The sequence below is a fragment of the Aegilops tauschii genome, chromosome 7 (genome assembly GCF_002575655.3).
Source record: "Aegilops tauschii subsp. strangulata cultivar AL8/78 chromosome 7, Aet v6.0, whole genome shotgun sequence".
NCBI lineage: Eukaryota > Viridiplantae > Streptophyta > Magnoliopsida > Poales > Poaceae > Aegilops > Aegilops tauschii.
In genome coordinates, this window is record NC_053041.3 from 557,542,110 (window position 1) to 557,613,913 (window position 71,804).

Here is a 71,804-nt window from a genome sequence, read left to right on the forward strand (position 1 = left end):
ATCCAAAATAGTGGGTTCATTGCTATATAAAGTTTTGACCTCTTCAATCCCACTTTTACCAATTTTTGCATCAAGATCTAAAAACTCTGAATCATTGGGACGCCTTTTAAGTAAAGTTGACTCATCTCCAGTCCCATCATTATCAAGATTCATATTGCAAAACAAAGATTTAATAGGGGACACATCAATTACTTTTAGATCTTCATCCTTATTACCTTCTAAATCTTCCGGTTTAGCGGCCATCTTATTGACTAAGGTGGCCTGCTTATCCGGGCTATTAATTTTTCAAGATGAGCAAATTGAGATCTCAAGCCATAAAATTCCTTAGACATATCATCAAGCTCTTTATTCATGTACTCCATAAAGCTTTTTTGTTCTTTAAGCTCGTTTCTAAAGAAATTATTATGCTCAAATTGCAAAGTCATAAAGCTTCTGACGTTGTTTTCAATTTCTTCCAACCTTTTAAGGTAAGGATCAATGTTTTTAGGCAGGGCCATTAGGGCAAACAGGCAACAAGAAGCAAGCAAAAAGAGGCGAACGGAAAAGAGGGCGAATAAAATGGCAAGGGTGAAGTGGGGGAGAGGAAAACGAGAGGCAAATGGCAAATAATGTAATGCGAGGGATAAGAGTTTGTGATGGGTACTTGGTATGTCTTGACTTGTGCGTAGACTCCCCGGCAACGGTGCCAGAAATCCTTCTTGCTACCTCTTGAGCATGCGTTGGTTTTCCCTTGAAGAGGAAAGGGTGATGCAGCAAAGTAGCGTAAGTATTTCCCTCAGTTTTTGAGAACCAAGGTATCAATCCAGTAGGAGGCCACACGCAAGTCCCTCGTACCTACACAAACAAATAAGAACCTTGCAACCAATGCGATAAAGGGGTTGTCAATCCCTTCACGGCCACTTGCAAAAGTGAGATCTGATAGAGATGATAAATAATATTTTTGGTATTTTTATGATAAAGACTAAAAGTAAAGATTGCAAAATAAAAATAGATTGGAAACTTATATGATGGAAGATAGACCCGGGGGCCATATATTTCACTAGGGGCTTCTCTCAAGATAGCATAAGTATTACGGTGGGTGAACAAATTACTGTCGAGCAATTGATAGAATAGTGCATAGTTATGAGAATATCTAGGCATGATCATGTATATAGGCATCACGTCCGCGACAAGTAGACCGAAACGATTCTGCATCTACTACTATTACTCCACACATCGACCGCTATCCATCATGCATCTAGAGTATTAAGTTCATAAGAACGGAGTAATGCATTAGGCAAGATGACATGATGTAGAGGGATAAACTCAAGAAATATGATATAAACCCCATCTTTTTATCCTCGATGGCAACAATTCAATACGTGTCATTTCCCTTTCTGTCACTGGGATCGAGCACCGCATGATTGAACCCAAAGCTAAGCACTTCTCCCATTGCAAGAAAGATCAATCTAGTAGGCCAAACCAAACTGAGAATTCGAACAGACTTGCAAAGATAACCAATCATACATAAAAGAATTCAGAGGAGATTCAAATATTGTTCATAGATAATCTTGATCATAAACCCACAATTCATCGGATCTCGACAAACACACCGCAAAAAGAATTACATCGAATAGATCTCCAAGAAGATCGAGGAGAACTTTGTATTGAGATCCAAAGAGAGAGAAGAAGCCATCTAGCTAATAACTATGGACCCGAAGGTCTGAGGTAAACTACTCACACATCATCGGAGAGGCTATGGTGTTGATGTAGAAGCCCTCCGTGATCGATGCCCCCTCCGGCGGAGCACCGAAAAATTCCCCAAGATGGGATCTCACGGGTACAGAAGGTTGCGGCGGTGGAAATAGGGTTTTGTGGTGCTCCTAGTTGGTTTCGGGGTACGTAGGTATATATAGGAGGAAGAAGTAGGTCAGTGGAGCTACGAGGAGCCCACAAGGGTGGGGGCGCGCCTCCCTGCCTCGTGGCCGCCTCGTTCGTTTCTTGACGTCCACTCCAAGTCCTCTGGATCACGTTTGTTCCAAAAATAACTCCCGCGAAGGTTTCGTTCCGTTTGGACTCCGTTTGATATTCCTTTTCTGCGAAACTCTGAAATAGAAAAAAAAACAGCAATTTGCACTGGGCCTTGGGTTAATAGGTTAGTCCCAAAAATAATATAAAAGTGTATAATAAAGCCCATTAAACATCCAAAACAGATAATATAATAGCATGGAACAATCAAAAATTATAGATACGTTGGAGACTATCAGATCCCTACTTCCCCGGTCATGTGTATCAACTCGATAAGGCACTCTATGGCCTTAAACAAGCCCCACGTGCTTGGTATGACCACCTTACCGAGTTGTTGTAAGATCGTGGATTTGAAGTTGGGAAAATCGACCCCACTCTTTTTACTAAGAAGGTCAAAGGGGAGTTGTTTGTGTGGCAACTATATGTTGATGATATTATCTTTGGTTCCCCTAACAAAGCTTTCAATGAGGAATTTGCCGCCCTCATGACCTCAAAGTTCAAGATGTCTTCGATGGGAGAGTTGAAGTTCTTTCTCGGGTTCGAAGTCAAACAAAGAAGAGAAGGAACCTTCATCAACCAAGCCAAATACACTCAAGACATGCTCAAGAGATTCAAGCTAAGTGATGTCAAGCCGGCTTCCAGTCCAATGCCCGTCAAATGCTAACTTGACATAGATCCCAATGGTAAAGCTGTGGATCAAAAGGTATATCGCTCCATGATTGGCTCCTTGCTTTACCTTTGTGCATCTAGACCATATATCATGTTGAGTGTGGGAATTTGTGCACGGTTTCAAGCCGCACCTAAGGAAAGCCACTTTGTGGCGGTCAAGCGAATCTTTCTATATTTGGCTCATACCCCGAACTTTGGCTTATGGTACCCAAGAGGTGCAACCTTCAAGCTCGTAGGATATTCGGACTCTGATTGGGCGGGAGACAAAGTGGATAGGAGGTCCACTTCTGGAGGGTGCCAATTTCTTGGTTGCTCTTTGGTGAGTTGGTATTCTAAGAAGCAAAGTTGTGTATCTCTCTCGTCCACCGAAGCGGAGTATGTGGCCGTCGGTAGTTGTTGTGCACAACTTCTATGGATGAGGCAAACTTTAAAGGATTACGGTGTCATTTGTGACAAAGTGCCTCTTTAGTGTGACAATGAAAGTGCCATCAAGATTTCTCTCAACCCGGTGCAACACTTCAAGACGAAGCATATTGAGATTCGGTATCACTTCATCCGGGATCATATTAGGCGAGGGGAGATCGAGCTCAACTATGTCAACACTCATGATAACCTTGCAGATATCTTCACGAAGCCCTTGGATGAAGCAAGATTTCGCGAGTTAAGTCATGAGCTAAATATCATTGATTCGAGCAATGTGGCTTGAACCCTTGCACACCCCACCATACTCATCTTGATGTCTTGTTTTGGTGTAGGCATGGACATAGGGGGAGTGTTGTTCTCTCAATGAACTCTCCCTCCCCCCATTATTTATAAATTAATCAACTCTTTCACATTAGCCATTTTTTATGGTACTTGTGCTTCAAAGACGAGTTTTGGTCATGGGCCCAAGGATAATTCTTCACGGTTCCATACCATTTGACTCAAACATAGGTGGCTCCGGCCACCGCCCTCTCTTTGGAGAGGTTGTGTTGCGTGTTTGGTCCTTGTTGTCTCTTGCCTTTCTTTCTTCGTGTAGTGCTTGTGTTTGAGTTTCCTCATGTGCTAGCTCTTTGGTGTGTCCGTTTGCGTGAAGGGTGCATTGTAAAGGCTGTTTTCCTCTCTTGTTTGCGAAACTTGCATTTTCTTGGGTCTACGGTACTACTGTGGCTTGCCACAGTACTACCGCAGGAGCTGTGCACGGTACTACCGCAACCAGCCCGGCAGTAATTTTTACTGCCGCTGGACGAGCGGTACTATCGCCCAGCGTGCGGTACTTCTGCTCAGGCGGTACTACCGCGATGACCCGCAGTACTACCGCGCAATCGTGAGCGCGTGGGGGTTAAGAGCGGGCAGGGGGAGTTCTAACTCCCCCATACCCATTCAACTCCTTTTCCCCACGTCGTCTCTCTCTCTCTCTCTCTCCTGCCCAAGAACGGCGCCGAAGGACCTCACCGGATCTCCGTCTCCGTCCGCTCTCCTCGCATTCCAACCGGTGGGATCATTCCCCACCTTGACCTCTTGCCATGGAACAAGGTTTCTCCCCAAATCCCTCGCTCTTTGCTTCGTTGTTTTGTCTCTAGGTTTTTGGGGAGATGCATGTTGTTCTTGAGATTTTAGGCCAAATCTTTGCACAGTAGGATGGAGGAGAGTAGTAGTGCAGTAGAGATCCTATTTGGTATGCTGCCACACAAATTTTTTGATCAACCGTAGTACCGCTCTGCTGTTGCGGCTGTGCCCAGATCTGATTTGCCCCGGATTTGACCCCGAGCAGTATTACCGCACCTCCCGTGCGGTACTACTGCTCTGGCCGTTGTCACCTCCTACGGTACTACCGCTCCTCAGGAGCGGTACTACCGCGCGAGGCGCGGAAGTAAAATTTCACTTCCGCTCTAGGCATGGTACTACCGTGCCATCCCGGCACGGTACTACCGCGGCTGGAGCAGCAGTAAAATTTTAGTTCCACAACGGTGCGGTACTACCGTTGAAGTCGAACCTTCCCTGTGGCAACTACCCAATGTTATTTCTACTTGTTTCATTTGTTTTGCTGAGGTCTTTGCATTGATCCTTCTCGCTTCTCTTGTGTGGTCTTGTGTTGTGTGTCATAGGTGGTGGCTCCGGTTCCAATGTCCGTCGGTCGAATCATGTCAGCGACACGGGCTCGAAGCGCCTGCGCAACCAAGATGAAGCTCCAAAGGGCTCCAATGCCCCCAACGCAGAGCCAAGACCACCGCCACCAAGAACAAGGAGCCATCAATGGGCATGGATGAGATACCACTGGCTGAGTTTGTCACTCGAAGGAAGATCAACCCCTATGTGAATCCCCGTGCAAACTTCAGAGGGAATGATTTGTTCTGGACAAAGCAGCAGAATCTTATCTATTTGGATGTGATCAAGACCAAGAAGAACATCTACGTGGACGTGCACTGGATTGACATGAATCATATGAGGCAGGATAAGCACCGTGCCTATTTTGGTGAGGCTTTGGACCTGGTGGAGCAGTTTGGCATTGAGGACGTGATCTCTTTCCACCTAGACTTTGACCCTGAGATTGTGGCACAGTTCTTTGCTTCAGTCCACTTCCATACTAATGAGGAACGGACCATGACCTGGATGTCCAATGGACAACGGATGACTGCTAAGTGGAAGGACTTCATGGATTTGCTTCAGGTTCCTGATGAGGGGCTCAACACGCCCGTTGGTGTTCACCCTCATGCCAACCCCAAGTCAGCCAGCAAGAACAAACTTCAGCCCTACTATGTTGAGAAGACGCTTCCCAGTGGCAAGAAGGCGTGGGTGCTGAACTTATTCCTTAACATCATGCATCGAATCTTCCGCAACTCCCTCTTTCCGCGCATTGATGACAAGGATAAGGTGCATGCCTATCTCGTGGATATGATGCTCATTTGTGAGGAGGCGCGTCATGCTCAGACGCAACCACTTGATGTCTCACATATCATGTGGTGCGAGCTCCGGTTTGCGGTGTTCACCCGTAAGGTACCCATCTATGGACCTTACCTGTTTCTCTTGATCACGAAGACTTGGGAGAAGCTCTATCCCGATGATGAGTTTGTTGTCCCTGACTGGATGATTCGTCATGAGCCTGTCAAGCTCCGCATCAAGAGCCAGTGGGCTAACACCACTACCCATTCTGAGGCAGCGGCTACTCAGATGGACGTGGATGAGGATGAGATCGACGAGGAGGACACTGATGAGGACAGCTCTGCCGGCTACTCGCCTTCATCTTCTGAGCCATCTTGGGCTAAGAAGCTGAAGAACAAGATGAAGGCTCTGTTCTGCATGCAGGCCAAGGGCCAGTATAGGTCTCATGTTGCTCAGAAGGAGAGTCGCCGTCACGACAAGAGGATCTTGAGGACATTTGGCGAAGAGATATCAAGCGGGTCCGAGAAGCACATCACCCCAGAGGCAGAATGGATGGCGAAGCAGGGCTACCAGTGGACTGAATCTGAGGAGGAGAAGGAGGAGACCATTCCCACTGCCGAGACCGACGAGGAGCGCGACGAGTGATCGCTTCAGCCTGAGCTACCACCTGTGTCGTAGGTGTCCTCTCTGCCTTTTTGGTGTCTCGATGCCAAAGGGGGAGAGAGTGTAGGATTTGCGAGTCTTGTGTCGTGTTGTTTCTCTTTGTCGCTTTGCTTTCGTTCTGTTGAACCTCGTTTCTTTGGTTTGGTTTGTGCTTGTAAGACCAAAGTCTCTATCTTATGGTGTAAGACATATGCACTCTAGCGCATTTTATTATCTTTCATGTTTAGTAGCCCGTGAGCCTATGCTATCTTGTGCCCTTTTCGTTTTGCTCTTAGTTATTATCTTGCTTGCTTGCTTAGTGTTAGTTTCATTATTGCAAGATATGCCTTGTCTATAAAATATAGGGGGAGTGTTGATCCTAGTATGTGTGCCGTGCAGTCCAAAGCACTTCCCTAGAATGCACACATCTAGGGGAGCCCATCTATATTTTATAGATGGTGGGTTTGCCTATGTTTCATTTTATATCCCTATGTGCAAATCCCGTATTGTCATCAATCCACCAAAAAGGGGGAGATTGTAAGGGCATATTTATCCCTTAGTAGTTTTGGTGATTGATGACAATACTTTTGCGGACTAATCGTGTGCATTGAGCATTTCAGATATATCATGTCTAAGCACAAGACAATTTGGTGCCCCTCAGAGCTTATTGAAGACGGCATTTCTCTACGTTTCTTTTCGGTGGATTTGAGTCGTAGGAAAGCCGTACTATTAAGAGGGGGTCCGCGTTGGAAAGGTTTGGGTGGAATCAACATGTACACGTCTGTTCCTTTTGCACCACCTTTCCTTTGGCTCTTTGGAGCATCCTCCGTCTCTTCGTGTCTCTGCAAAATGAAGGACTCCTAGTGTTGCTGAACGAGGCATGCGGTAGTACTGCTCTTCGGAGCAGTAGTACCGCAGGCCCCTGCGGTAGTACCGTGGCCTCAGGCCAGGCACAACTGCTCGAGCGGTTGTAGAGGCGGATGTAATTTTTTACATCTGCGTCCTACGCGGTAGTAGCGCTCCTTGGGCGCGGTAGTACCGTGGGCTTTGGCCAGGCACAACAGCATGAGCGGAAGTAGGGGCGGATGTAATTTTTTACATCCGCGCCCTACGCGGTAGTACCACTCAAGTCTTGCGGTAGTACCGTGTCAGATTTTTGCATAGATTAAAACTCAGTGGAAGTAGACACGGATGTATTTTTATATGTCCGTGCCTCCCCAGCCTAGACTATTCCTGCCTTGCGGTAGTACCGCGCCAGCGGTTCTACCGCTCACTGCCTTAGCGCATCAGGACTGGTCTTAGCCCCTGGCGTGCCAGCAGTAGTACCGCAGTTCTCCACGGTAGTACCGCAGGCCCTTGCGGTAGTACCGCTTGTATGGTGCGGTAGTACCGCGTGTCGCAGGCTGAGTTGGTGGATAAGGGCTGGATTTGTTCTTTCACTATAAAAGGGGAGTCTTCTTCTCCAAGTTGACCACCTCTTCCATCCCCAAGCTCCATTGTTGCTCTAAGCTTCATTCTCGCCCGACCTCTCTCCCTAGCCAATCAAACTTGTTGATTTTCTATGGATTGGTTGAGAAGGCCCCGATCTACACTACCACCAAGAGAAATTTGATTCCCCCCACTAATCCCTTGCGGATCTTGTTACTCTTGGGTGTTTGATCACCCTAGACGGTTGAGGTCACCGCGGAGCCATATTCCATTGTGGTGAAGTTTCATGGTGTTGTTGGGAGCCTCCAATTAAGTTGTGGAGATTGCCCCAACCTTGTTTGTAAAGGTTCGGTTGCCGCCTCCAAGGGCACTAATAGTGGAATCACGGCATCTCGCATTGTGTGAGGGCGTGAGGAGAATACGGTGGCCCTAGTGGCTTCTTGGGGAGCATTGTGCCTCCACACCGCTCCAACGGAGACGTACTTCCTCTCAAAGGGAAGGAACTTTGGTAACACATCCTCGTCTTCACCGGCTCCACTCTTGGTTATCTCCTTCCTTTACTTGTGCAAGCTTATTTTGAGTTGTACCCCTAGCTTGCTTGTGTGCTTGTTGTTGTTGCATCATATAGGTTGCTCACCTAGTTGCATATCTAGACAACCTACTTTGATGCAAAGTTTAAATTGGTGAAGCAAAACTAAAAATTGTTAGTTGGCTATTCACCCCCCCCCCCTCTAGTCAACTATATCAATCCTTTCAATTGGTATCAGACCCTCGTCTCTTTTTAAGGACTTTGCCGTCCAAAGAGTATGGTTGACTCCCTAGACGGTGAGGAGGAGCACTCCGGTGTGATTCCGTCCTCGTCTACGGCCGATGGGGGAACCTCGGTCTCACACGAGGAGTTCAATGTGGCTTTGGACACACTGAAAACCTCCATGACGGCCGAGGTCAAAGGCATGCTTAAGAACTTTCTTGATGCTCTTAAATTACCCACCGCACCGTTGGAAGTGGCCGATCCCACTAACAAGGTTTCACAAGAGAACCAATCACATCAAGAGACGCTTCAATTCCATCCGCGATCAAGTCAAGGAGGGAGACATAGAGATTTGCAAGATACATACGGATCTGAATGTTGCAGACCCGTTGACTAAGCCTCTCTCACGAGCAAAACATGATCAACACCAAGACTCCATGGGTGTTAGAATCATTACTGTGTAATCTAGATTATTGACTCTAGTGAAAGTGGGAGACTTAAGGAAATATGCCCTAGAGGCAATAAAAAAGTTGTTATTTTTATTTCCTTATATCATGATAAATGTTTATTATTCATGCTAGAATTGTATTGTCGGTGTACAAAAGTAGGGGCTCTCCTTTCGACCCCTTTACTTGTGCACAGGCAGTCGGAGCCACGCGCCACGGCCGCACTTGGCGAGGCAGGGAAGGAGAACCGAGGTAAAACCGAAGTACAAGACAAACAAGGCGACGCCAAGGCCGAGACCACAAAAGAGCAGAGAGACGAAGCATGTCCCCCCGGCAAGACCCTTGCCGGGGCAGCCTCCGTGGCCCCGGCAAGGCCCTTGTCGGGGCGGCTCGTCCAACACCAGCGGAGCGCACCACCCTTTGAGCCCATGGTTTCCAACGCCATCAACTACGTTGGGCCAGGGCTCGGGAGGCACCTCCATGGTGGCATGCAGATCTAGGTGAAGACAAGGAATGTTCAAGATCAGATGAGGATTGGAAGACAACGATACTCGGCAAGATCCTTGCCGAGGAAAGCCACGAGACCCCCGGCAAGATCCTTGCCGGGGACGACGGCGCACCACGGCAAGACCCTTGCCGGGCCACCCGGCAAGGCCCTCACCAAGGGCGTCAGCGGGGCCACTGCCAGGCCCGCGCCAACCAAGTCTCCACCGCCATTCGCATGCAGCTGCCAGCCCAACCAGCTGGGCAGGCACCTGCGTGGCAACATGCAGCTTCCAGGCCAACTCAGCACACGCCTGCGTGGCGGCATGCAGATCTTTGTGAAAACCCTACCACCGCGCCACCTCAGCTGCCTGCCTGCCTACATGGCGCCGCATGCGTCGCTGGCCAGGGCGCATGTCGAAGCGAGGAGGAGCGGCGACGGACGGGACGGGCCTCGCTCCCGTCCCCGATAAAGCAAGGGGACACCTAAGCTACGCATTAAATGTGCCTTGTCCTGTAATAGGAGCGATAAGCTCATAGCACTGTAGGTCTTTCCACCTCTTGTGTGCCACTGTGGCAGCCCCTTTCGACTATAAAAGGAGCCCCATGGCATACTGGAGAGGGATTCGGCTCTTTTGAACCACACAGCCACCGCAGCTAGTTCAGGAGCTCAAGAACACTCAATACATCCACCAAAGCAGGACTAGGTTTTTACGCATCCTCGCGGCCCGAACCTGGGTAAATAATCCTTGTGCTGATTACTACTCCTGCTCTTCTTGCAACCCTGCGCCCCGGCAACCGTAGTAGGGATTCTTGTGATCCCATAGGTGTTGTTTCCCACCGACATCTTTGGCGCGCCAGGTAGGGGGCGCAATTGTGAGGATCTGGTCTAGTAGTTGGCTTAGCAGTTCTTCATCGCCATGGCTCTCAAGAAGGAGACAGCCAGGAGAAAAGGGCGACGCCTGTGAACGCGAAGGATGCCAGCGCGGCAACAGAAAAGCTAAGTCATCCAGAGCCTTGAGTTATTTCCTTTTATACATAAGGTTATCGTCCTTGGAGATCTTGCCTATGTATGGAAAACCTGCACGCAAAGGGGCCCTCCCGCGATTGGCAACGCCCTTGTTCTGTTTCGAGTCCGCTCAACAGCTCAAAGCGGCCGCGTCGAGAGTGGCGGGGTAGCCTTTCGCACTTGGCAACTCTCTCGACTGTGACTCGAGTCAAGCTCGACAGTTCGGGCGGCCGCGCTAAGGGCGGTAAGGTGGTTCGCCCGGCAGCAAGCACACCCGGCAGGCCAATGGGGATCCGTCCCCAAGAAGCCGCCCTGGGTTTATGCGCTGGCAGGCCTACCCAGTTACGTAGGGTGGAGATACAAGGAAAAATCGAACAGGAAAATAACATGCATAATATCAAGAGTACTGCCAAGTTATATTACATCAAATTGTTGCTGCGGTTCTAACTAAAGATAGAAATTGTCTTGGCCATGAACCTGCAGCGATGATAAAAAACGGGGTGCCTAATCCCGGCGCTGGCCCTCCACCCTCAGAATTCCGCCGACACGGCTGATGATGGGCTTGATGCGCTCCCTGAGCGGCGCGAGGTCAGTATCCTCCGGCAAGCTCTCCAGCACGGCGTCGAAGTCGAGGTCAGGGTACCAGTATGCCACCTTGGTGAGAACCTTGGTCATGGCGCCCTGGCAAAGCCTCCGTGCCTCATCGACCAGCGAGGCCGCCCGGTTGGTGTGAAGCTGCTCCAGGGCCCCGAGTACGCACTCGAAGAACAGGGTCAGCTTGGCGTTGGTGGTCCCGCTGCGCTCTGGGGCGTACCTCACGTTTGGCATCCCCATGGTAGCCAGCTGCGCGGTGATCCTGCTGGCGACGTCCTCAAGGCGGCCGATCCAGCGGTTCACGCCCTCCTTGAAATCCTTATGCTCGGCGGCCTCGTTCTTCTGCAGCTGCTTCTCAGTCTCCAGCTCCTTGGCCAGGGTCCCCTCCTGGGCTTTGGCCTCCGTGAGCATCCCCTCGAGGCCTTCCAGCTTCAGCGTGAGGTCCTTGATGGACTTGTTGGCCTCAGAGAGCTCCCCGGCCTTGCTGATGTCCGCGCCCTCGCCTCCGTCAGGGCGCCGTTGAGCGTGTCCTTCTCCTGGGACAGCTTCAGGGCCTGCTCCTTCAGCCCGTCCCGCTCCACCTCCAGCTCCTTCACCTTGCCGGCGTGAACCAGAGCTTGGGCATCAAGCGCCTCCCGGTGCCCCTGCTCCAGCTCTCGGGTCCGCTGCACGACGAGCTTCTCCACCTCCTCGTCCTTGGCGCGGAGTTTGGCGTCAAGATCTGCCTCGCATTTGGTGAGGTCCTCCTCTTGGGAGTTCAGTGTGGCCTCGGCGGCGGCCAAGTTCTTCGCCGTCTCTTGGGCCTTCTCGACGTCGGCCAGCTTCATGGTGAGCTCCACGTCACGCTTGGCCAGCTCGCCCTGGGCGGCCTTCAGCTCGTTGCGAGCCTGGCGGAACCAGTCCTGCGTCTCGGCGACGCGCTCCTGGAGGTCCGCCTCCGCCTTCTCCGCCACCGCCATCCTGGACCTAGCTTTGTACAGCCAGGCACGGTGGAGCGCCTGGAGCCTCCGGAAGTTGGCACCCATGGCCTAGAGCAGCCGCCCCTTCTGGGAGCCGTCGCCACCAACGCTCGGCTCGTCGACGACCTCGAGTCCGGCGGAGGCGAGCACTTCGTCGTCGAACACCTCTCCCTCGACGGGGGCTCTGGTGCTCGACGCGCCGGGAAGGTGGACGAAGAGATCATCACTCACCTTCAAGTACTTGCCGGAGCCGGAAGCAGCAGAGGAGGAAGGCTGGTCATCGACCACCTCCTCCTCGGCGGTGGCCTTGCCGGGCTCCCCGGTAGGCCCCTTGCCGGCCCCCTCGGCGGTAGCCTTGCCGGGCTCCACGGCACGCCCTTTGGCGGCGTCCTCCGCGGTGCCCCCGGCGGCCTCCCCAGCGGCGATCTCCTCAGCCTCCACTGCGGCATCCTTGGCCACGTCCTCGATGATGGTGTCCAGGTCCTCCCGGTCCGCCGAGAGAGGATATGGATATCAAGAAGAGGGTGGGATAGAGCCAAGATCCAAGACTCAAAAAGAAGAGAGAAAGCGGGGACGAAAGGCCAGAGACTTACCAGTGCCAGGCTGGGAAGCAGAAGTCCCTTCCCCGCCAACATCTGGCGCCGAGGCAAAGCCGCCAGCGCCCAAGTTCCCCCCTCCTCCTCCTCCATGTGCGTGGGCTCGGCGCTTGGCGTCCTTACCGGGGACGCCCCTCGGAGCGGCGTGGTCGATGGGGGCGGCGTGTTGGGAGTAGCCCTCTGTGGCTCCTCCTGCTGCTGCTCTCCTCCTGCGCACCCGGCAAGGTCAGCACCAAAGTGTCATACCCCTAACACATGTCGACGAGGGAAGAGTAATGAACTTACGCTGGGGGCTGTGTCGGGGGCTTCTGTCCGGGCTGCTCAACACCACCAGTGGCACCCTTGAAGTACCAGCCGGGGGCTGGCCGCCCGCCGAGGCCTTGGCCCTCTTCACTCTCTGGGCCAGCGTCTCCACGTCCCTGCAAAGACGAAGACAAGTCAAAACAAGTGGCACAGATTGAGGAAACAGGGATGACGAAAAGAAGCAGGATGCTTACTCGTCCTCCACTTCCTCCTCTGCCTTCCTCTTCCTTCTGGGGCTAAGTGACCCGAAGTCGAAGGTGACCCCCGCGTCGGCGTCTACCGGAGGAGGGGAGGAGGGCGGAGTCTGCACGCGCTTGGACGAAGAGGAAGCAGATGCCTTCTTCTTCGCCATCGCGGCCTTCACCACCTTCTTCGTCGCCGCGGCCCTCGTCTGACGTGCTGACTCCTCCAGGGACCTTGGCTGCCGCGCGGCCTTGACGGGCCGTACCGGCTCGCCGGAAGTGGCCCGGCGCAGGACTCGCCCTCTCCCCGTGGCCGGAGGGTCAACAGCCCCGGCTTCCTCCTCGGACGACTCGTCGGCCGCCTCCTCCACCAGAGGAGCCTCGGTGCCGGCGCTGCTGGCCCCCCCAGCGGCCGCCGCCCACCGGGCAAGCTCCTCCTCATCCACGGCCGTCGCAGCCTTGGCGACGATGTAGTCCAGCTCTGCCTGGGTGGTGTCCTGGACGAGCAGCCGCTTGGCGTCGACATTGACGTATCCCTCGTGCAGGGTGTCAAAGAACTGTTGCACCTGGATGTCCTCCGGCTCGACCCAGCTCGGGTCAGGGCCATGCGCGTTGCAATCCGGCATCATGGCGATGATGTCGGTCCGGCACGAATTATTACACAGCGGGACCACTCCCGCCGGCAGCTTGAACAAGGGTCCCTTGAAGACCTTGCCGGCCTTCGCGGCAGCCCTCGCGACCTTGCCGGTCCGCTCGACCTCGCCGTCACGGCCCACATCGAGCTGGAAAAGTCGCTGGCAGAAATGGGCATGCCCCATCACTGTGAAATTGTGGTCGAGGCCGGGGCGAAGCCGCATGATGTCGGCGGGTTCATAAACAGCCAGGCCGGACTCCCCTTGTTGTGCAGTGGAGCGATCCGGCAGCGGATGAAGTCCGCCCCGATTATCTCAAGGGTGAGCCCGGCCTTGGTGAGCCGGAGGATCCTGGTGGTGGCGATTGTGAGCTTCTCGTCATCGGCGTCGACGTCGCTCCAATCGCTTCTGCGGACCGGCGGCGCCCGGCGACTTCGCAGAACACCGGCGGGTCCTTTTCTTCGATCCAGCACCACCGGCCCCGCCACTCTTCCCACCTCTCCTTCATGGCGCCATCCGGGTACGCTCCCTTGGACCTTGGGATCCAGATGATGCAACCGGAAATGGCGCCCCCATTTGGATCCGAGGGAAGAAGTAGTGGCGGAAAAGCGCCGTGTTGGGGTGCACCCCGGCGAAACCTTCGCAGAGGTGCGCGAAAAGGGCCATGCACACCACAGCATTTGGGGTAAAATCCAAGTGGCGGAAGCCGAAGGTGTGCATGATGTCGCTGAAGAAATCGGAGAAGGGAGGACAAAGCCCACAGGAGAAATAGTCGACAAAGAAAGGGTGCCGATTCGGGGCAGCCTCGGCGCAGTTGGCGGGGATGACGCGCGTAGCTGGGTGCCCCGTCTTCTCTCCCCCCGTCTTCACCCCCCACAGGGGCTTGAAGGCGTCCCGGAGCTCGAACACGTCAACTGTTGAGGGGAAGAAGGCGGACTGCGTCCGCTGCACCGCCAGCGCACTCTCCGGCGGCTCCGTCGCTCCGACATCCATGGCCACTCCCTTGCCTTAGGTCAATTTGGGCGCCATGGCGGCTGGGGGAGGGGGGCAAAATGGAGGACGGCGGGAACACAATGGCGGCGAGCAAGAGCGAAGCTTAGGGAGGAAGGAGAAGGGGGCGGCGGCTCTGAGATTGGAAGAAGGCACGGAAGGGGTAAAGTGAGAAGTGCGCCCGCGGTTATCCCTTTTTACGGGGAAGGCGCGGGCCGCTTCCTTTCCCATTAACTGCGACATGACGCATGTGTGTGGGAACCGCCCCACGCATGATCCCCACGTCATGCGCGACCCTCCACGTCGCGCGCGGGTCGTGGGGAGCGCAGCGCGCGAAAAGTTTTACCGCGGTAAAAACCGCCCCGCCTGCCCACACACCGTTTTGGGCCTGGCCCAACAACGTGTCGCGCTTATGTGTGACCCAGGCCCGGGGCTCCTGTCGGTGTACAAAAGTAGGGGCTCTCCTTTCGACCCCTTTACTTGTAGACGGGCAGTCGGAGCCACGCGCCACGGCCGCACTTGGTGAGGCAGGGAAGGCGAACCGAGGTAAAACTGAAGTACAAGACAAACAAGGAGACGCCAAGGCCGAGACCACAAAAGAGCAGAGAGACGAAGCAGGTCCCCCCCAGCAAGACCCTTGCCGGGGCAGCCTCCGCGGCCCCGGCAAGGCCCTTGTCGGGGCGGCTCGTCCAACACCAGCAGAGCGCACCACCCTTTGAGCCCATGGTTTCCAACGCCATCAACTACGTTGGGCCAGGGCTCGGGAGGCACCTCCATGGTGGCATGCAGATCTTTGTGAAGACAAGGAATGTTCAAGATCAGATGAGGATTGGAAGACAACGATCCTCGGCAAGATCCTTGCCGAGGAAAGCCACGAGACCCCCGGCAAGATCCTTGCCGGGGACGACGGCGCGCCACGGCAAGACCCTTGCCGGGCCACCCGGCAAGGCCCTCACCAAGGGCGTCAGCGGGGCCACTGCCAGGCCCGCGCCAACCAAGTCTCCACCGCCGTTCGCATGCAGCTGCCAGCCCAACCAGCTGGGCAGGCACCTGCGTGGCAACATGCAGCTTCCAGGCCAACTCAGCACACGCCTGCGTGGCGGCATGCAGATCTTCGTGAAAACTCTACCACCGCACCACCTCAGCTGCCTGCCTGCCTACATGGCGCCGCATGCGTCGCTGGCCAGGGCGCGTGTCGAAGCGAGGAGGAGCGGTGACGGACGGGACGGGCCTCGCTCCCGTCCCCGATAAAGCAAGGGGACACCTAAGCTACGCATTAAATGCGCCTTGTCCTGTAATATGAGCGATAAGCTCATAGCACTGTAGGCCTTTCCACCTCCTGTGTGCCACTGTGGCAGCCCCTTTCGACTATAAAAGGAGGCCCATGGCATACTGAGAGGGATTCGGCTCTTTTGAACCACACAGCCACCGCAGCTAGTTCAGGAGCTCAAGAACACTCAGTACATCCACCAAAGCAGGACTAAGGTTTTACGCATCCTCGCGGCCCGAACCTGGGTAAACGATCCTTGTGCTGATTACTACTCCTGCTCTTCTTGCAACCCTTTGCCCCGGCAACCATAGTAGGGATTCTTGTGATCCCATAGGTGTCGTTTCCCACCGACATGTATTAACCGGAAACTTAGTACATGTGTGAATACATAGACAAACAGAGTGTCACTAGTATGCCTCTACTTGACTAGCTCGTTAATCAAAGATGGTTAAGTTTCCTAGCCATAGACATGAGTTGTCATTTGATGAACGGGATCACATCATTAGAGAATGATGTGATTGACATGACCCATCCGTTAGCTTAGCACTATGATCGTTTAGTTTATTGCTATTGCTTTCTTCATGACTTATACATGTTCCTATGACTATGAGATTATGCAACTCCCGAATACCGGAGGAACACTTAGCGTGCTATCAAACGTCACAACGTAACTGGGTGATTATAAAGATGCTCTACAGGTGTCTCCGATGGTGTTTGGCATAGATCGAGATTAGGATTTGTCACTCCGATTTTCGGAGAGGTATCTCTGGGCCCTCTCGGTAATGCACATCACTATAAGCCTTGCAAGCAATGTAACTAATGAGTTAGTTATGGGATGATGCCTTACAGAATGAGTAAAGAGACTTGCCGGTAACAAGATTGAACTAGGTATAGTGATACCGACGATCGAATCTCGGGCAAGTAACATACCGATGACAAAGGGAACAACGTATGTTATTGTGCGGTTTGACCGATAAAGATCTTCGTAGAATATGTAGGAACCAATATGAGCATCCAGGTTCCGCTGTTGGTTATTGACCGGAGAAGTGTCTCGGTCATGTCTACATAGTTCTCGAACCCGTAGGGTCCGCACGCTTAACGTTCGATGACGATTGGTATTATGAGTTTATGTGATTTGATGTACCGAAGGTTGTTCGGAGTCCCGAATGAGATCACGGACATGACGAGGAGTCTTGAAATGGTCGAGACATAAAGATTGATATATTGGACCATGTTGTTCGGACACCGGAAGTGTTCCGGAGAGTTTCGGATAAAACCGGAGTGTCGGAGGGTTACCGGAACCCCCGGGGAAGTTAATGGGCCACCATGGGCCTTAGAGGAGAGAGGGTCGGCCAGGAGGTGCCCCCCCCAGTTCGAATTGGACAAGGGGTGGGGGCGGCGCCCCCTCCTTCCTTCTCTCCCCTTCCTCCTTGCTTCCCCTCCTTGTTGGACTAGGAAAGGGGGAACCTACTCCTAGTAGGAGTAGGATTCCCCCCCCCCCCCCGTTGGGCGCGCCCCTTGAGGCCGGCCAGCCCCCTCCTCCCTCCTTTATATACGGGGAGGGGGCACCCCATAAACACACAAGTTGATTTCTTAGCCGTGTGTGGTGCCCCCTCCACAGTTTTCCACCTCGGTCATATTGTCATAGTGCTTATGCGAAGCCCCGCGTCGGTAACTTCATCATCACCGTCACCACGCTGTCGTGCTGATGAAACTCTCCCTCGGCCTCAGCTAGATCTAGAGTTCGAGGGACGTCACTGAGCTGAACATGTGCAGATCGCGGAGGTGTCGTGCGTTCGGTACTTGATCAGTTGGATCGCGAAGACGTTCGACTACATCAACCGCGTTACTAAACGCTTCCGCTTTCGGTCTACGAGGGTACGTGGACACACTCTCCCCGCTCATTGCTATGCTTCTCCTAGATAGATCTTGCGTGATCGTAGGAATTTTTTTGAAATACTACGTTTCCCAACACTAATCTATGGTAACATATGTGTATTTCGATCGCGGTCCTAGAATCACGTGAAAGGCTTTTGATGTTGGGAATAGGTTAACACGGGCGTGGGAGCATGGGCGGTGTGAAGGGAAGCATTGTTTTGGGGTGTGAGCGGTGAGAGACAGATCGCCTCGAGAGTCGCCTAACCCGAACGAAACCGTCACCCTAGGGACGGACCGGGTTTTATTGTAGACGTATTTTTGTCAATAATTCAATGTTTTGTCGTCTTCATCAATCCTCACCTTGCTGACATATATCATCGACTTCCTGCAAGGTAACAATTGTGGAATTGGAGCAGCAAGAGTGTTTTCACCAACCGAACAGAGGATCCACAAGATGAAGAGACCAGCGATGACGAGTCACCTATTTGGCGCCATGAGTTTGGGCTGCAATATGACACCCAGAATGAGCTTATTAACTTGGCTCCTTAATGATCAAAGAATCATGTGGATAGAGTGGAAGAGATCATATCAACAACCCTCACACATATAGGCTTGCGGAGAAGCTGGATAATTCTTATATGGCCAATTGTCCCACAAAATTGACATGTTTGGTCCCTACTCTGCTTATAGCACTAACGAGGTCCATTTGGCGTCATATTGGCACTTTGGATGATTTGAACAATGAGGCAATCATGGCGAGAATTTCGAAATGATTGTATTGGAACCCATAATCAGTGAGATCTCTTTAGATTGAGGTACTCCCAGTTTTCCAACAGTCACCTTACCATAGGGATTCATTCCTCATATATGCAATGAAACACATGGATGAGTACAAAAACTCCACAACTTAAGGCTTGATAATAGCTTTTTTTGGATGTGCTGGAATTCTCCATGCTATTTTGGGGTCCTTATACGACAATATCACATTTTAGAACTCGGAGGGGCACACGTTGGTGTAATCCAGGCGAGATGGGTTTCTCACTCTTAGCACTACATGACTCAATGGGCACCCCAATCTTAGGGCGTGTTTATGATGAATTGGTTCATGATTCTTATTACAAGGATGAAGTGAGCACGATTCTTTTTTTGTTGGGGGGGGGGGGGGGGGGGGGGGGGCATGTGCCATCATTCATAATAGTAGGATTTAAAAGAGACCAAAGTTGAGATGGCCTTGTCATTCTTACTGAATGCATTCATTACTCTCTTTATGATACAAATTCAGTAAGGGTGAGCATGCCATCTCTACTTTGGCCTCTCCCAGTCTTTCTTTTCTGAATGATAGCATACACTGAAAAAATAACGACCACAACTTCATCCTTGAAACATGAATTAAGAACAAACTCGTCATAAAACGCGCTTGAGATTGGCATATGCCCACTAAGTCACATAGTGCTAAGAGCAAGAAACCCATCTCACCTTGACTAGTCACCAAAGTGTACCCTCTGAGTTCCAAAATATGACAATTCTTGAATTAATTAGTCGTCACTTCAATGGGTTCTCGTATAAGGACCCCAAAATAACACGAAGAGTCTCAGCCCGTCCCAAAAAGCTACTATTTAAGCCTGGAAACCAATGATGTGTGAATCCACATCAACAATTTCTCCGGGTGAAATACCCCAGCCTTAAGTTGGGGAGCTCATGTACACATATGTGCTTCCATTGGCTGGTGAATGGGTTCCTCCTTTTTTTGTGAGGGGAATGGGTTCCTCCTTTAAGGTGACTGTTGGAAAAGTGGGTATGTCTCCATCTAGAGGGACCCAGCTGACCATGGGTTGCTAAGAAAGAATCGTGTGTTAGTCCTTGCCACTGCTAGGTTCAACGTTCAGATCATCCAAAGTGCTAATATGATGTCAGATAGACCTTGTCAATGCTATAAGCACAGTAGAAACCAAACATACCGAGTATGTGATGCAGATGTCTGTTATAAGAATTTCTAGGCTTCTCTCTAGGCCTATATGTGTGAGTGTTGATGATATGATCTCGTTCGGTCTATCCACATGATGCTTCGAGTGGAGAGGGGTCGAGTCAATAAGTTCAGCTTGGGTGTCATATGTGGCACCAAATAGTTGACTCACCATTGCTTGTCTCTTCATCTTTTAGATCCTCTGGTTTGGCTGGGGGTAGCACTCTTGCAGCTCCAATTCCACTGTTGTTACCCTGTAAGAAGTGGATGATATATGTGAACAAGGTGAGGATTGATAAAAAACGATAATACCACTGAATTAACGAGGAAAAATGTATATGCACACGTTGGAGTGGTAATAAGCGTCAGGGGATGAACTAATGCATGCAGTTGCAAACGGGCTTGCTTCTTGTGCTAGCTAAGAGATGCTATATGCTATGACATGCACAACAATGAAATATTAGCGTTCCCTGGTATACAATGAGTACAGAGGAGCTAGAAGTCCATAACTGTCCCAAATTCATGTGCAAACTTTGGTTCTAGCAGTTCCAGTTCACGCACATGCATGGATGATAAGTACTGCTCCTATCCACGTATGGTTGATTGTCGAGTAACGCTACACCTACGTAGAGATTCTTATATACCTTACGTAATTGATGATTTGGCAGTTTTTAATTTGTCATTAGTTGGGGGCACGGGCTCACCCTTGAAATCATGGGGGCAGTTTGATTAGCATTTTAGCAAATTACGTAGGTTACATAAGTGCCATTAGTAGATGTAGCATTATTCGTTGATTGTCCCTTGGTTCTTTAATTAAAAGTTCACGGTCATTGTGAAGTAAATAAAATATACGAACATATTACCTGAGAAGAATTAGGTTCCTCAGGAGTTTCTCAACCAACCTGGCCAGATAAATTGCGCCCATGGCCTCGACGGCCAGGGCATATTATTATAGTGATCTTCCCTAAAACGATGGTTGTGGGAAATTCAACGCTGCTCCCCCATCAATTTGAGGCCGATTAATTCTTATTAATTCGATGCTCACGAGTATGCCTATGTTTCTCTTGTCTTTCTTCGAAGTCTCAGTTGGAGTTAGGAAAAGGCTGGACTTCTATCGATCCCGATTCTTCTGGCAGAGCGATGAACTAAAAAGAAAATACAGACCTGCCAAATGGGATATTATTTGTCGACCAAAAGACCAAGGGGGTCTTGGCATTGAAAATCTTGAAGTCAAGAACAGATGTCTTCTCAGCAAGTGGTTGTCTAAGTTATCTGTTGAGACTGATGCCACATGGGCGCAGATTTTTCGTAGTAAGTATCTGCAGTCCAAAACTTTGTCCCAGGTGACAGTGAGACCGACAGACTCGCCTTTTTGGAAGGGGCTCATGAGAGTCAAATCAGCCTTTTTCAATAGGACAAAGTTTATAATCGGTAATGGCACTACCACGCGTTTCTGGGAAGATACCTGGCTAGGAGAGACGCCACTCGCGCTTCAGTACCCGTCCCTTTATAGTATTGTTCAACGACGTGATGCTTATGTTGCAACGATATTTCAGTCCATCCCCCTTAATATTCATTTTAGGAGGACGCTTGCCGGCAATCGTTGGGAAGCGTGGCTTTATTTAGTGAGTAGACTGATGGAGGTTCAGCTATCTCAACAGCCCGATCAGTTGCGCTGGAAGCTCACTAGGTCTGGAGAGTTCACAGTTAAGTCGATGTATCTCGATGTTATCAACTCTAGCGCCATTCCTAGTTCCAAATATGTTTGGAAAGTCAAAGTTCCTTTGAAAATTAAAGTGTTTATGTGGTTTGTACATAAACAAGTCATATTAACTAAGGATAACTTGGCAAAGCGCAACTGGACAGGATCTACTACGTGTAGTTTTTGTGATCGGGATGAAACTATCAAACACCTTTTTCTTGAGTGCCCATTGGCCAAAGTTTTGTGGCGGACGGTGCACATAGCCTTTAACATTACTCCTCCAAATTCTGTCAGCACGTTATTTGGAACGTGGCTTAATGGGATAGAGTCCGAAACAGCTAAACACATTCGCGTAGGAGTATGTGCTTTATTGTGGGCAATATGGAACTGCATAAATGATTTGGTTTTTAACAGAACAACAAATATTCATTTTTTTGCAGGTTATCTTCCGAGCCACTGCGCTGATCCGTATGTGGTCGCTACTCACTCTGACGGAGGCCAGGGAGCGTTTGGTTACTGGATCTATCCGGTGGGAGATGGTAGCACGGGATATTTTCAACCGGTTTGGATGACGGTCATGTAATAGGATAGGCAATTAGTTTTCCTATCTTTTTTATGCCAGCCGGTTGTGGCCTTTTGGCTTTTGTGTTTTTGGCCCTTTGGCTCTTTGTGAGCTTGCCGTTACTTTTGTTTCAGACTTTAAGATCTTATTAAACCTATTTGCTTATTTATAAAGTTGGCCGTATGCATCGTTCTGATGCAGAGGCCGGGGAGTCCCTCCTTTTGAAAAAAAAAATCAATTTCTCCAAAACCCCAAAGGTCTGCAGGGTCATGGGGATGGTGTCGTCCTTGATGGTTGGCATGCATGAATCGCCTCGATATCCTCTACGGGGTAGCACAACATCCCTGAATTGGTTAAGCTTGCCTTTTGGCTAATAACCATGCTGAAAGCCCCTGACGTCGCCGCACTATCCTAAAGATAACAAGGAATATCATCAAGGTGTTTTTTTTTTGAAAATGAAGGCGTATCCCCGGCCTCTACATCATAATCATGCATGCAGAATATCATCAAGGTGTACATCGTAGAAAGTCAATACCAACAATTAATGAAAAAAATCACACATCGTACTATAGCAAGCACAGAGTACAATATGTTACAATACTACAAGTCGACGACGACGAGGATGCCGTCTTCGAGTGGTCAATGTGCGACTGCCGCGACGGATTCGTTCTTCTGGGCAACTGGAGCGCCGAGCAGATGGCGGTCTACAACCCGCTCACGCGGACCCTGGACCTCCTACCCCTGCCGCCCCGCCAGAGCCGTGAGGACTTGTATGTTGAATTCCACACCCTCGCCTCAGAACAAGACTACCGGTCGTTCCGTGTCGTGTGCGTTCGGCACGGCGAATTTGGAGCGCGCGCCGTCGTCTTCTCATCGGACACCAGGAAGTGGCAGATCTTCCAATGGACAGAAATGAACGGGCTCTGGCCCCAACAAGGTACGGTGGTGAATGGCTTCATCTATTGGACCATTGGAGCGCCGACAGACGCCCGTGTGCTTAACACCGCCACGATGCAATTCTTTCGAATGGATATGCCGCCGCGCAGGAGAGTTAATGAAACATTGACGGCTGGCGAGACCAAGGATGGAAGGCTCTGTGTGGTCTTCGCGCCTAAAGTAGCACTGAGGCCCGAGTCCGCACTCGTTATTTGGATATGGAGAGCTGACGCTGGCGATGGTGTGGAGAGATGGATGCTGGACAAGTCGCTCCCGTTGCAGGAGGTAGCTGATACTAGATAGGATGTGCGACTTGCCGCACCCCCCGGCCCTAACTTATCCATCCCCCTATACATGATTATGACATATCCTTAAGAGAACTTTCTCAAAAGAAGCAAATGTACCCAAAATACAATACAAAGTTTTGAGTGGTTCATAAGATCATGATTAACGATATAGGAAAAGATATCTTACACCAACACAGTTTGCACGGCTATGCAATGGATGATTCAATTGAAGTTGCCCTGTCCATCTAATTGGTCCAGCACGCCAAATCCAAAACTATGCTTAATCACTCAATGACTTATCACATGTATCTATGGTTGTAAGCATGTACTTTTATACAGCTGAGCTCAAAACCAAACCCAAACTTCATACCATATAATCAAGCCATAGTGATCCCCCCGACAACAAGTTCATTACAATGGATAGAAGTCTAATACATCAAAAGCAGAGCAGTATAAGAAACTTATATGGTTCGGCTATGACATAACATCAGACTACATATATATGGATAGAGATAGTTTGGTCTGACTGCTTTGTCGCCTGACTCTGCGTTGTAAATACCTGTTGATGGACATATCCATTGAGTGTGCCATATGGACATCATCACAGTAAGAATACAGTTCTTTTACTGACCCTTATGTACAACAAGATTTAGTCATCCGACAGATGAGTAACTCCTTGACCAGAGCTAAGAGCTAGTATCAATTTCACCTTGACCAGATATGCGCAATACCAATATAACTGAAAATGAAGCACAAAGAGACACCTAACTTTCAGAGGTGACATTACCTTGTTCTGCAAACTATAATGGTCAGTCTAGTTTGAGAAGTGTTCAAGATTGTTCTACAAACTCATGCCAGCCTTCCTACTCCACAGAACTATTAGAAAGTTTTGGGGATCACCACATGAATAGTTCTCCATGTTAATATGTTATTCTCTAGGCTCAACCAAGCATTAACTGAAATAACAGCTGCAGAGACAAAAACAAATTATAATGAGCTCCTAGTTAAAAAAATCTGTCTCAAGTATCTTAGCATGATCCAAAATGTCTGAATAAAAAAAATCTCAAACTGGGAACAAGAAAAGGATAACCTACAGCTAGATAATCGATTGAATAGATAAACTATGTAGTATCAGAACTACCATAGAAAGGGTAAAAGGAAATGTATAAAATCCTAATCAACTAATTCACACTGTGGGCATGCTATGAGTGGAGGTGCATATACGGTAACTTCCAGGACAAATGAGCATAAGGGAAACATAATGAAATTCAGAGACATATGCAAATCATCGAACAGAACCTTGACTTCCAGTCAATCAATAGAAAATTCATATATGTATTATAGTTAGTTGCAACCGGTCAATAATTAGCAACTACAGCCTCTTGTGCCCCTAAATAATTAACGCCACCACCACTTTAACAACCACCCACTGGAACCAGAATTTCTCAAAAGCCTGACACTTTTAACCAGAATTAAACCAACTATCAGTATATGACTACCACAAGCGACAACGTCGCAAACACCACAAGACAAGAGCAATATGAGGAGTCTATTACACATCATCATCGACCCAAACTTCGAATGATGATTTGCCTGATCGACCTGCTCTGCTGCATGTAATGTAAGCCTCCTATATCCTAGCACGGCATGTGATATATGAATTAACATGGTAAGTGGATAACAGAGTAAGTACATAACCTAGAGCGGAAACCTCGTTCTCTTTAATTTAAAATTGGTGGTTTCTTACATGCAAGCCCATTCTGTAGCTCTATAACTACATCAATTTAGAAAAATCTTACACTGGATCCGGTAGGCATAGAAGCCTACTCGTGCTTACCATCATTTAGATTAAAAAGATGGGGAGGTTGTGCAATTTCCTGATGTACTAATCATCTAATACAAATAACCAATGCATCAAAAACCTCTTTTACGTGGACCATATAGAACAACAAGAGATGGGATAGTGACACTACAGAATAAATTGCCGGCAGTGGAGATCAGTGGCATGCCTGGAATCCTTAGGTTGCAGGAGTAAGCGGGGTTGTCAGTTCAGCTGGTCAGGATCTCTCCAAACCCCCGTTGAACGCCGATGGAAACTTTAGAAGCATTTAGGCAGTAAAGGTGACATCCCAACACCTTTCCGTTGATGTCTTGCCTACAAAATCACACTCAGGCATCACATCATGTAATACATGTTGTTATTAAATGTTGAATAAATAAACACTTGCCTTCCTTGGAAACTAAACACTAACCTATGTAGTTGAAAAAAACTCAAAAAAAAAAGAAATGAAGATTATAGACAAAGTGAACTATATCTATCACCAAGCAAAATAACTGAAGTGGAGGGCTGCTTGATATAGCAGAGCATCAACGACGTGTGCCTCGACCAGGAGTGGAGGGGGAGGAAGTTAGATGAACAGATGGAAGGGCATGGAGAGAGGAAGCACCTAAACGTGGGAAGAGGGGCGCCACCATGGCTAGGGTCACACCAGCGCATTTTCACGGCAGAGCACAAATTCAATGACCCACACTAACTATCAAGAACCTAAAAGCATGCAGCAACGTGCTATCTCATTTACCACAACAGAAAAATAAAAAACTCTCCAAGATAACTAAATCTATTTTAACCCACATCTCTCATCAGATCCATATATTACAACCTCAAGACGACTGAATCCGTTTTAGCATTCATCCCTCACAAGATCCATTGATTCGTCAAATAACACCAATCAAAAGGAACACAATTGAAACAACAACACACCTCCTGGACAGGTCCTAATTATCAGATGGCAAAAACAACTCCAAGACAACATAATATATTTTAGCCCTCAGCTCTCACCAGATCCATATACTACAACTCCAAGACATCTGAATTTATTCTAGCTGTCATCTCTCAGAAGATCCATTTATTATTCCAAAAGTACTAACCAAAAGAGGGGAAAAACAGTAAAGCACCTCCTAGGCAGGCCTAATTATTATATAACCTCAAGAACTCAATTTCTCTATTTTACAAAACCATATGGATCCAAGAACTCCATTCCTCTGTTTTAGGCTCTGGCCGTCAGCAATTCCATTTATTCTTCAAAAATATCAATCAAAAAGGGCACACTAAAACACTAAAGCATCTCTAGGAATAGTACTCATCACACAACCCCAAGAAACTTGGCAGGCCTAACTCTTTCCTACACAACAAAGCCATATTTCATTAAGAACACAGCTAGATCCAATGTGCAGCCGCATAATAAGCAATCAACAGAACAAGACAAATATAAATATCCCATTCCTTGGAACCTAGCTAGACCGAAAGCAGCAAAACCACCAACACTCCACCAACAAAGGAGCAGCAATTACAGGCCCTACCAGGACCATACAAAGAAGAAAAGACATAAATCTATACCGCACCAAAAACAACCAATAGCACCTTTGGCCTTTACCAGAGGCAAGACAAACAACAAAAGGCCCTTGCCGGCCAAACACATGGTCAAGCCTAAAAGAGCCCTTGGCCATGCCGCTGTATGCCTAGCACTCTAACAGAAGAGTACCGAAAAGGAGGAGGAGAAGAGGGATTAATCTGCAAATCCATGAATGAAGACGCAACCGGGTCAGATTAAAGGAGGCACCAACAACACTGGACGAATCTGCAAGGAAAACAATGGGAGGTTAGAGACGAAGAGAAGCCAACGGCCAAGAAGAGGGCTGAACATACATATACACGTACCTGTAAATCAACGACCATAACAGCAGATCGACGACCACTGCAGCAGATTCGGCGTAGTGACCGAATTTGATGGGACCTGCATGGAAACAAGATTACAGATCAATGAGCGTGGAAAACCAACACGCAGCAAGGAAAGGCAAATCACCTCAACCGACGCCACCTTGCCCCTTGAGATGGGGTGACTTGAGAATCCACTCCCTTGAGATGGCTTGTTGTTGCCTGGTGAGGGAGGTCCGTCCGTGGAGAAGAGAGAAGCTTCATGAGCAGTTGAGCACACACACACAAAAGATAAGAGAAGGAGGATCTGGAATGTGAAACGGCCATGGGGATGGGGGTGCTTACCCGAGCTAGGAGCCGTGGAGGGGAAGGAGCACAGCAGGGTGAGACCATGGCGGCTCAGGTCGACGACGGCGCGTCGATGCCGCCGTGGATCCGGGCGCTGCCTCACCTCTCGCGCTCCGGAGGCGGGCGGTGGTTCCCCTTCTCGCCCCTGCGCACGAGCATGCGGTGCGGCAGCGGCCGGCTGGGCAAAGAAGACGACGGCGGCGTGGGGCTGGACCTGGACAGCGGCGGGTTAGGGTTTGGAGGGAGAGAGAGAGAGAGAGAGGTGAGGCGGGACGCGGGAGGAAGAGGAGAGGGGGCGGGAGGAGCAGACGGGCGCGAGGCGGGCGCTGGGTTCTCCACGGGAGCACTGCATTTTATACGCCAGGCTGTGAAATGACGAAAATGCCCTCAGCGGGGCATGGAAATTACAGGCGGTGGCACGCTAGAGGACACACTATTCATTGTAGCAGTGTCGAGTTTTGATCCGACGACCGATGTCATCCGAAGGCGAGATCGGACGGTCCAAATCGCATCAAGAAATCGATCCGACGGCCAAGACTCGCTGAGCTCTGAGAACACTCATGTTCTCCCAACTAACATATTGTCGGATTGTTTGGTGTGAATGCGACGAGGAGAATGTTAAAGTACAACTGACTGTTGATGCAATTATCGATGGCTTCATGTACTTGTCTGCTTATTGTGGCGCGTGGGAGCATCATCATTGTCGGGTGGTAGGTGCGACATATGCCAACGGGTGGCTTATCATGGTGGGTGCCAGTAAGACGTCGCCGGTGCTTGGAAACGGGATGAGGCGAAGACATGCACGCCGGCGAATCTTACCCAGGTTCGGAGCTCTCCGTGGAGATAACACCCCTAGTCCTGCTCTGCGGGGTCTCCGCATGATCACTAGATCAGAAAGAGTAGTTACAATTGCTCCTAGAGCTGTTGGGTTCAAGGGAGAAGAAGAGCAAGGCTAGCTCTCACTTCCCTCTCTCTATGGTGTGTGTGACTCTAAGAAGCCAACCCTTTGCATGCGTGCCCCGGGGGGTTTATATAGGCCTACCCCCCGAGGGTACAATTGTAATCCAGCTGGGCGCGGGTCCCAGTCGTCAGTGTCTGCGCTCGCCGGCTTCTCCGCCGGCCGCTGGGGCCTGCCGACTGGTGGGTCCCGCCGGCTGCCGGCCTCTTGGTCGACAGGCCGGCCCCACTGCCTAGGGTCTTGTCGGCGGCTGCTTACTGTAGCCTCGTCCCTGATGACGAGGGCTTCGTCGAGGTAGGCGTGGCTACAGCGTGCCGCCTCGAGGGCTCTCACTGTAGCCTTACCTCGTCTTGTCTCCTTAATGTGGCACATGCTTCGAGGGAGGGGATAGCCGGCTTCTGGGGGCCGGCTACGCCCTTGGCCGACTAGGGGAGGCCGGGCCGCCTTCGCGCTTCTCTCTGGCTAAAGGGGCCCGCCGCCCGTGGGCCGTACTGGCGTCTGTCGTGGGTGACGTTGAGGCCAGCATGGCTACAGTGCCGAGCCGGACGGGAGATGGCCGTCCCGTACGGCGTCCTGTGGCCATGCCTGCCTCGGGCTTCGGGAGTAGTGGGCCGCACTGTGGCCACACCCCGTCTTGTCACCGTTATGTGAGTGTAGTTGCGGTCTTGGCCGGCTTCTTGGAGTCGGCGCTCTTCGTGGCCGGCTCTGGGGAGTCGGCGTTCTTCGTGGCCGGCTCTGGGGAGTCGGCATCCTTTATGGCCGGCTTCCTGGAGTCGGCCATCCCGTGGTTATCTTGGGGGGAGGTTGCTGAGGCTGGGTCGCCTTCTGAGAGTCGGCTTCAGAGGTAGCCGACCGAGGAAGGCGGCCCAATGCTTGAAATGCTTGAAGGCTCAAATGGCCTGATAATTTTTGAAGAGCCAGGGGCAGTCGGTTAGGCTACCCGTGGCCATTTACTCCGACAGTAGTCCCCGAAGCTGATTGGGCTTCGAGGTTGGGTGGGAGTCGAGAAGCTCGGTCAGCTTCCTATCTTGACGAGCCGGCAGCTGGGAGCCGACTTTGGTTGGGCGCGCCGTCTCGGCCAAAAAATTTGGAGTCGGAGGGCGGGAGCTCGCCAGCGCGTGCACCGGGCCGCGGGCCGGCCACTTGCCGCCTGCGAACTACGTGGCCTTTCTTGGCTAAAAAGCCTGCCAGCCCACGCGCGCGACGGGACGTCGCCGCAGGGCGGGGGCCCGCCACGCCCACGCCCGGGCCCAGGCGCGGATTCTCTGCGGCCCGAAGCCGCCCGCACGTCTCCCTGCGGCGGTTTCGGCACGCTTTTAGTGCGTAATAATCGCGAGGCGTGGGGGAGTGGGTGCAGTTAATCCACGTCTCACCCCACGTCCGGCATCCCCGGCTTCACCTAGCGAAGCTATAAGTAGGGGGGAGAGCGGCAGGCTGTCGCACGCTCCTCCTCTTTCCACCATCTTCTTCCTCCTGCCCTTTCTTGCAACAGCGCCTCGCCGCCGCGCTCTTCCACCACTCGTTCCTCCGCCGCCGCGCTCGTTCTCGCCAGCCCCACGCCACGATGCAGTACGGCGGGGATTGGGACGGCTCCAACATCCACGAGGATCACGTCGAATTCCTCCGCAAGACGCGGCGGCTGCCCGGCGCGGACAAGGTGGAGGTCCGTCTCGCGCCGGCGAAGGAGATTACGCCGGAGCCGCGGGAAGGCGAGCGGGTAGTCTTCCGCTCGCATTTCTTGCGCGGCATCGGCCTGCCCGTGAGCGCTTTCTTCCGCTCTTGGCTCGAGTTCTACCAGTTCCAGCCGCACCACCTCCCCCCAACACGGTGGTGCTGCTGTCCGCCTTCGTCACCTTGTGCGAAGGCTACCTCGGCGTCCTCCCTACCCTCGAGCTCTGGGGGGAGTTCTTCCAGTCCAAGCTGGGCACGCGCATGCAAGGCGTGCCAGAGTGGCGCCTTCATCGCGATGCGGAGGGTGGCCGCCGACAACCCCTTCCCCGTCATCACGCTGATCCAGTCGGTGAAGTTATGGCAAAAATCATACTTCTACGTGAGGAACGTCGCCCCGCAGGGCGACTACGTCAATCTGCCGTCTTACGTAGCCGGCCCACCGGCGGGCAGGCGGCCCAAGTGGTCCTACCGGGCCGTGACGCTGACGCCGGCTGGAAACGCAGCCGTCGCCCGAGTGCGAGCGATGATCCAGTCGGAGGGCCTGTCGGGGCCCGACCTGCTGGCCGCCTTCGTCACGCGCCGGGTACTCCCGCTCCAGAGCCGCCCTCATCTGATCTGTCAGATGAGCGGCCAGCTCGATCCGAGCCGGATGTGTACCAAGGACATGCCGCACGACGAGGTGGCATATATGGTGAACTACCTTGCGAACTGCAAACTCTCCGCAGAGTGGCAGTTCGGCAAGGAGCCATATTGCCGAGCCAATCCGCCGCCTACGGTATGTTCTCCTTGTCTCTTCTTCTTCTCTCAGTTTTGTCGCCGAGTTCCTTTTGGCCGACTCTGACTAGTCGGCTTGTTTTCGACAGAGCCCTCTTCTTCGGCCGGCAGGCGGGTCGGACGCGGAGCGCCGGTTCGTCCGGGACCGGACGGAGCACGATCTGGAGGACCCCGACTTGGGGGCGGCTGCTATGGACGACAACACCGAGCCGGGCGGTGGCCAAGCCGGCGGCGAAGCAAGCGGCTCCGGGCATGGAGTCAGCTTCGACGACTGGCCGGACGACGACGAGGCTGAAGTCGTCCCACGCCGTTAGCCGGCGTCTGGCCACGGCGCGGGTTCCTCTGCTGCGCCGCCTGCTCAGGGCGGCGGGCAAAAGCGTCGCGCCGCGCAGGGTTTGTTCGGTAGTCGGACGAAGAAGCCCAGGGGCGGGGCGGCGGCGACCAGGCGGGAGGAGGCGGCCGCGAAGGCGGCTCGCTTCCGCAAGGCGGTGAAGCGACCGCATACGGTGTCGGAGTAAGTTCAAAACTCCTTCGTGCACTCTTTTTTTTTCTCTGGTGGCTCCTGAATCCTTGTCTTTTTCTCCAAACAACCAGAGCTCCATTGTCGCTCGAGCGGGCGGCTGCCGCCTCCGTCGTTGAGTCGCCGAGGGGATCTGGAAGCACCACTCGCCACGTGGACCCCCGTGCCGACATTCAGGCGGCGACGGGACGGAACGCGCGGGAGGTGCGGGAGGAGCGGGAGGCGCGGGAGGCGGAGGCACGGAAGGCGGCCGCCGCCCAGGCGGCGCAGGAGGAGGAGGCGGCGAAGGCGCGCGCCGACGCCGCAGCCAAGGCCCAAGCGGAGGCTGCTGCTGCGGTGATGGCGGAGGGGGCCTTGTTGGTCACCCCACTGCGCGTCGCAGCGCCTGGGGCCCCGGAGCCCCCGCCAGAAGAAGCCGGCGGTGACCAGCCGGGGCTGGAGAGGGATGACGACGTCGTCATCCTGGAGAGGGCGCCGTTGCCGACCCCGCCGACTGGGGCGGCTCAAGGCGGCCGGCCTGATCTGCCGCCTGCGCAGTCGGCGGGGGGCGAGCCGGCCGCGAGGACTGAGCTGGCGGTCCGGATGCCGCCGAGCCGGCGCGCGGGGAAGGCTGCGTCGGAGCCGCAGCCGGCCGCGGGCTCCAGCTCGTCGGCCCAGAATGTGGAGGTGGCCAGCGCCACCTCGGGGTGGACGCCGGGCGGAGGGACGGCCGTGATGAACGTGGCCGCGCAGGACGTCCGGACCCGGCTCCAGGCCCAGGCTACGGCGCTGAGGCGATACACTGACGAATTCCTTGCGACGCGGGCGGCCATCCGGGTTAGTCTTCTTATCTTGCTTCTTCTTGATCTTGGCTTCTTCCGTGGGGGCGCGTCAGCGCACCCACTGGGTGTAGTCCCCGAGTTCCGAGTCGGCTGCTGAGCAGGCGGCTTGGAACTTCTTAGTGGATTTGGCTTTGCTATTCTTGTTCTTACTTCAATCTTCTGCCTGTCTTGCAGGACTACCACAATCTTCGCGCGGCTGCCTTCAACTCCCAGGCTCGGGAGCTGACCCAGAAGACCGCCGACCTAACTGAGAGCCGGGGTAAGTGCTTTGTTCTTTATCTCATGTGGGGGCGCGTCAGCGCACCCACTGGGTGTAGTCCCCGAGATTCGGGCCGACTGCTGAGCAGTCGGGTCGGATCTTCCTTGACGACTTCCTCTTATTGTTTCTTCTTTTTCTGCCGTCCCTGCAGCGGCCAACGCCAGTCTGAGGGCACAGCTGGGAGAGTCTCAGACTGCCCTTCGTGCCAAGGAGGCCGAGTTTGCCGCCTTGGTGCAGGAACGTGACCGCCTGGCCATGAGGTTGGCCGACCAGGAGGAGGGCCACAAGGCGGCTCTGAAGGCGGTGCAGGACCGCGAAGCCGCCCTCCAGGCCGAGTACGAGACTGAAGCAGCTGGCTGGGCTGAAGCAAAGCAGACTCTGATCAACGGCTATGGCCAGATCGAAGATCTGGTTGACGGTAAGCCGCCTACTTCTTCGTCCTTTCTTGCCGTCTGCCGCTTTTGGCTCGTTTTCTGACTTGGTGTTTTCTCTTCTTTCTCTTTCTTTCTTGCACAGAGTACTTTCCTGGCTACTCTACCGCCGCCAGCCAGATCATCGAAGCCCGCCGCCAAGCACGAAGGCTGGCTGGCGTCGAGATTGCACCAAACGCTGGCCGTTCGCTGGAGGAGCAGCTTTTGGCGATCCAGACCCGTCTCCAGCCGGCTCACCGACTGCTCCGCCGGCTTCAGCGTGCCGGGGCGCAAGTATTGACCGCCCTCTAGCCCGGCGAAGTGGTTCCCCGCACCCCCAGTCGTACTGCCGACTGGCTGGAGGTGGCGGTCGGTTGCTTCGAAGCCTGGAAGGCCTCGGCGGCTCGGTCCGGCGCCAGGCGGGCGCTGGAGTTCGTCAAGGCCTGGTACCTCGGCCTGAGTCTGGGCCAGCTGGCTACCTGGCGGCAGCAAGCCGACACGGAGCTGGAGCCGGCGCAGCCGGCTATCATCCGGCGGGCTTCGGCGATCGCCGACTACACCGACACCAGCGTCTTCGCCCTTGAGGTAGATGACAACGGTGTCGCCCAGGCGGAGGAGTGGTTCGGGCTGAACCCGGCAGACGGTGAAGACTCGGCGGAGGAGATCGACTCCAGCGACGAGGGCGAGGAGGAGGAGGAGGAGGGTGAAGACGCCGGGCCGGATGGTGGAGCGGCCGACCAGCCTCAGCCTGACCGCGCCTCCAGCACCACGTCACGCGCGGGTGCGTCGCCTGCCACCGGTGATGACCAAGCCGAGACCCGCCAGCCGGCCACTCCTTCAGCCGGCGACGCCATCTCCACCGACCAGCCTGGCTCCCACACCGCGCCTTAGTCTAGTCTGCTATCTTTTGTTTTCCTGTCTTGTCACTTTTGGAACAATATTCTGTTAAGTCTACACAATTCCACCCACTGGGGGTGTATTCGAACTATATCGATTGCCGGCCTGTTGGGGGCTTTATATGTATATATAACTTATGCATGCGTTTGGCTTTTCCTCGTTCTTTGCTTTTCATCCTTCTGTTGTTTCCTTTGCCGCCCTCCCTTGGTTGCCGCCTCCCCAGTCAGACAGTTGCTCTGCAATCTGTGGCTGGAGGAGTGCTTGGCCAATTGGGAGGGCAAGTACTCTAGCTTTGTTGGATTAGAGCTAAGTGTTTAGGAAGCCGGCCAGCCGGCTGTTCTGACAGCCGGCAAGCGTGGTTGGAGGCCGTCTTTTTGCTATATAAGTTCGTTAGTTCTTAGCCGTTTTTCGTGTGGGCATCCTTTCTGCCTTGTCTCTTGCTAGTCGGACAGTCGGTTCTTCGAGCTGCGACTTTCAACAAGAGAGGACTCGGGAGCCGGCACACTACTTGTCTGATTTCAGGTAGAACTTTTAATATAGCTCAAGGCGGCGAGTCCCCGGGCCGACTAGTCGAACCCGGTGCCAGACAAGAAATCAAATGTAGTAATACATTCATGGATATGACACTCGTCACTCATAGATAAAGGCAGTCCCCGAGTGCTCCTCGGGGAGCCTGTTGTTTCATACTTAATACAAAAGGGTAGCATGATACATACTGCTTTCAACTGAAAAATCTTCTCAGGAGGTTTGCGTTCCATGGTCGCTCCGACTCCTTGTCGGAGTCATCTCTCTTGCGTGCTCTTGGTTTTTGCGCGTCGATCAAGTAGTAGGAGTCGTTGCCTAGTGCCTTGCTGATGACGAAGGGGCCTTCCCACGGGGCCGAGAGCTTGTGCTGGCCGGCTGTTCGCTGGATCAGCCGAAGCACAAGGTCGCCCTCTTGGAAGGATCTTGGCTTGACCTTGCGGTTGTGGTAGCGGCGCAGCCCTTGCTGGTAGATGGCGGACCGGTTGAGTGCTAACAGCCGGCCTTCTTCTAGTAGGTCGACGCCGTCTTCTCTTGCTTCCTTGGCCTCCGCCTCCGTGTACATGGTGACCCGAGGTGAGTCGAACTCGATGTCGGTTGGGATGACAGCCTCGGCACCATATACAAGGAAGAACGGAGTGAAGCCGGTTGACTTGTTGGGGGTAGTACGCAGACTCCAGAGGACAGCCGGCAGCTCATCGAGCCAGCAGCCGGCCGATCGCTCCAGTGGTACCACCAGTCGGGGCTTGATGCCGGAGAGGATGAGTCCATTTGCTCGCTCGACCTGGCCGTTTGACTGCGGGTGGGCAACGGACGCTAAGTCCAGTCGGATGCCCTGCGTCGCGCAGAAACGCGCCAATGCTCCTTTGGCAAAGTTCGTGCCGTTGTCGGTGATGATGCTGTGCGGCACGCCGTACCGAGTAGTGATATCGGTGATGAATGTTACGGCAGTCGGCCCGCTCAGCTTCTTGATCGGCTTCGCTTCGATCCACTTGGTGAACTTGTCCACAGCGACAAGCAGATGTGTCAAGCCGCCGCGGGCTGTCTTGAAAGGGCCCACCATGTCCAGTCCCCAGACGGCAAAGGGCCAGGTGAGGGGAATGGTCTTGAGTGCAGAAGCCGGCAGGTGTTGCTTGGAACTGAAGACTTGGCATCCTCTGCAGCTCTTGACTATCTCTTTGGCATCTTCCAAGGCAGTCGGCCAAAAGAAACCATGGCGGAAAGCCTTGGCCACAAGTGATCTTGAGGCTGCGTGGTGGCCGCATTCGCCTTGGTGGATATCCTTGAGGATTGCCACTCCTTTTTCTGGCTCGACACAGCGCTGGAAGACTCCAGTGACGCTGCGCTTAACAAGATCTCTGTTGATTACTGCATATGCTCCGGCTCGTCGTTGCACTAGTCTTGCTGAGATCTCATCAGCCGGCAGCTCTCTGCTGACTAGGAATCTGAGGATGGGCTGGGCCCAAGATGGAGCTGTGACTTCTTCTTCTGTTAGTGTAGCCACCATGACTCGGGTGGGTGGGTTGGGTGGCGTGGAGTTGGAGTCGGCCACCGCTTCTTGTGTCGCTGCAGTCCCCGGGCCGACTGCTGCAGTCCCCGGGCTAGGTTCTGAAGTCCCCGGGCCGGGTGCGACTACGGCAGTCGGTGGGCCAGTTGTCGAAGTCCCCGTGCCGCCTGCGGGGTTCCTCCAGTCGGATCCGGCTGCATCTGGCACAGGCGGTACGAAGATAGAGTCCGACTCTGGAGACAGCTTGATGGACGGCTTGAGGAGGCGCTGGAGGGAGACGCCAGTCGGTATGGCCTGTCGGGTGGAGCCGATCCGTGCTAGGGCATCTGCTTGGTCGTTGTCGGCCCTTGGCACGTGGAGGAACTCGCACCCTTCGAAGTACCTGCCGATCTGCTGGACGAGGAATCGATAGCTCGCCATATTCGCGTCCTTGGTGTCCCAGTCGCCAGACAACTGCTGGACCACCAAGTCCGAGTCGCCGTAACACGGGATCCGGCGTATGCCGAGCTCTTTGGCTAGCCGGAGCCCATGTACGAGCGCCTCGTACTCGGCCACGTTGTTGGAGGCGGCGAAGTGGATTTGCAGCGTGTATCTGAGTTTGTCACCTTTGGGAGAGGTGAGGACGATGCCGGCTCCCAAGCCGGTGCGCATTTTGGACCTGTCGAAGTGCATCCGCCAATGGGTAGAGTCGGGAGCCGGCGGTAGGTACTGGGTCTCGGCCCAGTCGACGAGGAAGTCGGCCAATGCTTGGGACTTGATGGCGGTGCGGGGTTGGTAGAAGATCGTGTATGGTGCCAATGCAATGGCCCACTTAGCCACCCGGCCGGTGCATCCCGGCTGCCTATGATCTCGGCGAGCGGGGCGGTGCATACGACCGTGATGGGATGCTCTTGGAAGTAGGGATTCAGCTTCTTGGCGGCGAAGTACACCCCATAGCACATCTTCTGGTAGTGCAGGTAGTTCTGCTTTGAGCTGGATAGTACTTCGCTTAGGTAATACACCGGCCTCTCGACTAGCTGGGCTCGGCCTTCTTCCGGGCGCTGGACCACAACAACTGTACTGACTACTCGGCTAGTCGCGGCAATGTAGAGGAGTATGGGCTCCTTCTCAGTCGGCGCTGCCAGGACAGGCGGAGTGGTCAGCATCTTCTTCAACTCATGGAAGGCTTGGTCGGCTTGGTCATTCCACTCGAAGTGAGTGGACTTCTTCATGAGTCGGTACAGGGGGAGAGCCTTCTCTCCTAGTCGGCTGATAAAGCGATTTAGGGAGGCCAAGCACCCGGTGAACTTCTGCACATCTCGCAGTTTGGTGGGAATCTCCATCCTCTCGATGGCCTTGATCTTTACAGGGTTGCACTCGATGCTGCGTTCGGAGACCAGGAAGCCTAGCAGCTGGCCGGCTGGTACTCCGAACACGCATTTCTCGGGGTTGAGCTTGATTTGGAATCGGCGCAAGTTGGCAAATGTTTCTTTGAGATCTTCCAGCAGGGTGCCGCGCTTCTCTGTCTTCACCACAATGTCGTCTACATAGACGTGGGCATTTCTGCCGAGTTGCTTGAGGAGGCATTTCTGCATGCAACGCTGAAAAGTGGCACCGGCATCCCTCAGGCCGAATGTCATAGTCAGGTAGCAGAAAGCTCCGAATGGTGTGATGAAGGCAGTCTTTAGGCGGTCTGCTGGGTCCAACTTGATCTGATGGTACCCTGAGTAGGCATCCAAAAAACTCAACAGCTCGCATCTGGCTGTGGAGTCTATCACTTGGTCAATCCGTGGCAAAGCAAACGGATCCTTGGGGCAGGCCTTGTTCAGGCTGGTGTAGTCTATACACATACGCCACTTGTTGTTCTTCTTCAATACCAGAACTGGGTTGGCAAGCCATTCTGGAAAAAACACTTTCATAATAAAGCCAGCAGCGAGGAGCCGGGCTACCTCTTCTCCTACGATTCTTCGCTTCTTTTCTGACAGTCGGCGGAGGGGCTGCTTGACCGGCTTCGCGTCAGCTCGGACATGTAATTTGTGCTCGGCGAAATCCTTCGGGACACCCGGCATGTCCTTTGGGGACCATGCAAAAATGTCTCGATTCTCACGGAGGAAGTCGACGAGCTCGCCTTCCTATTTACTGTCCAAGTTTGCCCCAATGACGGCAAACCTCTCCGGATTCTCCGGGTCCAGAGGTATCTTCTTTGTCTCTTTGGCCAGATGGAAAGAGCCCTGTGCATCACAATCTTTGGAGTTGGGGGACAGGGCCGGCTGCTTGCCGGCCATGGCCACAACCCGCTCCAGCATCTTCTTCTCTTCTGCCACTACGAGGGACTCGGCCAGCCGGCTACTGGCCATGGCACACTCGATGGACTTCTTGTAATCGCCGGCTACCGTGATGATCCCCTTCGAGCTCGGCATCTTCATCTTCAGGTAGGCGTAGTGGGGCACAACCATGAACTTGGCCAGAGCAGGTCGGCCAAGCAAAGCATGGTAGGGGCTCTCCAGATCCACTACTTCGAACCAGATCGCTTCTCGGCGAAAATGATCTTTGTCTCCGAAGAGAACATCCATCTTAATCTTGCCGATTGGGGAGCAAGACAAGCCGGGGACGATACCATGGAACACGGTTCGGCTTGGCATAAGCTGCTTCGCCTTGATGTTCAGCTTCTCCATGGTATCGCGGTACAGTATATTGATACTGCTTCCGCCATCTATCAGGACGCGGGAGAATCGGGCAGCTCGCCTCTCCGTTGCGAGAGTGACATCCAAGACCAGTGCATAGGAGCCAGGGGATGGCATCACCTCTGGGTGGTCGGCCTGGCTCCAGCTGATTGGCTTCCCTGACCAGTGCATGAACTCGGGGGCGCTAGAGGCGACTGCGTTGACCTCTTGATGCTGACGGCGCCGACTGCGCTTGTCTTCGGCTTGGCTGGTGAAGACGACGTAGGCGGCGTGCTCTTCAAGGAATTCATCTTGGATGGCTCCGACTGCCGGCCGAGCCGCCGGCTGCTGGGGGGCTGGAGGCGGCGGGCCGGGAGGCATAGGCGGCACCAGCCCTTCGCCCTTGGAGATTCGCGTGAGCCAGTGGCATTTCCGAGTCGTGTGGTTGGACGGCTTCGCGCCGCTGTGGAACTTGCAGGGGGCGTCGAGAGTCTGCTCATAAGAGAAAGCCGGCTGCCAAGCCGGCCTGCCACCCTTCTTCTTGGGAGCGGGCCGCTCTTCGGGCTGCTCATCTTCAACTGTGGCCACCTGCCGACTGGTGGAAGGCGGCATGGGGGCCTTGCGCTTGTGATCGTTCTGGTAGGGGCGCCGATTGGAGTCGCTAGCCGGCGTCTTGGGAGCCGGAGCAATCACCTTCCCAGAGGCGTCTACTCGAAGCTCGGTCTTCATCGAGGAGTCGGCCGTGGCGTACTTGTCCGCAATGATCAGCAGTTCGTCGAGGGTAGCCGGCTCGTCGCAGAGGAGTCGGTGCTTGAGGAGGGTGCCCTCTCGGCACCCGGCGGTGAAGTACTCGATGGCCTGAACCTCGTGCACCCCCTCGCAGGAGTTGCGAAGCTCGGCCCACCGCGTGAGGTAGTCGCGGGTCGACTCATTGGGCCCTTGGACGCACAGAGAGAGCTGGCGAGGCTTGGGGGGGCGCTTGTATGTGCTAGTGAAGTTGCAGACGAAGACTTCCGTGAAGTCCAGCCAGCTGTTGATGCTGTAGGGCTTGAGGCTGTTGAGCCAGGTGCGCGCCGTGCCTTGCAGCATGAGGGGGACGTACTTTACGGCCACGCGCCGGTTGCCGTTGGCTATGCTGACAGCAGTGGAGTAGTCGATGAGCCAATCTTACGGCTTCACAGAGCCGTTGTACTTGGGCGTGTCTTTGGGGAGCGAGAACCCTTTGGGGAAGGGCTCGTCGCGGATGCGGGGGCCAAAGCATGGCGGGCCGACATCGTCTTCTTCTTCTAGCACCAGGGATCGAGCAAGGCGGTCCATCCGGTGGCGGGCGTCGTTCTCGCCGACTCCCTCTCGGCGGCCTAGTCGGTCACCAAGAGTCGGGTGCGTGACGGGCGGCGGGGTGAGACGTCTCTCCCTTCGAGGCAGGGGAGGAGGCAGATTTCCTTGGCGCTCCACCGCTCGAGGGCGGCCTTCCGCGTCGCGCTCGATGGTGATACGAGTTCGGCTGCGGCTAGCAGCCGGCTCCTTGTCTTTCCTCTGGCGGGCGCCGCTCGTAGTCGGCGAGCGGGACGTCGCGGCGTGCTCCCGGCGCGGGGGATGACTATCAGCGCGGGCGCCGGCTTCATGTCGTTCTGCAGCCGCGTCGATCAGCTGCTGGATCCATCTTGTCATGTAGGGGAGCTCGTCGGCTCCCAGCCCATTTAGCTCCTCAGCGGCCGCCTGAGCGGCACGCAGATTCTCGAGGGGGGTGGCGTAGACGGGGCGATCTGCCCCCAGCATGCTGGCGATAGCCGCGCCGCGCTTCTGGACGAAGCCGGCTCGGCTCGGCCCGCTAGGCGGCGGCGTACCGAAGGCGGCGCGGTCGACTTCGCGCTGGTGGGCCTCGGTGAGGCGTCTCATGGAGGCTATCTTCTGGCCTTCCGCGACGAGGGCGAGGCGGCGTGCCTCCAGGGTTTCGGCGTCGGCGTCAGCCGGGATGGGGACGGATAGGTCGTGCATCGCCACTTGCAGGGCGTCGTGGGCGTTCTCGCCCGAGTTGGCGACGTGGCTGATGACCAACACTTCGGTGACAGCACTGCTGCCACTGTCAGCTCGAGGGAGAGGATCGTCGAAGACCACCACGTCGGAGGGGTAGGCGTCGAGCGATGCCGTGTCGGAGTCGACGAGCATCGGGTCGGTGGAGCCGACCGACTCCACATTTGCAGTAGGCTCGCTAGAGACGTGAAGCTGGTCGAGGAGGCTGACGAGGCGGCTCTCGGGGTAGTCCGTGCCCGCGTCGGACGCGGGCTCGTCGGAGATGCGAGTCTCGCCGAGCAGATCGGCGAGGCAGCTCGCCGCGCAGGCGTCGTCGACGCCTTGCAGCGCGTCGAGGCAAACGCCATCGGGCGTAGTAGGCTGGCTGCGCTCGCGGGGGAGGAAGAGGGTTCCCGTCCAGAACAGGTCTCCGGACGACGGTGCACCTGGCCCCACGGTGGGCGCCAAATGTCGGGTGGTAGGTGCGACATATGCCAACGGGTGGCTTATCATGGTGGGTGCCAGTAAGACATCGCCGGTGCCTGGAAACGGAATGAGGCGAAGACATGCATGCCGGCGAATCTTACCCAGGTTCGGGGCTCTCCGTGGAGATAACACCCCTAGTCCTGCTCTGCGGGGTCTCCGCATGATTACTAGATCAGAAAGAGTAGCTAGAATTGCTCCTGGAGCTATTGGGTTCAAGGGAGAAGAAGAGCAAGGCTAGCTCTCACTTCCATCTCTCTATGGTGTGTGTGTAACTCTAAGAAGCCAACCCTTTGCATGGGTGCCTCGGGGGGTTTATATAGGCCTACCCCCCGGGGGTACAATTGTAATCCGGTTGGGCGCGGGTCCCAGTCGTCAGTGTCTGCGCTCGCCGGCTTCTCCGCCGGCCGCTGGGGCCTGCCGACTGGTGGGTCCCGCCGGCTGCCGGCCTCTTGGTCGACAGGCCGGCCCCACTGCCTAGGGTCTTGTCGGCGGCTGCTTACTGTAGCCTCGTCCCTGATGACGAGGGCTTCGCCGAGGTAGGCGTGGCTACAGCGTGCCGCCTCAAGGGCTCTCACTGTAGCCTTACCTCGTCTTGTCTCCTTAATGTGGCACATGCTTCGAGGGAGGGGGTAGCCGGCTTCTGGGGGCCGGCTACGCCCTTGGCCGACTAGGGGAGGCCGGGCCGCCTTCGCGCTTCTGTCTGGCTAAAGTGGCCCGCCGCCCGTGGGCCGTACCGGCGTCTGTCGTGGGTGACGTTGAGGCCAGCATGGCTACAGTGCCGAGCCGGACGGGAGATGGCCGTCCCGTACGGCGTCCTGTGGCCATGCCTGCCTCGGGCTTCGGGGGTAGTGGGCCGCACTGTGGCCACACCCCGTCTTGTCGCGGTTATGTGGGTGTAGTTGCGGTCTTGGCCGGCTTTTTGGAGTCGGCGCTCTTCGTGGCCGGCTCTGGGGAGTCGGCGTTCTTCATGGCCGGCTCTGGGTAGTCGGCATCCTTTATGGCCGGCTTCCTGAAGTCGGCCATCCCGTGGTTATCTTGGGGGGAGGTTGCTGAGGCTGGGTCGCCTTCTGATAGTCGGCTTCAGAGGTAGCCGACGGGGGAAGGCGGCCCAATGCTTGAAATGCTTGAAGGCTCAAATGGCCTGATAATTTTTGAAGAGCCAGGGGCAGTCGGTTAGGCTACCCGTGGCCATTTACTCCGACAATCATTCGACTCATTGGTTTCTATCCTACTGCGTGGAAACAGCGGTGCTGAAAAAGCTTGACCGTGTCCTTTATGATGCTTCCTATCCCTACATTATGCCGTGGCCTCGTTCGTTGGTACACAGCAAGGTGAGCCCTCGACTCGAGGTTGCTTGACAACCAAGTTTTATTTTTAAGTTATGAACTGCTCTCTTCCTTTGGTAATTTGATTTACTCATCATCTTTAAAAAGAATAAATCAAGATGGTGAGGTGCTGTTGAGAATTGTGAATCATTTGCACACGTTTGAGCATATAACAATCATACTCCTACTCACCGGATATTGGAGATGCCTATAAGATGTTTTCAAATTCTCTTCAAGAAACAAAAGGAGTAATGTACCTATGGTAATTCGATCTAGCTCAAATAATAGCTAGAGATGTCTCATGAGAATGTTAGCATTTCTGTATATCCAAACTAGTACTCCCTCCGTTCCATATTAGTTGTCGCTGAAACGGATGTATCTAGACGTATTTCAGTGCTAGATATATCCGTTTGAGCGACGACTAATATGGAACGGATGGAGTAGTATTTAATAACTTCATCCCTCCTTATGTCTTCCGTGATCATTATCGCCAGTTTCAGAACTGCAAGAGAAGACTATTTTGAAGGTTAATCATGGTGGATCAACCATTCTGTAATACTCCCTCCGTTCCTAAATATAAGTCTTTCTAGAGATTCCAACAAGTGACTAGATACGGAGCAAAATGAGTGAATCTACACTCTAAAATATTTCTACATACATCCGTATGTTGTTGTCCATTTGAAATGTCTAAAAAGACTTATATTTAGGAACGGAGGGAGTAGTTATTATTAATTGGCCATGTTGTAGTTGCAAAGCCAAATAAGATGTTCTTTATCTTTGTACTTTTCTTGATTACATTGTTTAATAAAGAGAGAGAGAAATCAGGAACGATGGTCAGCTTTGTCTTCAGCACGTTAGAGGTTACAATGTCATCTCTTGCCTTTTTTTTAGATAAATAAATAAAATTCCACGTACATTTCATTTGGTGAGGCTAAGAACAGATCTTAAATATATTTCGAGCTATATCGCATAGATTTTACTTATGTATCGCCTAGATTTTACTTAGGTATTCTTGATTTCGTACTATCTCTGTCATATGGAAGTTAAATCACTACTCTGCCTCTCGTACCAAGCTTCAACGACTTTACATAATTCAGTGTTCTTCAAATCAAGATGTTTCGCTAATTTTTTTTAAATAATACATTTTTTTATGAAATTACAGAAATAATACGCGGAAATTATTATTTTCAAAAATAATACACCGTCGGCCCGCTGCAGGCCGACTGGGCCTAATCGGCCCACAGCAGGCCGATCGACTAGCAGCAGGCCGACTGCAGGCCCCGCTGGCACGCGGCGGCCTGTGGTTGGTCGGGCCACGTCGCGAGGGGGAGGTAGTGGGCTGTCGGTGTGGTGCGCCCCTGTCGGCCTACCGCCCGCCGATCGGCGAGCTGCTGGCCGACAGGGTGCTGCCACCTGACGCGCTGGCCGGCCCGTGGCCTTATCCTCCCCTTCCTCCCTTCTTCTCCCCTTGCTCGTTTCTTCTGTGTTCTTCCCTTCTCCTCTCTCTACACAAAAATGGCACCCATTTATACACCTAAATGAGCAAGATTTTCGCGATTTTGGCACCGTGAATGGGTTCAACTCATTTAGGGCAGCCAAAAGAGGTGTCGATCTACTGATGGGGTAGCTCGTGGTGGTCGTGGTGAGCATTTTGGTGGAGGTGGTGGTGGTGAAGTTGGGGCAGTGTGGTGGTGGTGAAGTTGGGGCAGTGTGGTGAAGGTGAAGCTGTTGTTCGTCGTTCTTGGTTGGAGCCGGAGCACCGGCAGTTTTTCCACCTCCGTCTGAAGGGGGTTTTATAGGTAGACAGGAGAAAATGGCGGGAAAGCGAGCTCCGGTATGGCGGGAAATGGGTGGCGGGAAAGGGTTGGCGGGAAATGGGTGGCGGAAAACGGGTGGCGGGAAACGAGTGGCGGGAAATGGATGACGGGAAACGGGTGGCGGGAAACGGGTGGCGGGAAATGGGTGGCGGGAAAGGATTGTGTGGAATACGTCAAAGTTTTACAAAAAAACCAGCGATCATTCGAATAAAAAATATTGGCACATGCACCAGTCGGCCCACAGCAAGCCTAGTCGGCCCACTGCAGGCCTATCGGCCAACTGCAGGCCGACTGGGCTTGATCTGGTGGCCGACAGCCCAATCGGCCAGCAGCAAGCTGATGGGCCACCAGTCGGCCTGCTGTGGACTGACTGGGCTCAGTCGGCCTGCAGCGGGCCGACGGTGTATTATTTTTGAAAATTCTTTTTTAGCGTATTATTTCTGTAATTTCATAAAAAAAATGTATTATTTAAAAAAAATTAGCAGATGTTTCTACCCTCCTGCGCAAGATTTTTTTAGCAAAAATTATCTTTTATGGCCCTGCTATATATTTTGGCATGATGGTGCATACGTGGACTAGAGCAAAGGCTTAATGTTTGTGGCGTTTATTATCTTCAAGTAATTATTTTGTGGCGATCAGTAAGATTTCTACATTGTCAAATGGGAACTAGCTTATTTTGTGGCGATTATTATCTTCAAGTAAGTATTTTGTAGTGATCATAGTTCTCTTGTTCATCATGCATATACATTAAGAAAAATCTTAAACATCACATAGCTTGCTGTCCTATGTAGAAAATGGTTTTGTAGTTTAACTATTTTTCCCTTCTCAGTGCACGTCATTTCATTTGTATTAACAGAAAGGTTCATAGTGTAATTGCTAAGAGGCATATTTGGTCCTAGCAATATATCAAGAATGTCCTCTAGACCAGTAGACAGTTGAGCTATATGAAATTAGCTAGATATCAGGTGTGTGTGTGTGCTTAGGAATCCATTTTTGTGATGCAACTGGGCTTATATGTTACCCTAACAAATCGGTAGCAATTCTAGATTTAAACTGGGAACTAATTCTCTGATATGCATGCCAGAAGAAAAGAAAAGTCATCATATCCAATGTGTGAGGGGACTGATTGCATTGTTATCTGTTTTACAGCCAACCAGTTTATCCAATTAATAAAGGCTATGTGAGCTACCAGAGACCATTTGAAGTGATATCTGCCCATTAATCTGCATCGTTGGACTCCTCAAGGCAAAGGTGCAGAAGATGAGACATTTGTGCCGTTTGTGTGTACATCAGGGTGTACATGCAACGCAGTTGGTTCAAACTATGGATCTGACTGTGGAGTGTGAAAGCAGCAGGCCCGCAAGTTTTGCAAGCAAGGGCTTCATTTTTAATTTTTTTGGAAACACGAGGCAAAAGCTTTGCCCGTTTCATTAATTAAGAAGAAGGTTGCCCAGTTAATTACGAAAAACCGGGCGAAAACCGATACAGATACAAACAGGACAAGCCCCACTCGCCACATGGCCAAACCAACCCGAATCGCCACACCGCAAGGCCACACCACACTTGCCAACGATGCCACAACCATCATTGGAGCACACTAACGCCATACACACAGATGAACCCACTGTTTCCAGAGAGAAGAAGCCACGACTGCTATGAGAGGAGCAGACCTGGGTCGCTCCCACAAGGTGAAGGTGCCTGCAATCCACCAAACGCGACACTTGAGACGTCGCCGACAATATCGGGAGCAACCTCGCCGCCCAAGCGACATGAGGTGAACGCAATTGATGTTGCCGAACTCTCGAGGCTGCCACCTCGACCTCCGCTGCTCCGTTGTGCCCTGCATAGTCCACCAACATACCACCTTCCGGGACCGCCGTCCCGACATACCACCGCTCTCCCTCAAGCTGCAATGCCGCACAACTTAGTCACCCACAACCCAAGCTGAACAGGGCAACCACCCGCAGACCACGACCGCCGCCACCAACTCCTCCGGGGCCGCTGCCCTGACGTAAAGTCAGACCACCTCCTCTGGGACGCGTCGACCGAGCCGACAACCCCGCCACACTAGCGACACCGAATTGCCACCCAAGCCATGTTGAGATGTTGCCCCTCCTCATGGAGCCGCTTCCACCCATGGTTCCCGAGGCCGCCGCCTCGACGCACAAACATCAAACATCCGAGCCGCCGCCTCGACGCACAAACATCAAACATCCGGGCCGCCGCCCCGACATCCACCAACCTCAACGACAAGAATGGCGCAAACATCTGCATCTGGCTCTCCAAGGCGACGCCTCCAAGGAGGATGCGACGTAGCCGCCAACGTCGCCGCTCCGAGAGATCAGAGCTAGGGATTTCTCCCGGAGAGCCCATCCGCCACGGGGTGGAAAGAGGCTCCACGACCACGCCTCCAATGAGGAAAATGGCATCGAGGTGCCACCGTTGTCGGCACCAACCGAGGTCGGGCAGATCTCATCCACAAACCCGAGAATGGCGAGGTTGCACGACCAGATCTGGGCACCGGAGCGCCAAGATGGCCGGAGCATGCAGCATGTCGCAAACGCCCTGGTCGAAGCCCACCAATCTGCATCTCGCGTCATGTCCTCCGCAGCACCTCTCGCTACGTCGGCCGAAACACCACCACCGGTCATGGATCCGCGCAGTAACCGCCAGATCCAGGCACCACAGCTCCCTGCCGGCAAGAACCAGCAACATCGAGCCCGAGGCCGCCGCCCCGGCGTCCTCCACTCCATCCGCAGCAGCCATGGAGCCCTGCACCCGCTGGACGGACAGGAGAAGCCAGATCCGGCCGAGTCCGACCAAATCCAGCCCTCCCCACCCGCCTCCTCCTCACAACCGCCGCCATAGCCCTACCGGAGATGCGCGAGGCCGCCGCGCCGGCAGCTGTCGACCCCCACTGCGCATCGCGCCGCCGGCAACTGGATCGGGCGCCGCCGGCCGAAGCTCCCACCGAAAGAGAGCTGAGCAACGGAGAAGGCCCCGCCGCCGCCACCACCACGCGGGCTTTGCCCGGAGGTGGCCACCGGCGGCGGCGGCGGCGGGGGAGGAGCAGGTGGAGGGAGCTGCTGGCGGCGGGGGACCGAGCCGCCGCCCGTGTCGCCTAAGCTAGACGACGCGGGGGCCTTTTCCCATGGGCCAAAGGTACATAAGCAAGGATCTTTATTTTATTTTCGCCATTTTACTTCGATTTCTCCCCTTGTTTCCTCTTTCTTTTCTTTATCCGTTTGCTTTGTACTGACCCCATGGCCACTACCAATGTCGCATGTACACTATTCAGTTTGTACGCACCGGGCCATATAGATCCAGAGGCAAATATTTTCATGAAGGTTAGCACAATGCCTAGGGAGTTCCCTGAAATTTTATCTGGTTATTTGGGCCCATGCAATGTGCCGATAATGAGACTGTCACATGAGTTATTATGGCGAATTCCTATAACACACCGACAACACAGCAAAGAGGATACCTCAAATACAGGGAGCTCCCAAAGCATTGTTGGATGGACGAAGCATTTGAAGTGTGGACCCAGCAAACTTTGTTGAAGTCATCATTATTTTTTTAGAGGATTGTTGGAATCAACATTTGATACTATTTAAAAGCATCATCAAAGTGCGTAATTCTTTTTCCTGCACCCCATTGTTTATTGTGCCAAAGGTCACTATAGTAATATTTGGGCAAGGCAGACACGAATTAGTTTTTAAGTGATCATAGATCCAATCCGGACATGAAGGACCTGACGAAACGCTAGAATTTCCTGTAACAATTTGAAGGTGACAATAATTAAATATGTGAGGTAAATCTATTAGCTTTATAACCGGTTCACTTACCTTTAACTTGCCAATTAGAAAGTCATAGGCGGTACATACGACAGATACAAATCTTTTTTTTAGGTTAGCCAACTCTAGGCAACAAGGAGGCAGTGGCCCATGGGCGGCGGAAGGGTGGGGGAACCCCAGATCTATGTGTCTGATTCGTGTCTTGTAAGTGTTTCAAGTTTCTCGTCGTAGGTGAAGTTGGGGCAACATCGACAATGGAAATAATGATTCATAGATCCCCATGTCGATGGGCTTTCTTGGAAGGGTGTTGACGAGCCGGAGGATGGTGTCGATCGCTGAGCGGGTATTTTTGTTCTCTAGTTCCATTTTCGTCCAATAAAGCTCAGTGAGATACGACCCCATCGGAGGAACTATTGATGTTTCCATTCCTCTCCACGGTCTGACCTGAGTTTGATTATTGTGGTTTTTTTTCAGATAGAAGCTCTTGGGTTTCAACTAGGTTGCTCCGGTAAGTCGGATGCTAAAAAACGGCAACGAGCTCTCCTCACGGGATGCCACCAGTGAATGCAGATGAAGACCGAGGTTGGCGACTATTTCTTCAAGGACAGGCGTGTAATTTCTAATTTTTATACAAAAGTTCTCTTATGGGCTTGTTTTATTTAATGCATGGCCTTTTTTCATTGTTTTTGATATAACTTACCACATTGAGCCTTTTCTGCAAAAAAGGTAGCAGATCTTTTTTCTCTAGGGACTAGGGAGGATAAAGAGGATGACCCAGAAAGATGTAGAGTGCTATTTATTCATGTCAGGAGCAGGAAATAGATTTTCAATCAAGTTTCTAGAATCATGATAAGTGCATATTTACTATACCGGGGAATCTATGTACTTACAGTACAGTACAAAATCATATCCGTATAGGGAGATTGCCCGCCAGTATCCTCAATCCTTCTCCGCATTAGCTCATCCGATAAATCAGCGGTCGAGTAATTAGACCGTGCAGTAATTACTACTGGAAGGAGGAATCGCCGGGTATTCCGCGAACGCTACTCCCCTCCGTATATGGAAGGAATCGCCGGAGTATTCCATAGATTAGCCACAGGATTTTGGCAATCTCGCTGGCATCTCCTAAATCACGCACCCGCTGACGCCGCCGTGGCCCCCTTCTCCTGCAATCACCGCCGGAGTCGGAGGCGAACGCGATCGCAATCGCGACGTGTATATATACAAGGACGTAGTACGTGCACAAGGGCGTGCAAGCAAAACCCCCGCGCGCGCGAGCCTGATCACCATGCATTTCTTCCAGGTCGTCGTGGCGTGGATGTTCCCGTGCGCCGTATGCGCGACGATGGCGCCGGCCGTGGCGACGGCGGCGACTACGGACGGCGCTTCGACCGTCGAGCACGTGCACGCCGGCTCGACGTCGCCGGCGTTCAGCCCAGGCGGCGTTAAGGTGTCCTCCGACTCGGGCTCCTCCCCGTCGTCGAGGTCGTCCACGTCCTCCTCCTTGCTCGGTGCGCGAAGCAGTTCGTCGAACAGCGCGCGCTCACCGGTGAGGGAGGGCGGTGCCTGTGACACGGCCGCGCCCAAGGGCCACGCGGTGAGGCGGTGCCTGCGCAGGTTCGCAAAGAATCTGCAGCGCGCCGGTGCTGCCGACGAGCGGCCAGACGGGCGCAGGAGACGGAAGGGCCGGGCGACGAGGCCGGACGGGAGGGGCGCTGCCGCCGAGGACGGCACCGCCCGCGAGAGGGAGGAGGCCGTCGCGAGCGCGATCGCATACTGCAAGGAGTCGAGCCGGCAGCGCTGCAGGCCGCCGCTGGCTCCCTCGCCCAGCTTGGACGGCTGGCTCCTCGTCCGTCCGGAGGAGGAGATCGGCAACAGCACCACGAGCGCCGCCTCGCACTGCGAATGCGAGGGGCCGGGTACCTCGAGCTTGGACGGTACGTTGTGAACCGATCCGTCGGTCGATCTGCTGCACCCGTACGTGCACGTCTAAACCGTTGCTGATCTCCTTCGTGCAGCAGAATGCGTCGGCAGCAGTCCGTCCTCGGCGGAAACGCGGCGTGGACCAGCCCCGGAGCTAGGAGAGGACGACGTGTTCGACGGGCTTGACGGGGACGTCCTCAGGATGACGAGTTACTTCGCCGCCAAATATGTGCAGTGCGCCATTGAAGAATAGCTCGGAGTCTCACATGAGACGAAGCAAACAGTTTGTCGTACGTAGATCTAGCCAGAGGAAAAAAATTATACGAGATCAGGTCTCACCCCTTGTCTTGCCTTCGATCTTGTAAGATCTGTCCATATCAATTGTCGATCCTATTCTTATATGATATGATGGCACGCAGTGTTCCAAGTTCTAACGAGAATCTCCTGGAGTTAACTACACAATCGTTCGATTGTTTCTGAATCAGACTGCAATTTTGAAGCTTAATTGGCAAAGGAGTTAAGATATAGACAATCCTATTTATTCGAACTAGCTTTGCTGAATCGAAAGAAAAGAGACAACTTGGATTCAATCAAAAGAAATTAGAAGATTTTAGTAGTGGCATGGCCTAGCTCGGTCACCACTATATGCTCTGTTTGTACTCTACACATGAGGAATATATTCACCTTTAGCTCTTTTTTTTTCTGCGGAAATAAGACCTTTCATTCATCATCCATGGTCATTACACTCCAGATTTTACATAGACCATGAATTCTATCCGGTGCATGGCCATGCACATTGAATAATCAAATGATTATAAAGTTGGTCTTTTTTCATCTACTACTCCCTCTGTATCAAAATATAAGATGTTTTTTGACACAATAACAGTGTGAAAAAACATCTTATATTTTGACACGGAGGGAGAATTAATCAGAGTGATAAAAGTTCGGCCACTCCCTAAACCACTGGCGCGATTCTGTAGAAGCACATGAAAAAGAGGTAGGTCACCTCCGCAGAGAATTGATTAGTTAGTGAGATACACAAATTATTATAGTTCAAAAAAGCGCTAGGCGTTAATTGTACGTTTTGCCACCGCCTTGCGCTTTACTGACCAAAGCGCATGCTTATGCGCAGTTATGCACAGATTAGTATCATAGGTAGTCTCATGCATGCCAACTAAGCACTTTTCATGAGGTGGCATAGAATTAAATAAAGAAAGAGATGCTTGAGTATCATATTATGATACCGTATCATATTAAATGATGTGCTACTTTATGTCATGCATGGTAATAAATGTAGCCCTCTATGATACCAACATATGATACTATGCATTGTGGGCGTAGTATATATGATACACCCCATTACAACCAGCCTTATGCACAATGCTTTTTGCCATCGCCTAGAGTCTAGGCGCGCTTAAGCGCTCGCTTAGGCGCGTCTTTTTTAACTATGCAAATTATACCATTTATTCTGTATTCAAAGAAAATTTTAAATGATATACTCCCTTCATTTCATAATGTAATGCATACAGATATTTTTTATGGATTCAAACTTCATCAAATTTGACCAAGTTTGTAGAGAAAAATATCTGTGTATAATATCAAATCAATGTCAATGGGTACATCATGTGACATATCTACTATATCTAAATAGCTAGCCCCCACTACCAGGAATTCTCTGCCTTCTTCTTGAGCCACATCACCCAAATTAATTTAGCCGCCAGATATAATAGATTAGTCTACAATAGCATCAGATCTACATATTAAGAACCGCAACACCAAACACATGCAATAACTGACGCATGCATGCAATAACTGATGCATAAAGTCTATATTAGTTGAGAAAGAAAATTAATGACGCTTGCATGTAGCTCACAGTATGGTGCTCCATGAAAGAAAACTGAGGTGTGCATTTATATTTTGCTTCGTTTTGCTCCATCCTCAGCTTATACATAGATATACACATTTGTTTATTTTTAAAATATTGATTAAAAAACATATTGCTACAGGAGAAATTTTAAAGACACTGACTGGGTTGATTAATTCACACATTTTTTATTGTTCAACTTTTATGTTATACAAATTCCCGCTGCAACGCGCGGAGTTTTCATATCATCTGGACTCTTCTATTTATTTGGTATTGTCGCTATTGATATTTTATATTTAATAAACTTCATCAAACTTTAAAATGTTTGACTTATAGAACCATACATGCAATAATATGGACTGGAGTGATTAATTTTGAAGTCACGTGATTTATATTCCCTAAATCATGTATATTTTTGGTTTAAATTGTGATAAAAGTTAAATCTTGGAAAAAAGTGTGCCCGCCTTATATACTGGAACGGAGGGTATACCACTGATGTACTTTTTCCATCTATTAAAGACAACCAATCTAATTATCATCAGAGGGCTATATATTATTAGATTATGTGTATTATTCTTTTGTACAACTTGAGATGTGTTTTTGTGATGAATCAGTACCCCTTATAGGTCCTCGTTTAAAACGTCATGGCCTCCCTTATACAATCATTGGATGTAAAATATTTATGTGGCTAGTGAAATCATGGTCTGATTTTAGTTAAAAGTTCTGGTACTCCACAAAAAATATATTAAAAGTTCTAGTACGATGGTTGCTAGAAATAAGTGTAATGGGTTAAAATCTGGGGGCTAGTTCCCTTTTTTCACCCTACCGTGGGGGAATGGTAAATGTGGTTACCACGGTTACCGAGAAATACCGAGAATATTTCAAACGAAATTTATAGTTGAATTTTGAATTCAAATAAATGAATGAACAAACATTTGAACCAGAGACCTCCCAAAACAGGAACTAGGTTGCTACCAACACGTCAGAACTAACTCTCATGGCATTAATCAGATCCTGCATGTACTTTACTATAAATCGAAAGTTTAAATTCAAAAAATTCAAAAAACTGGTATTTTTTGCTCGGTATGAGGATTTACCGAGTGGCACGGAAATACGCGGTAACCATGGGAAATCTCGAAATTTCGACCAGGAAGCAAAACCTGTTGGGGAACGTAGTAATTTCAAAAAAATTCCTACGCACACGCAAGATCATGGTGATGCATAGCAACGAGAGGGGAGAGAGTTGTCCACGTACCCTCGTAGACCGACAGCGGAAGCGTTATCACAACGCGGTTGATGTAGTCGTACGTCTTCACGATCCGACCGATCAAGTACCGAACGTACGGCACCTCCGAGTTCTACACACGTTCAGCTCGATGACGTCCCTTGAACTCCGATCCAGCCGAGTGTTGAGGGAGAGTTTCGTCAGCACGACGGCGTGGTGACGATGATGATGTTCCACTGACGCAGGGCTTCGCCTAAGCTCCGCAACGGTATTATCGAGGTGTAATATGGTGGAGGGGGGCACCGCACACGGCTAAGAGATCTCAAGGATCAATTGTTGTGTCTCTGGGGTGCCCCCTGCCCCCGTATATAAAGGAGCAAGGGGGAGGCAGCCGGCCAAGGGGAGAGGCGCGCCATAGGGGGGAGTCCTACTCCCACCGGGAGTAGGACTCCTCCTTTCCTTGTGGGAGTAGGAGAAGGGAAGGGGGAAGGAGAAAGAAGGAAGGGTGCGCCCCCCTTCCCTAGTCCAATTCGGACCAGACCATGGGGAGGGGTGCGGCCACCTTTTGAGGCCTTTCTCTCCTTTCCCGTATGGCCCATTAAGGCCCAATACGAATTCCCGTAACTCTCCGGTACTCCGAAAAATACCCGAATCACTCGGAACCTTTCCGAAGTCCGAATATAGTCGTCCAATATATCGATTTTTACGTCTCGACCATTTCGAGACTCCTCGTCATATCCCCGATCTCATCCGGGACTCCGAACTCCTTCGGTACATCAAAACTCAATAAAACTGTCATCGTAACGTTAAGCGTGCGGACCCTGCGGGTTCGAGAACTATGTAGACATGACCGAGACACGTCTCCGGTCAATAACCAATAGCGGGACCTGGATGCCCATATTGGCTCCCACATATTCTACGAAGATCTTTATCGGTCAGACCGCATAACAACATACGTTGTTCCCTTTGTCACCGGTATGTTACTTGCCCGAGATTTGATCGTCGGTATCTCGATACCTAGTTCAATCTCGTTACCGGCAAGTCTCTTTACTCGTTCCGTAACACATCATCCCGCAACCAACTCATTAGTCACAATGCTTGCAAGGCTTATAGTGATGTGCATTACCGAGTGGGCCCAGAGATACCTCTCCGACAATTGGAGTGACAAATCCTAATCTCGAAATACGCCAACCCAACAAGTACCTTTGGAGACACCTGTAGAGCACCTTTATAATCACCCATTTACGTTGTGACGTTTGGTAGCACACAAAGTGTTCCTCCGGTAAACGGGAGTTGCATAATCTCATAGTCATAGGAACATGTATAAGTCATGAAGAAAGCAATAGCAACATACTAAACGATCGAGTGCTAAGCTAACGGAATGGGTCAAGTCAATCACGTCATTCTCCTAATGAGGTGATCTCGTTAATCAAATGACAACTTATGTCTATGGCTAGGAAACATAACCATCTTTGATTAACGAGCTAGTCAAGTAGAGGCATACTAGTGACACTCTGTTTGTCTATATATTCACACATGTATTATGTTTCCGGTTAATACAATTCTAGCATGAATAATAAACATTTATCATGATATAAGGAAATAAATAATAACTTTATTATTGCCTCTAGGGCATATTTCCTTCAGTCTCCCACTTGCACTAGAGTCAATAATCTAGTTCACATCGCCATGTGATTTAACATCAATAATTCACATCACCATGTGATTAACACCCATAGTTCACATCTCTATGTGACCAACACTCAAAGGGTTTACTAGAGTCAATAATCTAGTTCACATCGCTATGTGATTAACACCCAAAGAGTACTAAGGTGTGATCATGTTTTGATTGTGAGATAATTTTAGTCAACGGGTCTGTCACATTCAGATCCGTAAGTATTTTGCAAATTTCTATGTCTACAATGCTCTGCACGGAGCTACTCTACTAATTGCTCCCACTTTCAATATGTATCTAGACCGAGACTTAGACTCATCTAGATTTAGTGTCAAAAACTTGCATTGACGTAACCCTTTACGACGAACCTTTTGTCACTTCCATAATCGAGAAACATATCCTTATTCCACTAAGGATAATTTTGACCGTTGTCCAGTGATCTACTCCTAGATCAATATTGTACTCCCTTGCCAAAATCAGTGTAGGGTATACAATAGATCTCGTACACAGCATGGCATACTTTATAGAACCTATGGCCAAGGCATAGGGAATGACTTTCATTCTCTTTCTATCTTCTGTTGTGGTCGGGCTTTGAGTCTTACTCAATTTCACACCATGTAACACAGGCAAGAAACTCTTTTCTTTGACTGTTCTATTTTGAACTACTTCAAAATCTTGTTAAGGTATGTACTCATTGAAAAAACTTATCAAGCGTCTTGATCTATCTCTATAGATCTTGATGCTCAATATGTAAGCAGCTTCACCGAGGTCTTTCTTTGAAAAACTTCTTTCAAACACTCCTTTATGCATTGCAGAATAATTCTACATTATTTCGGATCAATAATATGTCATTCACATATACTTATCAGAAATGCTGTAGTGCTCCCACTCACTTTCTTGTAAATACAGGCTTCACCGCAAGTCTGTATAAAACTATATCCTTTGATCAACTTATCAAAGTGTATATTCCAACTCCGAGATGCTTGCACCAGTCCATAGATGGATCGCTGGAGCTTGCATATTTTGTTAGCACTTTTAGGATTGACAAAACCTCCTGGTTGCATCATATACAACTCTTCTTTAATAAATCCATTAAGGAATGTAGTTTTGTTTATCCATTTGCCATATTTCATAAAATGCGGCAATTGCTAACATGATTCAGACAGACTTTAAGCATAGATACGAGTGAGAAACTCTCTCATCGTAGTCAACACCTTGAACTTGTCGAAAAACCTTTTTGCGACAATTCTAGCTTTGTAGATAGTAACACTACTATCAGCGTCCGTCTTCCTCTTGACGATCCATTTATTCTCAATTGCTTGCCGATCATCGGGCAAGTCAACCAAAGTCCACACTTTTTTCTCATACATGGATGTCATCTCAGATTTCATGGCCTCAAGCCATTTTGCGGAATCTGGGCTCACCATCGCTTCTTCATAGTTCGTAGGTTCGTCTGTTGGAAATATGCCCTAGAGGCAATAATAAATGGTTATTATTATATTTCTTTGTTCATGGTAATTGTCTATTATTCATGCTATAATTGTATTGTCCGGAAATCGTAATACATGTGTGAATACATAGACCACAACCTGTCCCTAGTAAGCCTCTAGTTGACTAGCTCGTTGATCAACAGATAGTCATGGTTTCCTGACTATGGACATTGGATGTCATTGATAACGGGATCACATCATTAGGAGAATGATGTGATGGACAAGACCCAACTTAAGCATAGCATAAAAGATCGTGTAGTTTCGTTTGCTAGAGCTTTTCCAATGTCAAGTATCTTTTCCTTAGACCATGAGATCGTGCAACTCCTGGATACCGTAGGAGTGCTTTGGGTGTGCCAAACGTCACAACGTAACTGGGTGACTATAAAGGTGCATTACGGGTATCTCCGAAAGTGTCTGTTGGGTTGGCACGGATCGAGATTGGGATTTGTCACTCCGTGTGACGGAGAGGTATCTCTGGGCCCACTCGGTAATGCATCATCATAATGAGCTCAATGTGACTAAGGCGTTAGTCACGGGATCATGCATTGCGGTACGAGTAAAGAGACTTGCCGGTAACGAGATTGAACAAGGTATTGGGATACCGACGATCGAATCTCGGGCAAGTAACATACCGATTGACAAAGGGAATTGCATACGGATTGATTGAATCCTCGACACCGTGGTTCATCCGATGATATCATCGTGGAACATGTGGGAGCCAACATGGGTATCCAGATCCTGCTGTTGGTTATTGACCGGAGAGGCGTCTCGGTCATGTCTGCATGTCTCCCGAACCCGTAGGGTCTACACACTTAAGGTCCGGTGACGCTAGGGTTGTAGAGATATATGTATGCGGAAACCCGAAAGTTGTTCGGAGTCTCGGATGAGATCCTGGACGTCACGAGAGGTTCCGGAATGGTCCGGAGGTAAAGATTTATATATGGGAAGTCTTATTTTGGTCGCCGGAAAAGTTTCGCGCTTTATCGGTATTGTACTGGGAGTGCCGAAAGGGGTCCGGGGGTCCACCAGCCCCGGGGGGCCACATGGGCTGTAAGGGGTGCGCCTTGGCCTATATGGGCCAAGGGCACCAGCCCCAAGAGGCCCATGCGCAAGAGATAAGAAAAAAAAGGGAGAGTCCTAAAGGGGGAAGGCACCTCCGAGGTGCCTTGGGGGGGAAGGACTCCCCCCTGGCCGCACCCTTCCTTGGAGGAAGGGGCAAGGCTGCGCCCCCCTCTCCCTTGGCCCTATATATAGTGGGGGGAAGGGAGGGCAGCAAGATCTAAGCCTTGGGCGCCTCCCTCCTCCCCTGCAACACCTCTCTCTCTCTCTCTCGCAGAAGCTTGGCGAAGCCCTGCCGGAGACCCGCTACATCCACCACCACGCCGTCGTGCTATTGGATCTCCATCAACCTCTCCTCCCCCCTTGCTGGATCAAGAAGGAGGAGACGTCGCTGCACCGTACGTGTGTTGAACGCGGAGGTGCCGTCCGTTCGGCACTCGGTCATCGGTGATTTGGATCACGGCGAGTACGACTCCGTCACCGACGTTCATTGGAACGCTTCCGCTCGCGATCTACAAGGGTATGTAGATGCACTCCTTTCCCCTCGTTGCTAGTAGACTCCATAGATGCATCTTGGTGAGCGTAGGAAAATTTTAAATTATGCTACGATTCCCAACAGTGGCATCATGAGCCAGGTCTATGCGTAGTTACTATGCACGAGTAGAACACAAAGTAGTTGTGGGCGTTGAGTTTGCCAATTCTTCTTGCCGCTACTAGTCTTTTCTTGTTTCGGCGGCATTGTAGGATGAAGCGGCCCGGACCGACCTTACACGTACTCTTACGTGAGACAGGTTCCACCGACTGACATGCACTAGATGCATAAGGTGGCTAGCGGGTGTCTGTCTCTCCTACTTTAGTCGGAACGGATTCGATGAAAAGGGTCCTTATGAAGGGTAAATAGAAATTGGCAAATCACGTTGTGGTCATACGTAGGTAAGAAACGTTCTTGCTAGAAACCTACAAACCACGTAAAAACTTGCAACAACAATTAGAGGACGTCTAACTTGTTTTTGCAGCAAGTGCTATGTGATATGATATGGCCAGAAGATGTGATGAATGATATATGTGATGTATGAGATTGATCATATTCTTGTAATAGGAATCACGACTTGCATGTCGATGAGTATGACAACCGGCAGGAGCCATAGGAGTTGTCTTTATTATTTTGCATGACCTGCGAGTCATTGAATAACGCCATGTAAATTACTTTACTTTGTTGCTAAACGAGTTGGCCATAGAAGTAGAAGTAATCGTTGGCGTGACGACTTCATGAAGACACAATGATGGAGATCATGATGATGAAGATCATGGTGTCATGCCGGTGACAAAGATGATCATGGTGCCCCGAAGATGGAGATCAAAGGAGCATGATGATATTGGCCATATCATGTCACTATTTGATTGCATGTGATGTTTATCATGTTTCTGCATCTTATTTGCTTAGAACGACGGTAGCAAGTAGGATGATCCCTTATAATAATTTCAAGAAAGTGTTCACCCTAACTGTGCACCGTTGCGAAGGTTCGTCGTTTCGAAGCACCACGTGATGATCGGGTGTGATAGATTCTTACGTTCGAATACAACGGGTGTTGACGAGCCTAGCATGTACAGACATGGCCTCGGAACACACGCAATACACTTAGGTTGACTTGACGAGCCTAGCATGTACAGACATGGCCTCGGAACACGGAGGACCGAAAGGTCGAGCATGAGTCGTATAGAAGATACGATCAACATGGAGATGTTCACCGATCTTGACTAGTCCGTCTCACGTGATGATCGGACACGGCCTAGTTAAACTCGGATCATGTTTCACTTAGATGACTAGAGGGATGTCTATCTGAGTGGGAGTTCATAATCAGATGAACTTCATTATCATGAACATAGTCAAATAGGTATTTGCAAATTATGTCATAGCTTGCGCTTTAGTTCTACTGGTTAAGATATGTTCCTAGAGAAAATTTAGTTGAAAGTTGGTAGTAGCAATTATGCGGACTGGGTCCATAAACTGAGGATTGTCCTCATTGCTGCACAGAAGGCTTATGTCCTTAATGCACCGCTTGGTGTGCTGAACCTCAGCGTCGTCTGTAGATGTTACGAAACATCTGACATACACGTTTTGATGACTACATGATAGTTCAGTGCGGTTTAGAATTGTGGCACCAAAGACGTTCTTGAAACATCGCAGAACATGTGAGATGTTCCGAAGACTGAAATTGGGATTTCAGACTAGTGCCCACGTCAAGAGGTATGAGACCTCTGACAAGTTTCTTAAGCCTGCAAACTAAGGGAGAAAAGCTCAATCGTTGAGCGTGTGCTTAGATTGTCTGAGTGCCACAATCACTTGAATCGAGTGGGAGTTAATCTCCCAGATGAGATAGTGATAGTTCTCCATAGTCACTGCCACCAAGCTAGTAGAGCTTCGTGATGAACTATAACATATCAAGGATAGTTATGATGATCCTTGAGCTATTCGTGATGTTTGACACCGCGAGAGTAGAAATCAAGAAGGAGCATCAATTGTTGATGGTTAGTACAACCACTAGTTTAAGAAGGGCAAGGGCAAAAGGGATACTTCATGAAACAACAAGTCCTTTGCTGCTCTGGTGAAGAATCCCAAGGTTGAACCCAAACCCGAGACTAAGTGCTTCTGTAATGAGAGGAACGGTCACTGAAGCAGTACTACCCTAGATACTTGGTAGATGAGAAGGCAGGCAAGGTCGACAGAAGTATATTGGATATACGTTATATGAATGTGTACTTTACTAGTACTCCCAGCAGCACCAGGGTATTAGATACTGGTTCGGTTGCTAAGTGTTAGTAACTCGAAATAAATGCTGCGGAATAAACAGAGACTAGCTAAAGGTGAGATGACGATATGTGTTGGAAGTGTTTCCAAGGTTGATGTGATCAAGCATCGCATGCTCCCTCTACCATCGAGATTGGTGTTAAACCTAAATAATTGTTATTTGGTGTTGAGCATAAACATGATTGGATTATGTTTATCGCAATACGGTTATTCATTTAAGGAGAATAATGGTTACTCTGTTTATTTGAATAATACCTTCAATGGTCTTGCACCTAAAATGAATCTCGATCGTAGTGATACACATGTTCATGCCAAAAGATATAAGATAGTAATGATAGTACCACATACTTGTGGCACTGCCACTTGAGTCATATTGGTGTAGAACGCATGAAGAAGCTCCATGTAGGTGGATCTTTGGACTCACTCATTTTTGAAAAGATTGAGACATGCGAACCATGTCTATTGGTATATATGCATGAAGAAACTCCATACAGATGGATCGTTTGGACTCACTTGATTATGAATCACTTGAGACATGCAAATCATACCACATGGGCAAGATGACTAAAAGGCCTCGTTTTCAGTGAGATGGAACAAGAGAGCAATTTATTGGAAGTAATACATTTTGATGTATGCAGTCCAATGAATGCTGAGGCATGCAGTGGATATCGTTATGTTCTTACTTCACAGATGATTTGAGTAGATGCTGAGTGTATTTACTTGATGAAACACTAGTCTGAATTATTGAAAGGTTCAAGCAATTTCAGAGTGAAGTTGAAGATCGTCGTGACAAGAGGATAAAATGTCTGTGATATGATCATAGAGATGAGTATCTGAGATACGAGTTTGGCACACAATTGAGACATTGTGGAAAGTGTTTCACAATTAATACCGCCTGGAACACCATAGTGTGATGGTGTGTCCGAACATCATAACTGCACCCTATTGGATATGGTGCATACCATGATGTTTCTTATCAAATTACCACTATCATTTATGGGTTAGGCATTAGAGACAACCGCATTCACTTTAAAAGGGGCACCACGCAATTCCGTTGAGACGACACCGTTTATAGAAACCTAAGTTGTCGTTTCTTAAAAGTTTGGGGCTGCGATGCTTATGTGAAAAATTTTCAGGCTGATAAGCTCGAACCCAAAGCGGATAAATGCATCTTCATAGAATACCCAAAAACAGTTGGGTATACCTCCTATCTGGAAGCAAAAGTAATTGCTTCTAGAAACGAGTCCTTTCTCGAGGAAAAGTTTCTCTCGAAAGAATTGAGTGGGAGGATGGTGGAGACTTGATAAGGTTATTGAACCGTCGCTTCAACTAGTGTGTAGCAGGGCACAGGAAGTTGTTCCTGTGGCACCTACACCAATTGAAGTGGAAGCTTATGATAGTGATCATGAAACTTCGGATCAAGTCACTACCAAACCTCGTAGGATGACGAGGATGCGCACTACTTCAGAGTAATGCGTGATCCTGTCTTGGAAGTCATGTTGCTAGACAACAATGAACCTACGAGCTATGGAGAAGCGATGGTAGGCCCATATTCCGACGAATGGCTCGAGGCCATGAAATCCGAGATAGAATCCATGTATCAGAACAAAGCATGGACTTTGGTGAACTTGCCCGGTGATCGGCAAGCCATTGAGATAAATGGATCTTTAAGAAGAAGACGGACATGGACGGTAATGTTACCGTCTATGAAGCTCGACTTGTGGCAAAGAGTATTTTCACAAGTTCAAGGAGTTGACTATGATGAGTTTTTCTCATCCGTAGCGATGCTTAGGTCCGTCGGAATCATGTTAGCATTAGCTACATTTATGAAATCTGGCAGATGGATGTCAAAACAAGTTTCCTTACCAGTTTTCGTAAGGAAAGGTTGTATGTGATACAATCAGAAAGGTTTTGTCGATCCTAAGGATGCTAAAAGGTATGCTAGCTCCAGTGATCCTTCCATGGATTAGAGCAAGCATCTCGGAGTCAGAATATACGCTTTGATGGGGTGATCAAAGTTTTTGGGTTTATACAAAGTTTGTTAGAAACTTGTATTTACAATAAAGTGAGTGGGAGCGCTACAACATTTCTGATAAGTATATGTGAATGACATATTGTTGATTCGAAATGATGTAAAATTTCTGGAAAGCATAAAGGGTTGTTTGAAAGGAGTTTTTCAAAGGAAGACCTGGATAAAGCTGCTTACATATTGGGCATCAATATCCATAGAGATAGATCAAGACGCCCGACGATACTTTCAAAAGACAGCACACCTTGACATGATTTTGAAAGAGTTCAAAATAGATCAGCAAAGAAGGAGTTGTTGGCTGTGTTACAAGGTGTGAGTATTGAGTGAGACTCAAGACCTGACCATAGCAGAAGATAGAGAAAGGACGAGGGTCGTCCCCTATGCTTTAGACGTAGGCTCTATAGCATGCTATGCTGTGTACCGCACATGTAGTGTTCCTTGCCATGAGTTGGTCAAGAGGGTACAATGGTGATCCGGGAAAGGATCTCATGACAGCGGTCGAACTTATCCTTAGCACCTAGTGGATTAAGGAATTTTCTCGATTATGGAGGTGGAAAGGAGTTCGTCGTAAAGGGTTACGTCGATGCGAACTTTGACACTAATCCGGATGACTCTGAGTAGTAAACCGGATTCGTATAGTAGAGCAATTATTTGAAATGGCTCCAAATAGCGCGTGGTAGCATCCACAAGATGACATAGATATTCGTAAAGCACACGGTTCTGAAAGGTTCAGACCCATTGACTAATAACCTCTCTCACAAGCATAACATGACCAAACCAGAACACATTGAGTGATAATCACATAGTGATGTGAACTAGATCGTTGACTCTAGTAAACTCTTTAGATGTTGGTCACATGGTGATGTGACCAGTGAGTGTTAATCACATGGTGATGTGAACTAGATTATTGACTCTAGTGCAAGTGGGAGACTGTTGGAAATATGCCCTAGAGGCAATAATAAATGGTTATTATTATATTTCTTTGTTCATGGTAATTGTCTATTATTCATGCTATAATTGTATTGTCCGGAAATCGTAATACATGTGTGAATACATAGACCACAACCTGTCCCTAGTAAGCCTCTAGTTGACTAGCTCGTTGATCAACAGATAGTCATGGTTTCCTGACTATGGACATTGGATGTCATTGATAACGGGATCACATCATTAGGAGAATGATGTGATGGACAAGACCCAACTTAAGCATAGCATAAAAGATCGTGTAGTTTCGTTTGCTAGAGCTTTTCCAATGTCAAGTATCTTTTCCTTAGACCATGAGATCGTGCAACTCCCGGATACCGTAGGAGTGCTTTGGGTGTGCCAAACGTCACAACGTAACTGGGTGACTATAAGGTGCATTACGGGTATCTCCGAAAGTGTCTGTTGGGTTGGCACGGATCGAGACTGGGATTTGTCACTCCGTGTGACGGAGAGGTATCTCTGGGCCCACTCGGTAATGCATCATCATAATGAGCTCAATGTGACTAAGGCGTTAGTCACGGGATCATGCATTGCGGTACGAGTAAAGAGACTTGCCGGTAACGAGATTGAACAAGGTATTGGGATACCGACGATCGAATCTCGGGCAAGTAACATACCGATTGACAAAGGGAATTGCATACGGATTGATTGAATCCTCGACACCGTGGTTCATCCGATGATATCATCGTGGAACATGTGGGAGCCAACATGGGTATCCAGATCCCGCTGTTGGTTATTGACCGGAGAGGCGTCTCGGTCATGTCTGCATGTCTCCCGAACCCGTAGGGTCTACACACTTAAGGTCCGGTGACGCTAGGGTTGTAGAGATATATGTATGCGGAAACCCGAAAGTTGTTCGGAGTCCCGGATGAGATCCCGGACGTCACGAGAGGTTCCGGAATGGTCCGGAGGTAAAGATTTATATATGGGAAGTCTTATTTTGGTCGCCGGAAAAGTTTCGCGCTTTATCGGTATTGTACCGGGAGTGCCGAAAGGGGTCCGGGGGTCCACCAGCCCCGGGGGGCCACATGGGCTGTAAGGGGTGCGCCTTGGCCTATATGGGCGAAGGGCACCATCCCCAAGAGGCCCATGCGCAAGAGATAAGAAAAAAAAGGGAGAGTCCTAAAGGGGGAAGGCACCTCCGAGGTGCCTTGGGGGGGAGGACTCCCCCCTGGCCGCACCCTTCCTTGGAGGAAGGGGCAAGGCTGCGCCCCCCCTCTCCCTTGGCCCTATATATAGTGGGGGGAAGGGAGGGCAGCAAGATCTAAGCCTTGGGCGCCTCCCTCCTCCCCTGCAACACCTCTCTCTCTCTCTCGCAGAAGCTTTGCGAAGCCCTGCCGGAGACCCGCTACATCCACCACCACGCCGTCGTGCTGTTGGATCTCCATCAACCTCTCCTCCCCCCTTGCTGGATCAAGAAGGAGGAGACGTCGCTGCACCGTACGTGTGTTGAACGCGGAGGTGCCGTCCGTTCGGCACTCGGTCATCGGTGATTTGGATCACGGCGAGTACGACTCCGTCATCCACGTTCATTGGAACGCTTCCGCTCACGATCTACAAGGGTATGTAGATGCACTCCTTTCCCCTCGTTGCTAGTAGACTCCATAGATGCATCTTGGTGAGCGTAGGAAAATTTTAAATTATGCTACGATTCCCAACATCGTCATGGTCTAGTAACATAACCTCCAGAACAGGATTACCGTACCACTCTGGTGCGGATCTTACTCTGGTTTACCACGAGGTTTGGTAGTAACTTGATCTGAAGTTACATGATCATCATTAACTTCCTCACTAATTGGTGTAGGAGTCACAGGAACAGATTTCTGTGATGAACTACTTTCCAATAAGGGAGCAGGTATAGTTACCTCATCAAGTTCTACTTTCCTCCCACTCACTTCTTTCGAGAGAAACTCCTTCTCTAGAAAATTTCCGAATTTAGCAACAAAAGTTTTGCCTTCGGATCTGTGATAGAAGGTATACCCAATAGTCTCCTTTGGGTATCCTATGAAGACACATTTCTCCGATTTGGGTTTGAGCTTATCAGGATGAAACTTTTTTACATAAGCATCGCAACCCCAAACTTTAAGAAACGACAACTTTGGTTTCTTGCCAAACCACAGTTCATAAGGCGTCGTCTCAACGGATTTTGATGGTGCCCTATTTAACGTGAATGTAGCTGTCTCTAATGCATAACCCCAAAACGATAGTGGTAAATTGGTAAGAGACATCATAGATTGCACTATATCCAATAAAGTACGGTTATGACGTTCGGACACACCATTATGCTGTGGTGTTCCAGGTGGCGTGAATTTATGAAACTATTCCACATTGTTTTAATTGAAGGCCAAACTCGTAACTCAAATACTCTTCTCCACGATCAGATTGTAGAAACTTTATTTTCTTGTTACGATGATTTTCCGCTTCACTCTGAAATTATATGAACTTTTCAAATGTTTCAGACTTCTGTTTCATTAAGTAGATATACCCATATCTGCTCAAATCATCTGTGAAGGTCAGAAAATAATGATACCTGCTACGAGCCTCAATATTCATCGGACCACATACATCTGTATGTATGATTTCCAGCAAATCTGTTGCTCTCTCCATAGTTCTGGAGAACGACGTTTCAGTCATCTTGCCCATGGGGCACGGTTCGCAAGCATCAAGTGATTCATAATCAAGTGATTCCAAAATCCCATCAGTATGGAGTTTCTTCATGCGCTTTACACCAATATGACCTAAACGGCAGTGCCACAAATAAGTTGCACTATCATTATTAACTTTGCATCTTTTGGCTTCAATATTATGAATATGTGTATCACTACGATCGAGATCCAACAAACCATTTTCGTTGGTGTGTATGACCATAGAAGGTTTTTATTCATGTAAACAGAACAACAATTGTTCTCTAAATGAATAACCGTATTGCAATAAACATGATCAAATCATATTCATGCTCAACGCAAACACCAAATAACACTTATTTAGTTTCAACACTAATCCCGAAAGTATAGGGAGTGTGCGATGATGATCATATCAATCTTGGAACTACTTCCAACACACATCGTCACCTCGCCTTTTACTAGTCTCTGTTTATTCTGCAACTCCCTGATTTGAGTTACTACTCTTTAGCAACTGAACCAGTATCAAATACTGAGGGGTTGCTATAAACACTAGTAAGTACACATCAATAACATGTATATCCAATATACCTTTGTTCACTTTGCCATCTTTCTTATCCACCAAATACTTAGGGTAGTTCCGCTTCCAGTGACCAGTCCCTTTGCAGTAGAAGCACTTAGTCTCAGGCTTAGGTACAGACTTGGGCTTCTTCACTTGAGTAGCAACTTGCTTGCCGTTCTTTTGAAGTCCCCCTTCTATCCCTTTGCCCTTTTCTTGAAACTAGTGGTCTTATTAACCATCAACACTTGATGCTCTTTCTTGATTTCTACCTTCGTTGATTTCAGCATCGTGAAGAGCTCGGGAATTACTTTCGTCATCCCTTACATACTATTGTTCATCACGATGATGGTGACTAGAGAATTCTGTCAATCACTATTTTATCTGGAAGATTAACTCCCACTTGATTCAAGCGATTGTAGTACCCAGACAATCTGAGCACATGCTCACTAGTTGAGCGATTCTCCTCCATCTTTTAGCTATAGAACTTGTTGGAGACATTATCTCTCAACTCGGGTATTTGCTTGAAATATTAACTTCAACTCCTGGAACATCTCATATGGTCCATGACGTTCAAAACGTCTTTGAAGTCCCGATTCTAAGCCGTTAAGCATGGTGCACTAAACTATCAAGTAGTCATCATATTGAGCTAGCCAAACGTTCATAACGTCTGCATCTGCTCCTGTAATAGGTCTGTCACCTAGCGGTGCATCAAGGACATAATTTTTCTGTGCAGCAATGAGGATAATCCTCAGATCACGGATCCAATCCGCATCTTTGCTACTAACATCTTTCAACATAATTTTTCTCTAGGAACATATCAAAAATAAACACAGGGAAGCAACAACGGTAGCTATTGATCTACAACATAATTTGCAAAATACTATCAGGACTAAGTTCATGATAAATTTAAGTTCAATTAATCATATTACTTAAGAACTCCCACTTAGATAGACATCCCTCTAATCCTCTAAGTGATCACGTGATCCATATCAACTAAACCATGTCCGATCATCACGTGAGATGGAGTAGTTTCAATGGTGAACATCACTATGTTGATCATATCTACTATATGATTCACGCTCGACCTTTCGGTCTCCGTGTTCCGAGGCCATATCTGTTATATGCTAGGCTCGTCAAGTTTAACCTGAGTATTCCGCGTGTGCAACTGTTTTGCGCCCGTTGTATTTGAACGTAGAGCCTATCACACCCGATCATCACGTGGTGTCTCAGCACGAAGAACTTTCGCAACGGTGCATACTCAGGGAGAACACTTATACTTTGATAATTTAGTGAAGGATCATCTTATAATGCTACCGTCAAACAAAGCAAGATAAGATGCATAAAGGATTAACATCACATGCAATCAATATAAGTGATATGATATGGCCATCATCATCTTGTGCTTGTGATCTCCATCTCCGAAGCACCGTGCTTGTGATCTCCATCTCCGAAGCACCGTCATGATCACCATCGTCACCGGCGCGACACCTTGATCTCCATCGTAGCATCGTTGTCGTCTCGTCAATCTTATGCTTCTACGACTATCGCTACCGCTTAGTGATAAAGTAAAGCATTACATGGCGATTGCATTGCATACAATAAAACGACAACCATATGGCTCCTGCCAGTTGCCGATAACTCGGTTACAAAACATGATCATCTCATACAAAAAATTATATCACATCATGTCTTGACCATATCACATCACAACATGCCCTGCAAAAACAAGTTAGACGTCCTCTACTTTGTTGTTGCAAGTTTTACGTGGCTGCTACGGGCTTAGCAAGAACCGTTCTTACCTACGCATCAAAACCACAACGATAGTTTGTCAAGTTGGTGCTGTTTTAACCTTCGCAAGGACCGGGCGTAGCCACACTCGGTTCAACTAAAGTGAGAGAGACAGACACCCGCCAGTCACCTTTAAGCAACGAGTGCTCGCAACGGTGAAACCAGTCTCGCGTAAGCGTACGCGTAATGTCGGTCCGGGCCGCTTCATCTCACAATACCGCTGAACCAAAGTATGACATGCTGGTAAGCAGTATGACTTATATCGCCCACAACTCACTTGTGTTCTACTCGTGCATAGCATCAACGCATAAAACCAGGCTCGGATGCCACTGTTGGGGAACGTAGTAATTTCAAAAAATTTCCTACGCACACGCAAGATCATGGTGATGCATAGCAACGAGAGGGGAGAGTGTTGTCCACGTACCCTCATAGACCGACAGCGAAAGCGTTATCACAACGCGGTTGATGTAGTCGTACGTCTTCACGATCCGACCGATCAAGTACCGAACGTACGGCACCTCCGAGTTCTACACACGTTCAGCTCGATGACGTCCCTCGAACTCCGATCCAGCCGAGTGTTGAGGGAGAGTTTCGTCAGCACGACGGCGTGGTGACGATGATGATGTTCCACCGACGCAGGGCTTCGCCTAAGCTCCGCAACGTTATTATCGAGGTGTAATATGGTGGAGGGGGGCACCGCACACGGCTAAGAGATCTCAAGGATCAATTGTTGTGTCTCTGGGGTGCCCCCTGCCCCCGTATATAAAGGAGCAAGGGGGAGGCAGCCGGCCAAGGGGAGAGGCGCGCCATAGGAGGGAGTCCTACTCCCACCGGGAGTAGGACTCCTCCTTTCCTTGTGGGAGTAGGAGAAGGGAAGGGGGAAGGAGAAAGAAGGAAGGGTGCGCCCCCCTTCCCTAGTCCAATTCGGACCAGACCATGGGGAGGGGTGCGACCACCTTTTGAGGCCTTTCTCTCCTTTCCCGTATGGCCCATTAAGGCCCAATACGAATTCTCGTAACTCTCCGGTACTCCGAAAAATACCCGAATCACTCGGAACCTTTCCGAAGTCCGAATATAGTCGTCCAATATATCGATTTTTACGTCTCGACCATTTCGAGACTCCTCGTCATATCCCCGATCTCATCCGGGACTCCGAACTCCTTCGGTACATCAAAACTCAATAAAACTGTCATCGTAACGTTAAGCGTGCGGACCCTACGGGTTCGAGAACTATGTAGACATGACCGAGACACGTCTCCGGTCAATAACCAATAGCGGGACCTGGATGCCCATATTGGCTCCCACATATTCTACGAAGATCTTTATCGGTCAGACCGCATAACAACATACGTTGTTCCCTTTGTCACCGGTATGTTACTTGCCCGAGATTTGATCGTCGGTATCTCGATACCTAGTTCAATCTCGTTACCGGCAAGTCTCTTTACTCGTTCCGTAACACATCATCCCGCAACCAACTCATTAGTCACAATGCTTGCAAGGCTTATAGTGATGTGCATTACCGAGTGGGCCCAGAGATACCTCTCCGACAATTGGAGTGACAAATCCTAATCTCGAAATACGCCAACCCAACAAGTACCTTTGGAGACACCTGTAGAGCACCTTTATAATCACCCATTTACGTTGTGACGTTTGGTAGCACACAAAGTGTTCCTCCGGTAAACGGGAGTTGCATAATCTCATAGTCATAGGAACATGTATAAGTCATGAAGAAAGCAATAGCAACATACTAAACGATCGAGTGCTAAACTAACGGAATGGGTCAAGTCAATCACGTCATTCTCCTAATGAGGTGATCTCGTTAATCAAATGACAACTTATGTCTATGGCTAGGAAACATAACCATCTTTAATTAACGAGCTAGTCAAGTAGAGGCATACTAGTGACACTCTGTTTGTCTATATATTCACACATGTATTATGTTTCCGGTTAATACAATTCTAGCATGAATAATAAACATTTATCATGATATAAGGAAATAAATAATAACTTTATTATTGCCTCTAGGGCATATTTCCTTCAAAACCTTGATCACATGTCCATGGGAGGAAGGCTGCACCTCGACTTGGCTCAGGTACACGAAGGAGGTGGATCCTCGTCTCCCTCTAATTCTTTGAGCCGAGCATCTCCAATACTCCGTCCGTTTTTCTATAGAAGACCACTTCATTTTTCTTGCCAAACTTTGACTTATAATTTGAAAAATATATCATTGAAAAGTTTTATGAAATGTGCCTCCTATTACATACTTTTTGTGGCATAAAACTCACATTTTTGTTGGTAAAATGAACGGTCAAAATTAGACATAATAAAATGAAGTGACCTTGTATATAAAGACGAAGGGAGCAACATATGTATACCTGGTGACCTAAAAGAAGTTTTGGGAAAGGAGAGAGAAGATGGTAGGAATATTTGTTTTCTCTACTCCGACAGTTAGCCTAAAATTCGGTTACCTATAACTAAAACTCCTATCTCTCTTTGTATTGTGCTATCCTGCTCCAAATAACTTGTACATTTCATCATATAAAATTATTCAAACACACCAAAAGAAAGATTCAAACACAAACATGGTGATTCGAACACAATTCCACAAACAATATTTAGATTTTGAATTGAAATACAAACCAAACATAGTAGTTCTAAATCGAAATGAACATATCATAAATTAACATACATAGATAGATCTAACTTGATGTTAAAATAACATAGATACTTCTAATCCATTGTTAAATGAAGATACACTTCTAAGTCCATCTTGTGAGAGGAAATCTCAATCAATCCCCCTCTCCCAGATCCGACAATGGTTATGGCAATCATTGCGTTCTCCTGCTAGGCCAAGGGGTTGGGACGCACCTCGGAGTTGGCACGCTCCATGGCTACTAGTTGAGTCGGCAAGGTAAATGTCTATAGCATATGCAACAAGTGTACCTTTGGTAGAAGTCACACTTCCACATTCTTGTCCCTCTCGGCAAGAAAATTCCTGCAGTTAATTACTCTTCCAATGACCAATTTCCTTGCTATAAAAGTATGTGGTCTTCGAATCCGACCCTAACATAGGCACAGTGGTTGAAGGATCATATCATTATCCTTGCCCTTTGCCTTAGCCTTCTTCTTAGCCCAATAACTTTTATTGAACTTAGCCTTATTCTACACCATCAACACTTGATGTGCATCCTTCTTATTGTCTCGCTCTGCCGTCTTAAGTATCCCATGCAACTCAGTGAGCTTCTTATGCATGCCGTTCATATGGTACATTAATATGAACAAGCCATAGCTAGCCGAAAGTGAAGCCAAAATTGTATTTGTGTCCACTGTTGGCCTAAAGGGAACCCTAACCCTTCCCGAGTCTGTGTGTGACCAACCACTTTGATTACATGTGGACTTTTTTGTGTGAAATGATTACATGTGGACTTAGTGGATCATTGTCCTTTAGTTACACTATAGCAAGGTCCTCTAGACATCAAATCCGCCAGTCCTTGCATGAGATTGAAACATGCACTTGAGAATCTTGATCATATCGAAAGCCTCTATCAGTGGTTGGAGCTACAAAGAAAAAATTGGGCGGGCCAGTCTAAAGGAGAAATTCTGAACCATATACTACTTCAGTACTAGTCGCTCCGTCCAGAATTACTTTCTTTGCGGGTGTCTGTCCAGAATTACATAACGGAGGTAGTGCTAGTATTAGTCTGTGCCAGTTATTTTGAAAACCATCTCAATTATAAACCATCATTTTCTTTTGAAAATAGAACCAATTGTTTGCTAACTGGCTTACCTATGGCCAATTATTTAGTTGGTAAACTACAATCTGTAAAAGTTTGCAAACAATTGAATAATTCATGCTACCAAATAGAATTTCAGTAACTATACCATATAGGACCTTTTCCTTTTGAAAGGAGTCTGTGGAAAAGTTGATCTTGGGAATTTCCTTGAACTAGAATTAGGAGAAAGAAAGGAAATTAGTATGTGCACAATGCCTGTGCGACGATACAGCTCCCCCCTGACGGTGGCTCAATCTGGAGCATCCTGATGTCGCTGAATTGGGAATGGATGTGTTGTTGGATGTGAAGCATGGTGATCTAGTCTGCTCGTGGATTGAGCTGCAGTGGGTTGGGCATTCCGGCTTCGAGCAGCAA

General features: G+C 50.1%; 1 protein-coding gene and 2 long non-coding RNA genes across 7 annotated transcripts; 1 reads left to right on the forward strand and 2 right to left on the reverse strand.

Annotated features, from left to right (window-relative positions):
* Positions 1 to 23,499: 23,499 nt before the first annotated feature.
* On the reverse strand, positions 23,500 to 27,542 carry LOC141027772 (uncharacterized). 4 transcript variants are annotated; one of them, XR_012189673.1, is made up of 6 exons: positions 27,212 to 27,542; positions 27,015 to 27,088; positions 26,870 to 26,945; positions 26,694 to 26,789; positions 25,161 to 25,306; positions 23,500 to 24,119 (listed from the first exon to the last, which is right to left on the reverse strand). It is a non-coding gene; the product is annotated as an uncharacterized lncRNA (long non-coding RNA). The 4 variants fall into 4 exon arrangements; XR_012189671.1 differs by having other exon boundaries at positions 25,599 to 26,789; XR_012189670.1 differs by having other exon boundaries at positions 25,599 to 26,789; positions 27,015 to 27,124.
* Positions 27,543 to 45,220: 17,678 nt separating this feature from the next.
* LOC141027773 (uncharacterized) lies at positions 45,221 to 47,127 on the reverse strand. The gene is made up of 2 exons (XR_012189674.1): positions 46,028 to 47,127; positions 45,221 to 45,992 (listed from the first exon to the last, which is right to left on the reverse strand). It is a non-coding gene; the product is annotated as an uncharacterized lncRNA (long non-coding RNA).
* LOC109749847 (uncharacterized) lies at positions 46,789 to 50,096 on the forward strand. Of its 2 annotated transcripts, XM_045230948.2 has the most exons (4): positions 46,827 to 46,998; positions 47,135 to 47,973; positions 48,105 to 49,567; positions 49,649 to 50,096. In XM_045230948.2, exons 3-4 carry the CDS (start codon positions 48,919 to 48,921, stop codon positions 49,804 to 49,806), a joined length of 807 nt encoding a protein of 268 aa, XP_045086883.1. In that variant the 5' UTR covers positions 46,827 to 46,998; positions 47,135 to 47,973; positions 48,105 to 48,918; the 3' UTR covers positions 49,807 to 50,096. The 2 variants fall into 2 exon arrangements, with proteins under 2 accessions (XP_073361274.1, XP_045086883.1); XM_073505173.1 differs by lacking the exon at positions 47,135 to 47,973 and having other exon boundaries at positions 46,789 to 46,998.
* Positions 50,097 to 71,804: the final 21,708 nt, after the last annotated feature.

Coding starts and splice junctions, on each gene's coding strand:
- LOC109749847 (XM_073505173.1), top strand. CDS start 48,919: ATGCATTTCTTCCAGGTCGTCGTGGCGTGGATGTTCCCGTGCGCCGTA. Junction 49,568..49,648: donor GGGTACCTCGAGCTTGGACG/GTACGTTGTGAA, acceptor TCCTTCGTGCAG/CAGAATGCGTCGGCAGCAGT.